Here is a 72,089-nt window from a genome sequence, read left to right on the forward strand (position 1 = left end):
CCTCTCCTTCATCTGCAGTTGTTTCAGTATTGTCTCCCCATTCTAAATTCATTTGTTGTTCTTTTTCATGGTTTGCATCCCAATTCCACACACAATCTTCATCAAAGATCACATCACGGCTTACAATAATTTTCTTTGTAGCTGGATCGTACATTCTGTACCCTTTGGATTCGCTGCTAATGCCAAGTAGAACACAGCTTATACTTTTATCTTCAAGCTTCGTTCTTTTAGAATCTGGTATGTGGACATGTCCCACATAACCAAATACTCGAAAGTGCTCCACTGAAGGCTTTTGTCCACTCCAGGCTTCCTCTGGCGTCATATTCTTCACAGCAAATGTAGGTGATCGATTTAAGACATAAATCGCCCACCTCGCAGCTTCTACCCAAAAGATTTTGGGTACTTTCTTCTCTGATAGCATGGATCTTACTAAGTTCATCACAGTGCGATTTTTCCGCTCAGCTACTCCATTTTGTTGTGGAGTGTAGGCTGTTGTCAATTGTCTCTTTACACCTTGTTGCTTGCAAAAATTGTCGAATTCTGCAGAATTGAATTCTCCTCCTCTATCTGTTCTTAAACACTTAATAAGCCATGAGATCGGGTCGAGGAAACTTTTAAAGTGATAAAAGGTTTCTGATTTTTCTAATAGAAAATAGACAAAAGCCTTTCGAGAAAAATCATCAATGAAACACAATAAGTACCTCTTGTGGCTGTTGGAGGCTGGTGTAATTGGACCACAAAGATCTGTATGAACTAATTGTAATCTCTCTGTTGCTCTCCCGTTGCTCCTTTTGGGAATGGGAATTCGGTGTTGTTTGCCTTTCATACATGCATCACAAGTGACTTTTGAATCTACAATTTCTGGCAAGCCAACCACCATTTCTTTGCTTTGCAATGTACGCAACCCGTTATAGCTTAGGTGACCATAACGATAATGCCAGAGTTTGGATTCATCTATGGTACTGATTTGCAAATATTTTTCTTCCTTAACTTTGATAGGAGAATCAGCAATCACTTTAAACATTCTGTTTGTACTCATGATGGATTCCGCCATTTTTCCATTTTGTGGATGATATATGCTACACAGCCCATCTTTGAACAGTACACTCCACCCATTTTCTTGCAGCTGTCCAACACTCAAAAGATTGTTTTTGAGTTCTGGCACACAATAAACGTCACCAACAACATAGCCAATACCGTTCAAAGCCAACTTCACATCTCCCTTTCCAATCACTTGCATTTTGGTATTGTTTCCAAGTTTGACAGTATGGGAAAAGGTTGTATCCAAACTTGAAAACATACCTTGATTTCCACACATGTGATTTGAGCACCCTGAATCTAAGAACCACACATTACAAATTTTGTCTGTGTGCAGCTCCTCATAAGCCATTAACAGCAATTCATCTTCATCTTCCTCTTCCACTTCTGCGTAATTTGCCTGCTTATTCCATCCTGGACATTCATACTGAAAATGCCCTAAGTTGTGACATTTATAACATTCAACAGTTGCCTTGTTGAATGTGGCTGGCCTGGTGAATGTTGCTCTTCCTTTTCCTCTTCCCCTGCCTCTAGGAGATGATCTTCCTCTACCCCTTGTTCCAGACCAAGAGTCAACCTTCAGAACTTGATCTTCATACTCGCTGCTCACCCTTCGGAACTTCTGTTCGTGTACCACCAATGAACTTTGTAATTCATCAATGGACATGTTATCAGTATCCTTTGATTCTTCCATGGACACCACAACATAAGTGAACTTTTCAGTTAAAGTTCTTAAGATTTTCTCAACAATCTTTGAATCTGGCATGTCTTCCCCATTGCTCCGCTGTAGACACCGAGTCGGAGGACCTGTGACGAAAACCCACGACAAACGGCTAAATCGGTTGATTCCATTAGTTAGGAAATTGAAAAATCAAAGGGAAACTCGGAGAGCCGGCATGTGATAGCCCCGCTAACAAATTCAGCATCTCCTGAGTAAGGTCGGGCATGTTCATCGTCGTATCGATGTATGAGAAGGCCCCGGAAGTCGGGCGTTAGCCGATGAATGACCAATATCGCTCCCGGCGATAATCGTCGTTCCGTAAATAACAGCGCGCGACGCGTCGAATGCCCGCCCGATGGGCCGGGTGTCGAACGTCACCGGTAGGACGATGGGCGTCGCTCGTCGAGCGTTGGGCGCAGCCCGAGGCACGTCGACGTCGCCCGACGTTCGATGGGCGGACGCCCCACGGCGTCGGGCGAATGCCCAACGCTCGTTAGGCGGACGCCCAACAACGTCGGGCGAACGCCCAACTTTCATTGGACGAACGCCCGACGAGGTTGGGCGAACGCACAATGGCTGTTGGGCGCGCGCGCCCAACGTGATTTGGGCGTCCTCCCAATTCCCATTGGACGACGCCCAAAATTTTTTTGGATCCGTGCCTATAAAAGGCACGGATCCCTAGACATTGAGGAGGGAGGGTTTTTTGGGAGCTTCTCACTGTAGACATTTTTAGAGAGAGAAAGTTAATTTTTTGGGAGAAAATTTTTTTTTTCCTAAAAAAATCCCAAATTTTCTAAAAGTTAAATATTTTACCGAAACACTAAAACACCGAAAAATCATAATTCGTGGAATCAATCGACTTCAGCTGTCAATACCGATCTTGAGGTATTATCCGAGGACTAGACTCGTGTTATTTATTTATTTTATTTTATTTATTCTATTCATTTATTTATTTTTAAGAGATAGTTTTATTTATTTATTTAGTTATTTATTTATCACGTTTATTTACTTTTCCGCGTTTATTTAATTCCCATCTCGTATTAACCAAATATTTTTGTTTTAAATAAAAAACCCTCGTTTTGACATCCCAACACGAACCGTGACCAGATTTGAGGGTAGTTCGGGATAAAAACGTTGTAATTATAAATTTTAAAAATATTTCCAAATAACGTTTTGAAATAAAACATCGTTTTAGGAGTCTCCGTTGTTGACTATGATCCAATTTTGGTAGTTCGGAGACCCAAAACGATAGAATAGATTAGATTTAAAGTGTTTGAATAAATCTGGAAAGTTAGGTGCTGTTTCTGTAATTTTTCCATTTTCTGTTGCTAAAGGCTGTTTACCGACGGATTTTCCGTCGGTAAACCTGCTGGAACTTTAAAAAACCCATTTTTGAACATTTTTCTTACCTTTTTCGGGATTGATTCTTATATATGTATATATGTAACTATGTAATATGTTTATCAAAATTATTTTTGGGGTATATGACTATTAAATACTAATTATACATCTATTTATTCGTTATTTTGATACCATTTATACTAAATTAGATTTGGTAAAGTATATGTATATATATATGTATAGTTTTTTTGGGGTTTTTGGGATAATCAATTAATAAATGATATTGGGAGGTATTAAACCTTGGTTTAGAGTTTATTAGGTAAAAACTATTTTGGATTAAAGGTTGTTTTTCTATGAACTTTGTTCATTGTTTTACATAATTTTAATTTGAATAAAAGTATATCATATCTAATAGTAATTTCATCATTATTTTCACTTATTAATATGTATTATTTTCTCTCTTTAGTTTTAGTGGGTATTATTACTCATTTTTATGTATATATATATATTTCAAATGTATTTAGGGTGGGGTTGGGATTTAATTTGTTTATCCTTGTAATTGTGTTTAAGTAAGGAGTAAATTGAGTGAAAAAGGGAAAAATAAACCACAAAAGAGATTTTAACTTGATTATTTAAACTAATGGTTTCTAGAGGTTCCTAATGTAATTAAAAGGTTTCTCCTTAATTCTTTATCGTTTTCAAACGATTTCTCAAATATCACGTTTTCAAACCTTAATTCGTTCCAACGACGGATTAAGCGAACATTGTAATTAAAATCGTTTCTGTTAATTGTAAATAATAGAGTTTTGAATCGTTTTCCCAACTAAACAGTTTTGTACAAAAATAACTGGACTTGTATGCTTAATCACGTTTTTTAAAGCTTCTTATCTCACGTTTTCAAAACGCTCGAGTCGTTCCAACGGCGATTCGAGTCGATATCATGTAAACTGACGGGGTTTTGAAACGTACCTAAATCGTTCCAACGGCAATTAAGGTACGAACCATGTAAATAAACTCGTTTTTGGGGAATGAGATTAGCTTCGAGTTAGTGTATAGTTTAAAGCATAAAATCACATTGTGAATAAATCAATTCTTTCTTCTCCCTTTCTCTCCTATATACTTTAAATTTATGCAAAATGGGTGATTCTTTACTAAAATGGCTTTCAATAACATGCTCAAAACGATTTTTCAAAGCGAGAAAGAAAAGATTTCAAATGAATTTTAAACTTAAAGAAATATGCGATTAGTCCGTTATCGCCTAACACGCTAAGTAGGAGGCCGGTGGTTCATAACCGGGCGATGTCGGGGTGCCTAGTAGCCTTTCTCCGAAAAGGAGCTAGCCTTCTCGGCTCGTACCTAAGTTTCTCGAACCCTCACCGGTCTCCCGCAAGGGATCGGTGTTCATTTCCCATTCGTGGGTGGCGACTCTTCTATACTCCAGGCTCCGGTCCTGCCGAGCAGCTTGATTCTGTGATTGGTTGCTTTCGGCGCCAATCACAACATCTGTCGTCAATGGTGTCCACCCCCCGGTCCGCCCGGGTGAGGCCGCGGCACCTACAAGTGGCGACTCTGCTGGGGAAGCGAGAAATTTGATTCTAGAAGGCGTGTATTAAGCCCTTAACGGGAACGGATCGTATTATTTCTTTTCGTATGCATTCATAAGCATTATTGCAAACCTTTTGGGTAATTTCTGCGAAACCTCTATTGAGAGTCCATTCGTCGCTCGAAAGAGGCTAGCGTAAGTTCCCCCTTGCAGTAAGGCGCCAAAAGGTCCCCATCCATTCGTTAGGGGCGAATTTGTGCGGTCCTGTAAGGTCCCGCGATCAGCCGTGTCAGCATATAGTAGCCTTAGAAGTTGCCATAGGATTACCCGTTACTATTTTTGGTGTGATGAATGAATCAGTTCGTGTTTTCAAATTGCCATGATACGTGTCTAATCCTAAACTATGTAAAGAAAATGAAACGATACGTTAATATATACTCTTGAACCGATATATAAATTACCCCAAAACATCGAAACGATTCGAACTATAGACGACTTAGTCATCTCGTACGAATGAACTTGTGCGACCCGCCTGGTCGCTTTCCGTGTCCCAAAGAAGGCACATGTTCAGGAAATGCGTTATGACGTAAGCACGTATTAGTACAAGTCGGTTTGGTATTAAGGATGGTTATATCTCGATTCAAAAGACTATATTAACGATAATTGTTATTCACATTCTTTAAATATGTTGGGATAAAACGAGATTATGACAAAACGAAAACGAAGAACGTTTCTGTTTCAAACGACCTTGTCGTAACGTAAAGAGTTTCACAAACGTGACCCGTCCCTTCCGAATAAAAAATGAGCTCTTACGTTATACCTTGCGTCGTTCTAAGGGGAAATGGACGTATCCGCAAAAGTGACTAAGAAAATAAAAGTAAAATAAAAATAAAAACGACCAAGATCATTCCGTATCTACGACATATATCAATCCCGAGAGTAGTTAAAGAAAATGAACCAATGCCATTAAATACGTGCCTCGAACGGGTATACACGCCGCTTAAAATCACAAAGCCGAATTAAGCTAAACCGCATAATCGCGCCATATGGACGAGACTGTGGGTTTGACTAATGGCTCGATCATTTCGACCGTTACCAAAACTACAAGAAATATGGCCTGATCTGCGTGTTTGTTTGACTCGTGCCTAAATGAAAAGAGAACGGTAATATCCCCGCTTTGAATAAGCATGCGATTAAACGAAACGTTGATTTTCTATAACCACGCTAGGATGGTATATCCCGTAAATTGGAAGAAATAAAAGTTGTTAATAGCCGAAAGATTGTTGTGCGCTCGAATAAGACTCACCGTCTTTTCATGTAGCTAAAACGAGCAAGCGGATTTTGACGCTAGAAACAAACACGTTACGCTATGAGTCCGTTCCCTAACATAAATCCAAAAGTGATACCATCACTAAACAAACACGTGGTTGCGTCTCTCGATAGATCCAAAAGATCCCGTCGTAATCCAAAAATCGAGACACGAACCCACGCGAATAAAAAGGGAACGAGTCATTGTCAATAACAAATGATTAAACCGAAAGAATAACTCGTACCACATCTAATCCGAGATACGTTCAAAAGGGAGTCAAAACCCGAACTAATGCATCTCGCAAAATAACGAAAGACGAGTTATTCGAAAGGACAATCCAACTTGGTCAATATCTTAGTCACTAAACGCTGATATGTTAAAACGAACTGTATTGTCTGATGGATGATTTATTTTTCGGCAATAATCGACGGCATCACGTGTCCCCTGGACCGCAATGTGAGCCCTAAACCAAAATCCTAGGAAAGAGACTTGGACCATCGAGTGTGTGGAGGAATAAGGGTGGAAGAGAGATGTTGTGATACGTGTAATTAGACTGACGTTTGTTCTTCTTATCTTATATATCCGTAAATAAATAAACGCACACACCACGAATCATGCATATAAAATCATGCATACATGCTAATGGATATCGCTGGTGCAGACGTCATCATTAATGGGTTGTGGTTTCGCGAAAGTAGTCGGCTAGTCAGGCAGTTCGACCAGCTACAGTTTGTCAATTCCGAATCGAGAGTAGTGGCTTCTGAATCATCTTCATTCAAGTCAGCTCGGTATTCCGTCAGTATGTCTACGCTAGATGAGAGGATTGCAGGGTTAGAAAGAGTCGTAAATAATATCAGCGATCAGTTGACTGCAATTTTAGACCAGCTAACTGGGCTGGCACTGAAGGATAACAAGAGTGGGAGTAAGCGCACTAAGAATGACGTGAACACTGGTCCCCACTTCGGGAACGAGGATGACTATCAGGATTACATCCAGAAACAGCTTGAGAAGGAGAAAGTTAAAGAAGAGGAATGGAAGCAGCACATCACTCAGGAGGTGTAGGATTTGCGTGGAGGAAGCTCCGGGAGTCAGGATTTTTATAATTTGAAGAACTGTTTATCGGCAACTGCTTTGCCTTTGAAATTCCGGCTCCCTGACATGAAGACGTTCGATGGAACGGGCGATCCTATCGCTCACATGAATCAGTATGTTGCTGTGATGAAACACACGATCTTAACTGAGGAGCAAGTCTTGGGACTGTTTAATACTTATCTGGAGGGAGCTGCCCTCACGTGGTTCCATGCGTTACCGCTAGTGACAAAGAGGGATTGGAAGGAACTGACAAAGGCATTCATTACCCGATATAGCTTCAACACTATGTTGGAGGTTACTCTAAAGGAGCTAGAAAGCACCAAGCAGCAGGCTGGGGAGTCCTTGTTTGACTTTGTGAGCAGGTGGAGAGTCAAGACGGCAGTTATGAAACAGAAACCGCTGGAGCAGGACCAGATCCGAATGGTAATTGGCAACACTTTGGCGTATATTAAGGAGGAGCTGCGGTATATGCCTTTCACCAATTTCAATCAAATGTACAGCTACGCCTTGACAGTTGATGAAGAGCCGAAAATATCTCATACTAAGCGGAGGAAGTTGGGGAACGGTGCCGGAGGGCCAAGTGCTCACGTAGAACTCGTCATAGTAGGAGTGCTTGAGCTCAATGCCATCAAGAAAACTAGCCATGGGGTGAGCGCAATCGGATATGGGCTAGAGGAAAATTTTGTGGTGGGATCATTCTGTGAATTTAAGGAGGAGTTGTTGGACTCCGATGAGAAGAGGAACGTGGGAAATGGTTTGTACGTGTCTGTTTTGGAGGAAGAGCCAACGGAAGAAGTGATGGACGATAGAACTAAAACTGACGAAACCGAGGGGGTATCATCTCGGAGGATCATGCCTATGTTGAAATTGTTCAGTGGGGTAGAAGACCCCGAAGCTCATTTATACGGATACGTGTGTGCTATGTTTGGGGAGCCATACAAAATAGAAGAAGTCACTCCATGGTTCTATCTTTCGCTGGTGGGTGAGCCTTTGAAATGGTTTCAAGCATTACCTGACTCGACTAAGCATGATTGGTCACTGATGTCGAGCTTGTTTTTAATGGAGTATAGGAGAGCCAAAGCACGGGTGGCGAAACATAGCGCAATGCAAATTGGGCCTATCAGGCGCCCGTTACCTGCCGTCAGTAAGTATAATGAAGGGAAGGACCCCATGGAGCACCTGCATTTTTATCTGTCGGCTATGGGTCCTCTAGGCTTCAAAGAGGAGGAGATTACGAGCTTGTTTTGAAACTCATTGGCAGGAGAGTCACTGGTGTGGTACATGTCTCTTCCAATGCATGTTAAAGCAGATTGGGCAGAAATGACAAAGAGGTTCATCAAGAAGTACACTGCATGGGGATGCCCAGAGGAAATGCCTGAGTCACCCGATGAGGAGACACCGAAGGTGGTATTAACCATGGCTAAGTACAGGGGAGATGAGAACCCCATCGACCACGTAAACCGTTTCCGGACCCACATGTTTGATGTGGGACTCTATCGAAGTGAATTGATCCAACACTTTCCAAAGACGATTACGAGGGAAGCTTTGATATGGTACCGAATGCTCTCGGGGAAGACCAAGGGGGACTGGGGATCCCTCATGGAGGCCTTTGTACAGAGATATGAGATATATATTCCATGGACAGGGTCGTTGGAAGATTTGGAAAGGATCAAACAGTTTCCCAAGGAAGCATTCGTGGAATATGCAAGAAGATGGAGGTTCAAGTATGCCTCATGTCGGGTCACCTTGAGCGATCAGGAGCAACTCATGTGCATCCGAAAGGGTGCTATTCCGCTCGTGGCTAGAAGAATGAACGGGGTGTTCCTCAGGGACTACGACGAGCTGATAGGCTGGGCTTTGTATGGATCGTCGGACCCCTCCTATGTGAACCCGAATGTCCCTCATGTGATGGACCTAATGGTCGTGGATATTTGGGGAAGTTCCTCGGACGAGGAAGGTATCAATCAGAGAACTCCAATCAATATCTGGGATGAGCCCGATGATGAGCAGGAAATCGCTATTATGATGAGGTCAGACCGAGGCACTGAGGGAAAGGTTCTGCCCGGCTTTGAGATTTTCAACGATGTCACCAGCTGGGGCAAAGGAGAGGCAAGCTGCATCGTCGAGGAGATCATGATGTTAGATCTGAATGCCGAGGAGCAAGTCAGCACAATGGAAGCTACTGTGGGAGCGGTGGACGAGCCCGGTACCTCCAAGGCCTATGAGAAACCCGAGAACCCTATTGATGACAATTGTATTACTGCTTTATTTGAATCTGATGATGTACTCGCCAATACTATCAATGAAATGAATTCTGATTTTGCTTACCTGCTTGATGTTGATTCTGATCATTCCATGCATTCTCATTCATATAACATGCCTACATTTGAAATCAATACAATAGAAATGTCAACTTTCAATCTTGGCACGGATGAAAATCCTAAATTTATACAAATTGCTCAAGAATTAACTACTGAAGAGAGGAAAGAATTTGAGAGAATAATTAAAAAATACGAAATAGTGTTTGCTTGGACGTACGAAGATATGCCAGGAATCGATCAATCAATCGTAACTCACCGTATTCCAACATACCCCGATGCTAGACCCGTGAAACAGAAACTCCGACGCATGAGGCCGGAATGGGCAGATAAGATCAGAGAAGAAGTAAAGAAACAGTTAGAGGCAGGTTTTATCAAAGTAATCGACTATCCTCCATGGGTCGCCAATGTAGTGCCAATCGCGAAGAAAGACGGTAAAGTGAGAATGTGCGTCGATTATAGAGATCTCAACAAGGCTTGCCCCAAAGATGAGTTTGCGTTGCCTCACATCGATGTATTGATTGACAGTGCAGCATCCAGCGTCTTACACACAAACGTGGATGGTTTCATGGGCTACATGCAAGTTCAGATGGCCGAGAAGCACAAAGCAAAGACCTCGTTCACAACTGAGTGGGGGACGTACTGCTATAGAGTAATGCCATTTGGTTTGAAAAATGCTAGGGCAACTTATCAACGGATGGGTACGGCACTGTTCCACGACATGATACACAAAGAGGTGGAAGTCTATGTGGACGACATGATGGTCAAATCGGAGACGAGAGAGGGGCATTTCGCCACACTTGAGAAGTTTTTGGCCCGAATTGCAGAATTCAAGCTGAGATTGAACCCGAAGAAGTGCTTCTTTGGTGTTTCATCGGGGAAAATCTTAGGCTACATAATTAGTAACAAGGGGATTCAGGTGGATCCCGATAAAGTGAAGGCCATACAGGAAATGCCAGCACCAAAGAATGAGAAAGAAGTAAGAGGATTCCTGGGGCAGGTTCAGTATATCAGTCGGTTCATAGCACGACTCACCACGATCTGCGAGCCGATCTTTAAGCTGCTACGGAAAGATTAACCCACAGTTTGGAATGATAAGTGCCAGCAAGCATTGGAGAGTGTCCGGAACTATTTGTCTAATCCACCAGTTTTGAGACCGCCTAAACTTGGAAAACCGCTTCTCTTATATGTAGCGATCGAGGAGCGATCAATTGGAGCAATGCTGGCCTAGGAAGGGGACACCGGTGTGGAGCATGCGGTGTATTATCTGAGTAAGAAGTTCCTGGAATACGAGCTCAAGTATAATATGATCGAAAAAACATGCGTGGCCGTAGTATGGTTAACGAAAAAGATGCGGCACTACTTTCAGTCTTACAAAGTGATCATCATTTCTCGAATGGATCCCGTAAAATATCTGTACCGGACTTCGTCCCCGACAGGGAAGCTAGCCCGATGGTTGTTGTTATTGTCAGAATTCGACATCCAATATGTAACGAAAAAGGTTATTAAGGGGAGAGCCATAGCGGAATTTCTGGCCAATCAGCCTCTAAATGCGGAAGAGGAGGAGATAAACTATGATTTCCCCGATGAGCACTTGAACGCAATAGAAGTTATACCGTGGAAAATGTTCTTTGATGGAGCGGTTAACTCGAATGGAGCCGGGGTAGGAGTGCTACTTATCTCACCAAAAGGGGAAAGGATCCTTATGGCAAAGAAGTTGTCGTTCCCTCTCACCAATAATATGGCCGAGTACGAAGCATACATCTATGGGTTAGAGTCACTAGCGGCACTGGGAGCGTCATATGTCGAAGTCTGGGGCGACTCAAAGTTAATTATCGAGCAAGCCCAAGGAAATTGGGAAGTAAGAGAAGAGAGATTGCGCCCGTACCTAGATCAGCTAGGGGGGTTAGCACAGAGGTTCGGTGAGTGTCGTTTTTATCATATCCCTCGAGCGCATAACCAAGCGGCGGATGCTTTGGCCACGTTGGTGTCAGTTTGGGATAATCCTCGGAATCTCGCCTCAAAATCTCTGGTGTTGAGGAGGTCTCACAAACCATACTATGAAGACGTGATGTTATTGGGAGCGGATGAAAAGCCTTGGTATTTCGATATCGTGAACTTCATGAAAAGTGGAACGTATCCGGCAGAATCAGAACTTAGGGATCAGGCTGTGATCAAAAGGTTAGCTCAGCAGTTTGTCATCCACAACGATCTGCTTTACAAAAGGCACACCGATGGGTTACAATTGAGATGTTTAGACGAGGGAGAAGCCCGTGAAGCGATGGAGTCAGTGCACTCGGGAATTTATGGAGCCCATATGGGAGGAGCAGTGTTGGCAAAGAAAATCATAAGGCAAGGCTTCTATTGGCTCACCATGGAAAGAGATTGCAATGAATATGCGAAGAAATGCCATGATTGTGAAATCCACGGAGATTATAATCACTTGCCAGCTATGGAACTGCACGTGTTGGCACCCATTTGGCCGTTTGCAGCTTGGGGCATTACTATCATCGGTGAGGTGGGGCCTAATGCGTCAAATGGACACAAATTCATTGCAGTCGCCATTGATTACTTCACCAAGTGGGTAGAGGCAGAATCGTTTGGCAAGTTGGGATCTAAGCAGATGAGGACGTTTATCGAAAAACACCTAATCACCAGGTTTGGGGTGCCTCACCATATGATCACGGACAACGGGGTTCAGTTTCAAGGAGAAGTGAAAAGTCTCTTCCAGGAATATGGTATTGAGCATCATAGATCCTCTCCATATCGCCCGCAAGCTAATGGTGCAGTGGAGGCGGCTAATAAGAACCTTAAGAGGATTCTCGTTACGACAGTGGAGTCACATCGGAATTGGCACGAACAGCTTCCGCTTGCTTTGTGGGCCTATCGCACGACCGTTAGAACATCTACTGGGACAACGCCGTTCTCCTTAGTGTATGGGGCAGAAGCAGTCCTGCCGATTGAGATTGAAAAGCGATCGTTGAGAATCGCGGTAGAAGCAGAAATTCCCAAAGCGGAATGGGTGAAGAAGCGGTATGAACAGTTGGCATTGGTCGACGAGAAAAGAATGGAGGCCCTTTACCATGTGCAGCTATATCAGAGGAGGATGGCCCGAGCCTTCAACAAAATGGTTAAGGTTAATCCTATCAGAGAGGGAGACATGGTGCTGAAACAGATCCGGATGACGCACACCGACCCTAGGGGCAAGTTTAGGCCAAACTGGGAAGGACCATTTCTTGTAAAGAAGATACTAAGCAAAGGAGCGGTGAAGCTAACTACTATGGACGGCATGGAGTTCTCCGAACCTACCAATATGGATAGGCTTAAGAAATACTTTTCGTAAATAAGAAAAAAAGAAAGAAATAAAAATTCTCGATAGGTTGAAAACCCGCAAAGGGCGACCTATGCAACAATAAGGGACATCCCAATGGGTGAAAACCCGAAAGGGCACTCATTTGAAAATTTCGGGATAATAAAAGGAGAGTTGAAAAATCACTGGGATCTGAAAACCGAAAAAAGGCGGGTCCTGGTAACAGTAGTTATATCTTGAGCAATTATAAAAATAATGTATAAGCGGCTAAGTATTTCTGTTGTTTGTAAATAAATAAAGGCATGAATATATTTGAAGAGGATGATTGGAATCATTATAATCTACTGAATGCATTGTATTATGAATCATGAGTTATACATTTCCTACCTCTTTCACATAAAAAGCCTACATCCTATCCACCCCTCTCCCTATATACAAGATATACATCGGGGTAATACTAATGAGAAAACTACGAATAATGGGCCTATCAAGGAGGAAAATCCTAGAAGTCCTCGAAGTCCCTCAGATGTGAAACCCGCTCCGCGGCTAAGGCCTCCTCGGCAACCCGACGACCCTCCTCGGCGGCAAGACGCCCCTCGGTCTCCACACGCATCATCTCCGCCCAATAAGCATCTCTCTATCGGTAGACGCGTCCGACCCTAGCATCGGCATCCCGCTGCGACTCGCTGAACCGCTGATCATTAGCATGAAGATCGCTCTGCAAATAAAAAAAAGAAAAGAAAAAAAAACACCAAAATAGACAACAACGGAAGTTATACGTACATAGGTGCATCACATGCATACATTCCACTACACTATAACAAAATAAGAATACTTACCAGGTGGCTGGCGCAACGCAGGTTGAGCCGCTCTCGAAAATAATCGGATAATCCCACGAAGTCGGTGCACGTCTCCCTCGAGGTATGGAGGGCATCAGGGGGATCGAACGGCACTATGAGGTGAAAACCGGAGGGGCTGTCTCAACGCCGGAGTAGGCCACGCCCGCCTCGCCATAATGAACCACCGAATACTCTCTCCCTAAGGTAGGGAAGGGTGCGCCCAGGTAGAGCCGCTTTGATCGGGCAGCGCCTGAGGACTCGCCTGCACAATATGAAGGCTCGCTCGCAGATGTCCGGGCCCGGGTACCATCGAAAAAATCCGACGTCCGAGCGCTCCTCAAGGAACCCTCCTGCAAGCAAAGGCAAAATGAATACCCCTAACTATCTCGTAAATAAAGAGTAAATAAGTCAAGCACTCACCGGAACCTCCTCTAGGCCAAAGACCTCAGCGACGGCCGCCGCTGAGAATACGTCCTCCGCAGGATCCACATCCATCGCGACCTCATGAGGGTCCATCGGAGTCAACAATGTCGATAAATAGTGGGCGTGACCCCCTGCATGGTCCCACACGTCCCGAGGCGCAAATCGGCGAGTCAAATCACGACGTATCTCCTCTAGGGGCATGATCCTCACCGCGAACATGGACACGGGGATCTCATCTGGAGTCTAATGTGTGGCGTCAACCCCGGTAAAACTCCTGTCACCCAAATACCACGCTCGCACGCACGCACGGGCCGGTGAGTACACACTGCTGCCTTTGGATGCGGGTGACATAGGCGTAATCGGGACCGAAGTTGAGGTCGTCCCATCTGAAAGAGATCTGAAACATAACGAAAGTCAGACAAGAACGAATAAAAATCCAGCATAGTCAGGAGACGTTCACCTGTCCCAGGCTCCGTGTGTCAATCCATGATAGGAATCGTGCCACCGTCCGCCTCCTCTCGACGCTCAAGTCAAAGTCCCTCCACCTCGCCATAAGTGGAAGCGTAGCCTCGCGCGGTCTACTCCTGCGGGCGCTCGGGAGAATCGTCCTCTCATAGGCCCAAACCTGCTCGTAAAAACCGGTGTCAGAAGCGGAAATCATGAAAAGAATAAAGGACAAGCCAGGGATAGAAAACGCACCAGGAGGGCGAAGGTATAACCACCAAAGTGCTTGCGCCTCCGGCAAGTTAGATCCAGGAATCGATAAAGGTACGCCAAGCTAGCTCCAGCCCAATTATACGAGGACACCGCATCTAAGTCACGGAAGGCCTGGATGAGACCTACATGTATGGTCCCGCTCTTGGTGCGGAAAACCGTCTCGCCTAAGGCATATATGAGAAAACTACGAGTGGCCCGGTCAGTATCGTCTCGATCACAAAAGTCTCGACCACTCAACAAGCTGTAGGTGGTGATAAACTTCGCCGGTGTAGACCCGGCGCCTGTGCAAACTCCGGGACCAATCAATACGGCCACCTCATCAGGGTCGACCCTGGGACGCACCATATCATAACAAAGGGGGACCGGGGTGCCACTGCCTCGTAATCCGGTCAATAGAGAAAAGTCACGGGGCGAGATCGTCATCTCCCCGAATGGAAGGTGAAAAGTGTGAGTCGAATCCACCCACCTCTCGCAAAGGGCGCGCAAGCCGCGCTTGTCGCACACACCGTTGGTACGGGGCAGCGCGAGAATAAAAGGCTCGAAACCCAGCCCTCGCACACGGGCTCTAACCGCCGTGGGAAGCAAGGCATACCAGGAGTGGATGCCCTCGGTAGATCCAATGACGTCAATAACCTAGAAGAAACGGTGCAAGTAAGAGTGGGACTAAGCCAAAATTGTTATTCCTCAAGGGCCACACTTCTGATAGAAATTCAGTTTACCTAGTCGTTCTTTAAGTTTCGTCTAAATTTAACCTAGCAAATTCTTGTTGTGTAGATGGTCATTCTCTAGAGTTTTGTCCATAGGGTCATTCATTTAGGGTTTAATTTGATTCAGTATTCTTTGGAGATTCCACTCTCTCGCGTGCTTGCGAGGAGCTTAAGCCTATACGAGTTTTTAAGGATAATTTAGCATTATTCGTTTTTTTACTATTCACGTGCGCTATTCACGTTTTTATTATTCACATGCATTATTCACGTTTTACCATTCATGTGTACTATTCACGTTTTTACTATTCACATGCATTGTTCACGTTTTCACTATTCATGTGCACTATTCACGTTTTTACTATTCGCATGCATTGTTCGCATTTTTACTATTCACATGTATAAAGTTCAGATTCTTTCCAAAAATCGTAAAGCATTGTTCACATGCATGAGGATTCGTGTTTTCTAACTAAAAGGCTTGTAACCAGTGTACAGGTTAGCATGCAAATAACGTTCAAATGGGATTGCTAAAACCTAGAAGTCTTGACAAATAACAATAAGGAGGTACTTACCCGGTTAATGTTGGTCCGACTCAGGTGAGAATCAGGGTTCTGGAAAGGAACCACTCTAGCCAAATCCTCGAAAACCACCACCATACCCTTGATACCATCGTATCCACTCGACCCCATCACAAGAATACTCAAATGTTAGTGAGGGAGAGAGAAAGAAGAGAGAGAAGGTGTGGGGTTGGAAATGAACCCCACCACCCTTTTATAAGGAAGGGGAATGACATTTTCGTAATAAACGAAAAAGGTACGACGTGACATAAATGTAAAAAGTAAATAATTAATTACCAGGTGCACAGACCTCCGATTTGCAGTCCGTTTCAGCCTGCGTTTCTGCCAGGCGGTGGCCAATACCCCAAGGAGATGACTCCGGACGATAGCCAAATTTTGCAGAACAGTGGCGCCAGTCAAAATACAGACAACAGTCAACAGAAAAATAGTTTTTATTCTGAAGTGTTCCGGACGAAAGGATAAGGAGATTCCTATCAACAACTCAAGTATAAGAGACAGTAGCTCCAGTCAAAAATGCAGACGACAGTGTCTTGAAATTCAGAATTGCTAGAGAGAGCCATTTTACCTGCGGTCGATTTAGAGACCAGGGTTGCTATTGAGAGCCATTTTACCCGCGGTCGATGACCAGGGTTGCTAGAGAGAGCCATTTTACCTACGGTCGATGACCGAGGTTGCTATTGAGAGCCATTTTACCTACGGTCGATGACCGAGGTTGCTATTGAGAGCCATTTTACCCGCGGTCGATGACCAGGGTTGCTATTGAGAGCCATTTTACCTACGGTCGATGACCGAGGTTGCTATTGAGAGCCATTTTACCCGCGGTCGATGACCAGGTTTGCTAGAGAGAGCCATTTTACCTACAGTCGATGACCGAGGTTGCTATTGAGAGCCATTTTACCTACGGTCGATGACCGAGGTTGCTATAGAGAGCCATTTTACCCACGATCGATGACCGAGGTTGCTAGAGAGAGCCATTTTACCCGCGGTCGATGACTAGGGTCGCTAGAAAGAGCCATTTACCTACGGTCGATTTAGACTAGGGTCCCCAGGAGAAGCATCCGCAGGCAGCCGATTCAAAGGCAAGGACGGGACAGACAAGGTGAAGATCGAAGACAAGGCAGGAGCGTGCGGCGCGGAGATCAGGTATTCCTCCTCCTACTCTATATGTGTCTTTTACTTTAATATATTTCCATTACATGTGCTGCGTTAGTGAAAAACGTTTTCAAAACACACACATCACTGCCAAGATAGAAAAGTAGGGGCAACTGTAGACACCGAGTCGGAGGACCTGTGATGAAAACCCACGACAAACGGCTAAAGCAGTTGATTCCATTAGTTAGGAAATTTAAAAATCAAAGGGAAACTCGGAGAGCCGGCATGTAATAGCCCCGGAAGTCGGGCGTTAGCCGATGAATGACCAATGTCGCTCCCGGCGATAATCATCGTTCTGTAAATAACGGCGCGCGACGCGTCGAATGCCCGCCCGACGGGCCGGGTGTCGAACGTCGCCCGTCGAACGATGGGCGTCGCTCGTCGAGCGTTGGGTGCAGCCCGAGGCACGTCGACGTCACCCGACATTCGATGGGCGGACGCCCCACGGCGTCGGGCGAACGCCTAATAACGTTTGGCAAATGCCCAACGTTTGTTGGGCGAACGCCCAACAACGTCTGGCGAACGCCCGACGAGGTTGGGCGAACGCCCAACGGCTGTTGGGCGCGCGCCCAACGTGGTTGGGCGCCCGCACCCAACAGCAGTTGGGCGTTCGCCCAACCAAAGTTGGTCGTTCGGCCAACAGAAGTTGGGCGTTCGCCCAACTGGTTTGGGCGTCCTCCCAATTCCCATCGGACGACGCCCAAATTTTTTTTGGATCCATGCCTATAAAAGGCACGGATCCCTAGACATTGAGGAGGGAGGGTTTTTTGGGAGCTTCTCACTGTAGACATTTTTAGAGAGAGAAAGTTAATTTTTTGGGAGAAAATATTTTTTTTTCCTAAAAAAATCCCAAATTTTCTAAACGTTAAATATTTTACCGAAACACTAAAACACCGAAAAATCATAATTCGTGGAATCAATCGACTTCAGCTGTCAATACCGATCTTGAGGTATTATCCGAGGACTAGACTGGTGTTATTTATTTATTTTATTTTATTTATTCTATTCATTTATTTATTTTTAAGAGATAGTTTTATTTATTTATTTAGTTATTTATTTATCACGTTTATTTACTTTTCCGTGTTTATTTAATTCTCGTCTCGTATTAAACAAATATTTTTGTTTTAAATAAAAACTCTTGTTTTGACATCCGAACACGAACCGTGACCCGATTTGAGGGTAGTTCGGGATCAAAACGTTGTAATTATAAATTTTAAAAATATTTCCAAATAACGTTTTGAAATAAAACATCGTTTTAGGAGTCTCCGTTATTGACTATGATCCAATTTTGGTAGTTCGGAGACCCAAAACGATAGAATAGATTAGATTTAAAGTGTTTGAATAAATCTGGAAAGTTAGGTGCTGTTTCTGTAATTTTTCCATATTCTGTCGCTAAAGGCTGTTTACCGACGGATTTTCCGTCGGTAAACCTGCTGGAACTTTAAAAAACCCATTTTTGAACATTTTTCTTACCTTTTTCGGGATTGATTCTTATATATGTACATATGTAACTATGTAATATGTTTATCAAAATTATTTTTGGGGTATATGACTATTAAATACTAATTATACATCTATTTATTCGTTATTTTGATACCATTTATACTAAATTAGATTTGGTAAAGTATATGTATATATATATGTATAGTTTTTTGGGGTTTTTGGGATAATCAATTAATAGATGATATTGGGAGGTATTAAACCTTGGTTTAGAGTTTATTAGGTAAAAACTATTTTGGATTAAAGGTTGTTTTTCTATGAACTTTGTTCATTGTTTTACATAATTTTAATTTGAATAAAAGTATATCATATCTAATAGTAATTTCATCATTATTTTCACTTATTAATATGTATTATTTTCTCTCTTTAGTTTTAATGGGTATTATTACTCATTTTTATGTATATATATATATTTCAAATGTATTTAGGGTGGGGTTGGGATTTAATTTGTTTATCCTTGTAATTCTGTTTAAGTAAGGAGTAAATTGAGTGGAAAAGGGAAAAATATACCACAAAAGAGATTTTAACTTGATTATTTAAACTAATGGTTTCTAGAGGTTCCTAATGTAATTAAAAGGTTTCTCCTTAATTCTTTATCGTTTTCAAACGATTTCTCAAATATCACGTTTTCAAACCTTAATTCGTTCCAACGACGGATTAAGCGAACATTGTAATTAAAATCGTTTCTGTTAATTGTAAATAATAGAGTTTTGAATCGTTTTCCCAACTAAACGGTTTTGTACAAAAATAACTGGACTTGTATGCTTAATCACGTTTTTTAAAGCTTCTTATCTCACGTTTTCAAAACGCTCGAGTCGTTCGAACGGCGATTCGAGTCGATATCATGTAAACTAACGGGGTTTTGTAACGTACCTAAATCGTTCCAACGACAATTAAGGTACGAACCATGTAAATAAACTCGTTTTTGGGGAATGAGATTAGCTTCGAGTTAGTGTATAGTTTAAAGCATAAAATCACACTGTGAATAAATCAATTCTTTCTTCTCCCTTTCTCTCCTATATACTTTAAATTTATGCAAAATGGGTGATTCTTTACTAAAATGGCTTTCAATAACATGCTCAAAACGGTTTTTCAAAGCGAGAAAGAAAAGGTTTCAAATGAATTTTAAACTTAAAGAAATATGCGATTAGTCCGTTATCGCCTAACACGCTAAGTAGGAGGCCGGTGGTTCATAACCGGGCGATGTCGGGGTGCCTAGTAGCCTTTCTCCAGAAAGGAGTTAGCCTTCTCGGCTCGTACCTAAGTTTCCCGAACCCTCACCGGTTTCCCGCAAGGGATCGGTGTTCATTTTCCATTCGTGGGTGGCGACTCTTCCATACTCTAGGCTCCAGTCCTGCCGAGCAGCTTGATTCCGCGATTGGTTGCTTTCGGCGCCAATCACAGCATCTGTCGTCAATGGTGTCCACCCCTCGGTCCGCCCGGACGAGGCCGCGACACCTACATCCGCATCTTATTTGAGATTGTCATTACTCTTGCAAAGTAATCTGTAATGCTCTCATCATTCTTCATTGAAAGGATCTCAAAATTCCTTCTCAGTAAGTTAAGAAGATACTTCTTCACCTTGTCATTTCCGCCAAACTTTCGCTTCATAGAGTCCCAAACGATTTTGGATGTTCGCCGATCCAAAATTTGTTCAAAGATGGAACGGTCAATGGCCTGAAAAAGATAACGCTTCACTTGATAATCCTTGGCTCTCGCATCTTCTAGCTGCGTTTTCTGGGTTTCAGTGAGCACTGTCCCTGATTTTGGCTCTGCAAAACCATTCTCCACTAAACTCCATAGTCCCTTTGCCCTTAGCAAGTTCTCCATAAGCTCACTCCAGTGATCATGGTGACGATCAAACTGAGGAATCCTCGTTAGAGTCTTGTCGTCACTCATTCTCTCAGTGTTTACTCACTCGGAAGCTGATGCTTCTTCTCTACAAGCCTAGTGAGGGCTCTGATACCAAATGTTGAGTATTTAGAAAGTACTGCAGAAAATACCTAATCAAATGGAGTTATCTTATTGAATGAAAAGTCGAGCTTTTATAAGCCAAATACAAAACAGAATAACAAGAAAATCTGCCCTGTAAACATTTGAAAAGCTAACAACCAGATCTACCAAACTAGATGAAAATACTCTAACAAACTAAGGACCAAGTCAACTATGAAACTACCAATAATTTTTTCTTTAGGACCGAACCAAATTGTACGATCAACTAGATTTAAATTTCAAGGAAAAATAAAATATTATAGATTCATATTTTGCTAAATTATCTCAAGTATGTATATCTATATATATTTCGCATATGTATTTGAGAAATTATTAATTTATAGAGGTAATAATACAATGTATTTATAAAGGGTTGTTTCAGAAAATTATTATCTTATTAATTTATTAAAATTGATTATTTTTTGAACTGGCCCAAATCTGGACAATAAGAAATTATTATTTTAAAGAGTTTATTAATTTATCGATATGTTTTACCCACTCATACATACTTTTTCTTTATACATATACAAAAAAATCTTTGTTTTATTAAAAATAGGAAAATGAGGTGTAGATGTATAAAGTTAATTTAATTGCAAGAAAGTTATCAATTAAATAATAGTTAATGGTTGGTGTTATATAATTCACCTATTCATTTAATAAAAAATTAATTAAGTTATACATTAAGTACCAAGAATATAAATAATAAAAATGAATATAAAATTTAATTAAATTATACATTAAGTACCAAGAATACAAATAATATAAACTAAATATAAACATCACTCATTTTAACGTAAAGTTACGCTGTTGGGATTTTAAAGAAAAAATATAAAAAATAAGAAAAAGAATGGCGCTAATGATTTTATTAAATCTATCACTGCCTTCCACAATAAAAAAGATACAAATTGTTAGCCTTTAAAAAGCTTATAATGCAAAATAAAAAAAAAGAGATTTTTAAAAAATAATAAAATCCTATATTTTAACCACTAGTTATCATATATTTTGCATTTGAAATACTGACGCTTCTACTTGTGCTAACAATTTTTTCTACTTTGACCATACTTCTAACAATGACTAGACTCAATAATTTTCAATTTGCTTTTGAAATTTTGGCATTTGAAATACTGAGGCTTCTCCTTATGCTAACAATTTTTTCATATTTTGGAAGCCATTGTTGAGTTTTCTATCAAATACTCACAAATTCCTAAAGATCGATGAAACTCTGATACCAATTGTTAGGATTTTTAAGAAAAATATAAAAGAAAAATAAGAAAAAAATGGTGCTTTGGATTTTATTGAATCTGTTAATGCTTTGCAGAATGGAAAAGATACACATTGATGACATTTTTAAAGGCTTACTTATAATGAAACAAAAAAAAAGATTTTAAAGGAAACAATAAAATCCTATATTTTAGTATGTCTTATCCCACTAACAAAATAAAGAACAAAGTAAACCTAACTTAGTAAATAAAACAACAACTTTAAATCAGAAAATTAAAATCTCAATAAACTCCACCGTGATTGTTTAGCTAAATTTGCCATAAGCGCGGTTAAGGAATATTGGTGGAGTTTCTACCAAGTTTTTTGTTATCAATCTTTTTTTAAAGGTTGTTCTCGTACGAACTGTTTCCATTTTATATTACTTTGGCGTTCTATATGTTTTTGTACCAACCTATTTTTGATAATTTAAGATTTCCCTTATCTAGTAAGTTACCCGTTTTTATTTAAAAATAATAAAAATTAAGTAATGATATCGTGTTTTATAAATTTGAATTTTTTTCTTAAAAGTATGATTTTTGATGTTCCATTCCTTTTCTATATAAAAAAACAGAATTGTACAAAAAAAAATATCATTCCAACACAAGATATTGAAATCTTCAAGTTAGTTATACATAAAATCCGCCTTTTTGGGTAGACTTCCCACAAAATCCTTTTAGGAAAATCTAATCAAATAAATATTGTGATTCATGCATTTAATCCTTTAATCCTTTAAATATTCAAAGTTGCCTTGTGATCAGAGTGGAGCCCCAGCCATCATACAACTCTCCCAAGATTTAATAATTGAAATTCTACCCCCAATTTCCTTTTTTCTTTGCCTTTAGAAGATAATATGGGAGTTAGCTTTCTTAGGCTAATGTCGGACTAACTTGTTGTGGTGTTTTGTTTTTTCATTCTTTTCCCTACCAAAAAAAATAGTTGAAATTCTACCATAGTTGCCGGTGTATGTACATGGTTTTGTTCCTGGAAGTAGTCACTTTACACATGGTAGTGTGCACTGTTATGCACATTAAACCAAATTGGATGGAAACCAGATATTGTGGCATTTGATATGAGAAAAGAGACCTTCTCCATAGTGCCTCAACCGATTTGTTTAATCAACTCAATGGATGAAGTTTCAACAAAATTGCATGTTTTAGAAGACTGCCTTTGCATTAGCTATTTCTTCGCAGCATGGCCGTCTGAGGCTGAATTTTATATGAGAAATAAGGATGAAGTTGATAAGTTTACTTGGACAAAGTTATACTCTGTTAAAGAACCCAATTTGCCCACTAATTGTAGCATCTTTTAGTTTGAAAATGTGAAGGTTTTGGGATATTCAAGAAGAGGAGATAAGATTCTGCTTCATTTTAATAGGGAGTATATTAAAAAGAAAGGCTTTGGAGCAGAGTTGAAAGTCTTGGATTACATGAATTGTTATTGGAATAGTCCAACTGTTTGTTTTGAAAGTCTTGTATTATTAGGTGGTGGAACATAGTTATTGGAATAGCCTTTCCAGATTATATTTTTTTTTTGTCTTGTCTTAGTAGAACATGGAAAGAGTGAAGTCTGCAGCTTTGTTGTGTTCATTTCATTAGAACTTTTGACAGGTGTACTAATGGATTACGACACTGGATGGATTTTGTGGTGCCTAAGATTCTATAGGATGAATTAGCGAATGTTCTGATTCTCGCATCAGCCTTTCATTCCGTGATGGGGACACTAGTTTGAAGCAGAGTTTTTTTGTTTTAGAAAAATGCACATGGCTTAATTAGTGAGATTGAACATATTTTATATAGTAATTGACTATTTAGTTCTTCATGTTATTGACTAGTTTGTTGATGTTTTCCATAAGAAGCCATCCATAGTTTAGAATCACTTGGATCTTAAACAATGGTGAATTATATATTGCCTGCTTGGTTGCTGAATTTATACTTTTCCTTATCATGGTTATGTTCTCTTCTCAATTCCCATTTTTTAGTTGAAGAATTTTTCAGCACTTAATGGAGTTGTACATGTACAATTTTTCAGGATTTGGACGTTTTGAATTGACTTTTCTTTCCTTTTTCATTTGAATGATGCACAAGGAATTAATTATGAACTTAACCTTGTGGATCGAAAACCTGGATTTCTTGATTATGCTAAAGGCGCTCTTATTGAAGATATTGAAAGTAAACATTGTTGTTCCTTGCTTCTACAGAAGATGTAACACTCTGGTCTAATACTATGTAGATATTGTCCGCTTTGGTCCAATTGGGTCTGAGGGTTTTAAAACACAAGTATTGGATTCAGTTCATTCCTGCCCCATCGTCATCCCTTAGAGCCGCTCCTTGCTCAGGCCTTCTACCCTGGGCCACCCACTCCGGACCGGGTCGCTACATATGATTATATGGAGTAATTGTTGTTCCAAAGTCCAAGTAATCATCATCAACATTGATAATTCTATGGAGTTCATAAATTCATGTGGAGTATGATGCTTCAATAATCTTGTTAGACATTTCTTTTTTCTTTTTAGACTTAAGTGTGGATAAATTGGAAGGGTTTAGTTTTCTTTAAGAATGTTTTTTTTGAAAACCATTTGGGAAATCTGAATAGATCCTGAATATATTCTTACAAGGTCATTATATATAATATATATATATATATATATATATATATATATATATATATATATATGAATAAAACATATGTGAATAAATGTGTACAAATCTAGAATATAGTCTTATCAGCTTGCAATGTTAAATAAATTAAAAGATATGTGAATAGATCTAGCTATCCCAAAAAAACCTTAGATGTGCTAATTTTCATTCATATGATGATTTTAACTGAAAAGAAGGTTCATTTTAACTTTATTAATTCATATTCTTACAAGGAAAAACAATGGTAATGAAATTGGAAGAAAATCCATGTCTAGATGTGAGTGCTTCAGTCATGTTCCAGGCACTCATGCAACTCAGAAGAAAAATAAGGATATTCAAGCAACGATTGCAGAATGTTGTCGGCGAATAAACTCCCATGTAACTTGAGGTTTAGAATGATAAATCTCTTATTATTGTTAACATGTTTGTTTTTCTTGTTAAATTTGCATTATTTAAACTCAAAAACTTGATGTTTTTATATTGGTTCATTGTGTTCTCAAGTTGCATGTTCAACTGCTATATTCAAATGCTATATAGCAATGATAAACTTCCATAGCTAATGACTTGTAGAAAAATGATTCATGCATATGTGTTGTTATGCTTAGGTATTTGATTTGTTACTATTACTAATGACTTCCATAGCTAATGACTTGTATACTATAATTTCTGTTGTTATTCTTAGGTATTTGATTTGTTACATGCATATGTGTTCCATGATCTTTAGAATTCATGGGAATTAATTCATGGGAATTAATATACAAACAATAGTTGCATACAAAATGGTGAATATATTCTTATAATACCAAATTGAGCAATAATATAATAGTTAAATACATGTGTTGAACTTTATATTCTCTTCAATGAATGTAGAAATGCACTTGTCAAAAGAATTACTCTTATTATTTGCAATTGTTCAACTAAAGATTTGAGAATAGCCTTTAGTTTAGTATGAACTATTTGAGAAGCTCTAATATATACATGTACATATACATAGACAAGTGCATGTCTAGATACATATATACATGTAATTTGCATCATCCATGTCACAACCTGAAATATTTTAGATATAGTGCTTCAAATTAAACTTTATATAGTGACAAATTAGTTAAAAATGATTATCTGCATGCAGGTCGCAACACAAACAGCAGTGGTTCCAGAGTTGCAATCATTTCCATAATCTGAAGTACATGTCCCATACAGCAGTTCAGCAATCCCAAAAATCACAAAATCTCTCTTCATAAAACCCTACAGCAGTTTCAGCAATTTAATCATCTCAATTCCAGCTACAAAGAAAGCCAAACCCAGAAGCTTTTGTCCCCAAAGTCCTCAGCGGAGAAGGAGAAAAAAGACCCAAATGAAGAAAATGGTCTAGACATGGAGAATCATTCATGGACTCAAACTCTGGAAGAGCTAACTATTTCAATTCAAGTTCCTCCTGCTACCAATGCTGAAGATGAACCTCAAAAGAGCCCCAAAAAGATCGTTCGCGCACAAAAAAAGAAGATAATGGGACAATTAGGAGAAGAAGCGGCGTTTCAGAATCTGTCTCAGAATGCAGAAACATCCTTGCTGTAGTTCAAGGCAATCTTCCTAGGACAGCAGAACATGGAGTGACTAACCCGAAAAGCGTTCAGGATTCCGAAACTGATTTTGCAAGACAGCAAGGGGACTCACTCATTGCTTGCCTTGGAAATATAGTGAGCATTCTTAACAAATTTCCTTGTACTGTAGTTGTTGGAAACTACTGGGAATATCACCTCCACATCCTTACTGTAAAGACAATGAGCAATAAAAAATTGAAATTATTAACACAATAACAATAAACAACACAACGACTTACTTATCGCCAAGAGCAAAGATCCCGTTTTTCTTTATAATTCCATCATCTAAAGACAAAGCTCCTTATGCATGGAAGAGCATGAAGCATATCAGTTTTGGTTTTATAGACTTGGAGGTGTGAAAAAAGGGTATAGAATAATGTCTCTCTAAGACCATGTCCATTTGCAGTTACACATGACAAATTTCCAGCCTCCATATTGATCATGTGTACTGCCAAAATTTTGGCTTTGGAAGAGCTATCTTCTTTTGTGGATCACTATGTATGAAACCTCCTGTATATGGCCTAATACAAAATATTATAGTCAAACATCTAGATATAAAAATGTAGTCTTGCCTGGAGTCTTCTGGAGAGGTAACTAGAAAACGGCCACTAATAGAAGATCCAAGGTCATGAAGGCCACCAACTCTATTTATCTTGCGTTCTTCGTAAATCTCTAAAGCCTTCACACTTTCAGAAGTGATTTTCAAAAGATTTATTGATAAAGGTTCCTTTAATTTTCAAACTACCAACTAAAAGTGATTTTCTCTTCAATAAGGACAACTTTAAGGACAACTTAAATGATAGACATAGATAAACATAAACACACATATAATCCTCTAATGCACAAATATTCATCTATAAATTCACACAAGTTGTCAAAACTCAGAAAAAAAGCGCTTCTTGAAATTAGAACTCAGATGTTCAAAATCTTAGAAAATACTCTCTCTTGATGAAAGAAAAACAGGTTGGAAAATCAGAGGATGATACAGAAAATACATTAATTAGGAGTAAAAGAGAACTGCCATATTGAAATAGTAATTTAGATCTTGAGAATTCCTGTTAAAACATAAAATCAAGAGAGAAAAAGTAGAAAGATTTACCAGAGAATTAGGGATTAATGTAGAAGATCATTTGTATGGGTTCATAACTATCAGGTGCAACAGGAGATGGATTGCATCCCATCAACAACAAAACAAGTTTCCATGGATCTTATCTCATCAGATTCAGATCCAGAGGACTTACATCGGGCTGGCCAGAAGGAGGAGTGAGTCATGGCACGGCAGAGAACACTCATCCCTCAAAAATCATAAAGTTTGAGAATTGCTTATGTGGGGTTACAAACACTTATTAATATTGAAAATCACTCTTGTCTCATTTAATTAACCTAATATTTTAAGAATTCTTGAATTGGTAATTTGGTAAGAGTATATCAAATTAGAAGAGTAACAAGTCATTTTGATATGTCAAACTTATAATATTTTAATTTTTTTTATAATTTTAATATATTTAGAACCAAATTCATTCTACATAGTTGTATAAGGGGCTTTCATACTATGTCTGTTTTAATTAAAAAAATATTTTAAGAATTTGAAAGCTTGAATTGGCAATTTGGTAAGAAGAGTGACACAACATTTTGAACTGTCAAACTTATAAAATTTAAATTTTTTATTTCACTAATTTTTGAATTCTATTTATTAATTACTAATTATTACTTTAATCTATTTAGAACCAAATTCACCACATGTAGTCCGTAAGTGGTAGTATTTATATTATGTCCTTGTGAATAAATTTTTATTAAACAATATTTTAAGAATTAAAAAAAAAACTAAATTTGAAGACTTTAACTTCTTTCAATACTTATTTATCCGAACGTTGGAAGTTTCATAAATTAACAAAATTTGATAAAGATTTGTTCACGATAGAATGAAACTTAAGTAAAAACGTTACTGAATTTTCTTAAACTTTATCATATAAATATATAGATTACAGGTAAGAATGACACCAACCATCAATATTCTATTTTCTTGTAAAAATATGATAAATCTAAATCATTATTTTTATATTAACAAAAATTGTGATTATTTCATTTCTAAATTCACTTAAATAGATGTTATTTTGGTGGTGAAGGCTTCACTGGAAAAATATAGTGGATTCCTCTAGCATGTAAGGGACGGGTGATCACGTTTATTATCCTCTTAGGGGCCAATTGTCTTGCTTCTTTTTCCTTTTCTTGCTTGCCTCCATCATCGTTTTCTGAAGAAGTCCAACTTATACCACTTTCCGCCATTTTCTCGAGCTCCACAGCTAGTTCACTACGAGAAAAACAAGTAATAATGACAAAAACTTAATGAGTGTATAATAAACCATCATTAAAAGCATTAGTATTTATAATTTTAATGATAGGAATATCTTTAGTGATCAAATATTGCATTTTTCAGTAACTTAAACAAATTCCGCTCATTATATCATTTCCAAAATTTATGGAGGCAAAGTTCCCACCAAAATAAAACAAAAATAAGTGATAATAAATAAAAAACAAATAAAACCCTAAAAGCACATCGTTTCTCTCTCCCTATCTCATAAAGAGAAAGCCCCTTTACACAGACTACTTTCGACTCTGCTTCCGCCTCCGCCTCCGCCTCCGCCTCCGCCTCTGCCTTTGCCTCTGCCTTTGCCTCCGCTTCAGCCTCGAATTCATCTTATACTAGCGGTATATTATTGGTATAAGGATCTCTGGTCCACCTTCTAGGGCGGTTCTCAGACTCGTTGCGGCTGAGAGATGAAGAAACTTGGTATGCTTTTCTAACACCCTTCTTTTCTTCTTCTGTTCCTCCTTAAGCATATTTTTACCTTTCCATTATCTTAGATTTCACCCTAATCATTATTTAGCAAGACATCACATTTTCTACTGATTGTAGATTCTATTGAAATTTGGGGATTTTATGGATGATATGTGATGATCCCTGAACAGAACATGAAATCCACCATCTATATCCGGGATGGATTTCCTTTTGAAATTGAGGATGCTGGTTGGGGCGTACCTCTTCCAGGGATGTCCTGAAGTGAGAGAATTCGTGTTTATGTTGATTCATTGCATGGAAATTGATAAGTTTCATCCACCAGCTCTATTTTTGTTTAGGCTTTTCTTCAGTAAAGCCGGCAATCCCCATTGTCTATATCATTCCATGAGGCTTGAAGTGGCTCTGTAAGTTCCTTCATCACAAAAAATTGTTGTCATTGAATTGTTTAATATGGAAGTCATATATGATTTGTGTGTCCTTGAGCCTTTTGTTTTTTATGACCCCTGAACAGAAATTGTAACCCACCGTCTTTGTCCTGGATAGATTTTCTTTTGAAATTGAGGATGCTGGTTGGGGCGTATCTCATTGAAGGATGTCCGGAAGTGAGAGAATTCATGTTTATGTTGATTCATTGCAAGGAAATTCATAAGTTTCATCCTTGAGCCTTTTCTTTTTTTATGATCCCTGAACACAAATTGAAACTCACTGTCTTTGTCCTGGATGGATTTCCTTTTGAAATTGAGGATGCTGGTTGGGGCGTATCTCTTCGAGGGATGTCCGGAAGTGAGAGAATTCGTGTTTATGTTGATTCATTGCAAGGAAATTCATAAGTGTCATCCACAAGCTTTATATTTGTTTAGGCTTTTCTTCAGTAAAGCTGGCCATCCCCATTGTCTATATCATTCCATGAGGCTTGAAGTGGCTTTATAAGTTCCTTCATCACAAACTTTTTTTGTCATTGAATTGTTTAATATGGAAGTCATAGATGATTTGTGTGTCCTTGAGCCTTTTGTTTTTTATGATCCCTGAACAGAACTTGTAACCCACCATCTTCGTCCTGGATAGATTTTCTTTTGAAATTGAGGATGCTGGTTGGGGGCATATCTCATTGAAGGATGTCCGGAAGTGAGAGAATTCGTGTTTATGTTGATTCATTGCAGGGAAATTCATAAGTTTTATCCACAAGCTTTATATTTGTTTAGGCTTTTCTTTAGTAAAGCCGGCCATGAGCATCTTATGTACTGCTTGAAGTGGCTTTATAAGTTTCTTCATCATAAAAAAATTGTTGTCGTTGCATTGTTTAATATGGAAGTCATATTTTATATGTGTGTCCTTGATCCTTTTGTTTTCAATGATCCCTGAACAGAAATTGAGACGCCTCCCTCTTATCCCGCCTGGATTTCCTTTTGAACTTTGGGATGGTGGTTGGAAGGTATATCTTCATAGGTTGTACCGAGATGAGAGGGTCTGTGTGCATCTTGTTCCAGGCTTGGGAAATTTCAATAATCCTCCACATATTGATATGACTGCCTCTGTTTTGAGAAGGGATAGTCTGCATCTGTAGTTCACAATGAGAGCTGAAGAAGGCAAGGGGATATCTATTTCCAGTGTTGGGGTCATGTATTAAAGCCATACTTAAATTTATAGTTTCAATCAGTGGCGGAGTCAGGAATTTAGATTTGGGGGGCTAATCTTAGCCGTGGGTTATGAGACCGTTTGGAGATGTTAATAAGTAATATTCATGAACATGTCGAAGGTTTACTCTAGTTTTCCAAATTTGGCATGTGAAACCATGTTCTAAGACATCATCCATAAATAATTGCTATTCTATAGCTTGCTGTCAATAAAAGAATGATTCGGACTGATGTTGAATAAGTTTAAAGGGGATGAAAGATCAAGACTGTTAGGTATGATGGAAGTTCTTTTACTTGGAGCTTGAATCCGCGTTTTCTTTTTTATCTTGATACTGCAGGTGGCAGATGGAACATTCTTGGAGGAACCAGGGTCTGGTGCAGTAGCCTTAATTGAGAACAAGAGAGTGTCTGTTGGAACACTAGATTGGGTCCAGAGGTATTTTACATATTCTCTTCTTGCACACATATGCATGTTCCATGTAACTGTATCTTAGAGGAATTCAAATTTGTTGGCAAACACCTGATTGCTCTTGCAACACCTAAGATTTCCTGTGCTGCTTTTGAAATGCCTAGCAACATAATATCATATTGTTCTACTTTATGCTTTATATAAGTCTTTGATTATCGTATTATTTCCCCTCTGACTTGTTGGACATGTCAGCTTTAGCTTTTGGGTCATATGGGTCATATGGTTGTTGGACATGTTAAATACCTATCAGCTTTAGCTTTTGGGTCATATGGTTGTTGGACATGTTAAATACCCCACATGCTTAATTGATGAGCTATATGGCTCCTATATATGTCAGACAATCTGTTGAGAATACTCAACTTAAGAAAAGATTAACAGAAAGAAAAGAGAAAAATAACAGATAGTTCTAATTACTCAAAGAAAGTCTCAACAGCCAATACACCAAAGAAAGGATTTCCAGGAAACCCTCCTCCCTCACTAAGCTAACGCTAGGAGCCAAAATAGAGAAATCTCATGATGAAATCTCAGTACACACACCCCTGTAAATAACTACCTGGAACATTCTCCAAGGCAGTAACTAACTATTGCCAGCTCACTACATTTTACCCTTTACTGCCCATAATACCCTTGGGTCTCCTAGAGTACACTTTCCACATTTTAGGCCCATCACTAGAATGAACCAAGGTAGAAGAATTAACTTGATGATTTGTATCATTACCCCCGCCATCTATAAGAGTCTTGTCCTCAAGACGAAGACCCGGAAATTGACTTTGAATTGACAATGCATCTTCCCACGTAGCCTCTTCAAGGGGCTTATTTTTCCATTGAATTAACCATTGCACCATTGAGTCACCCTCCTGCAAAACAGATCGTGTAGCCAGAATACCTTCCGGTGCACAGTGGTCTGAAATTTCTAGCTCTAACTCCTTTGGTAAAACACTTTCTACCTCATTGGAAAGCACTGCCTTCTTAAGAAGGGAGACATGAAAAACCGGATGAATTTTCGAAGAAGGAGGCAACTCCAATTTGTAGGCCACAGGGCCAATCTGCTCCACTATCTTGAAAGGGCCGAAATATTTCGCTGCCAGCTTCTGATTGATACGTTGAGCGACTGATATTTCACGGTATGGCTTAAGCTTCAAATAAACCCACTCTCCGACACCAAAACTCACATCTCTAAGCTTCTTGTCAGCTTGTTCTTTCATACGACTTTGAGCGCGATGTAAATGAGACTTTAATTGCTTTAGTGCCTCATCCCTATCTTTCAAGTCTTGACTCACTGCTTCCACCCGAATTTCCCCCGGAATATACTGCACGACGGAAGGAGGAGCTCGCCCATACACAATCTCAAAAGGAGACAGACCCGTAAACTCAGCCCACGGAATCCACAAAGACCAATTACGGGGCTGATCAATGGCGAAGCAACGAAGATATACTTCCAAACACCGATTGATAACTTCAGTTTGCCCATCGGATTCCGGGTGATACGAAGAACTCATATGCAATTGTGTCCCTTGAGATCGAAAAATTTCTTGCCAAAAGTGACTGAGGAATATAGGATCTCGATCACTTAAAATAGACTTGGGCAGCCCATGGAGACGAACCACCTCCCGAACAAAAGTATTGGCAATCATACGAGCCGAATAAGGATGCTTTAAAAGAATAAAGTGGCTGTACTTAGACAGCATGTCCACTACCACCAAAACAGCGTCAAATCCTCTCGACTTTGGCAAACCCAAGATAAAATCCATCGACACATGATCCCATATAACATCCGGAATCTCCAAGGGTTGTAAAAGACCACCTGGTGCCAAAGAACTAGCTTTACAACGTTGGCAAATATCACAAGATTGAACATAACGTTGGACCACTGCACTCATGCCTGGCCAATAAATGTTGGCTGCCAAACGACGATAGGTGCGATAATAACCCGAATGACCACCCAAAGCGGTCTTATGGAATTCATCCAATAACAGGGGAATGAATTTAGAAGTTTTGGGAATTACTAACCGCATTTTGTAATATAGGACTCCTTGACGTAATGAATATCCTGGATGACTGTTAGAATTTTGCTGTAAATCACGGACAAGAAGTTGTAACTGAGGATCTGCCTGTGCTTCCGCCACTAATTGAGCTCCTTGAACCCAAACTGGACTAGAGAGTAAAGCAGAAAACTCTCCATCTTCATCTCGACGTGATAAAGCATCTGCTGCCCGATTCTCCTTACCTGGTTTATAACATATGTCAAAATTATACCCCAGCAGCTTTGCAACCCAATTCTGCTGATCGGGAGTTGTGATGCGTTGATGGAGTAGATGACGCAAACTTTTCTGATCCGTATAGACCACAAAATGTGTACCTAATAAATATGAGCGCCAATGTTGCACTGCCAACACTAGAGCCATAATCTCCCTTTCGTAAGCGGATTTCATTAGATTACCAGGAGACAAGGCTTTACTAAAGAAGGCAATAGGATACTGATGTTGCATTAAGACAGCCCCAATTCCACGACCTGATGCATCACACTCCACAACAAACGGAATAGAAAAATCGGGGAAGGACAATACAGGAGCTGTCACCATAGCTTTCTTTAAATTTTCAAAAGCTTCTTGAGCTACAGAAGTCCAACTGAAAGAATTCTTCCGAGTGAGATCAGTCAATGGTTTAGCTATGCTACCGTAATTGCGGATGAATTTTCGATAATACCCCGTAAGACCAAGAAATCCCCTGACGCCCTTGACTTGTTTAGGGATAGGCCAATCCTAAACTGCTTGAATCTTTGTAGGATCCATGGACACTCCCCGTCCATCAATGATATGACCCAAATATTCCATCGAAGATTTGCCAATAACACAGTTCTTCTCGTTCACCCTAAAGTGATTGTCAGCCAGAATTTGTAATGCCACAGATAAATCTTGTAAGTGTTGGGACCAAGTTGGGCTGTAAATGAGAATGTCGTCAAAGAAAACCACAATGAACCGACGAAGGAAAGGCCGAAAAATATCATTCATCACTGCCTGAAAGGTCGCCGGAGCGTTTGTGAGCCCAAAAGGCATTACGAGATCATGTGTTCGAAAAGCTATCCGCTCGACACTCTCCGACTGCATACGAATCTGATTATACCCCGCCATCAAATCCAATTTAGAAAACCATTTAGCTCCTTTTAACTCATCAATTAGCTCATCCACCACCGGAATCGGATATTTGTCAGCAATTGTGGCCTTATTCAAGGCGCGATAATCAACACACATACGCCAAGATAGATCCTTCTTTTTAACCAAAATCACAGGACTGGAAAATGCACTTCTACTTGGTCGAATGAACTCCCCTAGATAACATATCAGTTACCTGCCTTTCAATCTCCTCCTTTTGTGCGTGAGGATAGCGATAAGGGCGGACACACAGGACCTTGCCCCGGAAGCAAATTAATGGCGTGATCATAAGTGCGAGATGGAGGCAGCCCTTTAGGTTCCTGGAAAATATCTTTGAAACTGGACAATAATTGTTGTAATTGTTCACCTTGCAAGGAATTGAGAGCGCAGTGGTGTGACTCGTGGTTCGCCTCATGCATAAGGACCTGAAACGTTGAAACATTGTGTTTTTGGCTGAGCCATCCTTTCAAGGACTCGTGACCCCCAACCCGAGATGAAACTCCATTCAATTGTACCATAGTGCCTTGGTAATTGAATTTCATATACTGAAGATCCCAATGGTGGGTGACTTCCCCTAACGTCTTCAGCCACTCAATTCCGAGAACCATATCCAAATTTCCCATGTCAAACAACAAAGCATCAACAGTGAACTCCAAGGTTCCCAAAGTCATCTGCAGGGAAACACATTTTTTATTTATCAACACCCGATGCCCATCACCAAGTTTGATGTTGATACCCGAAAATTGAGTAGAAGGAATTGCCAAAGCGTGAACTAATTTACGACTAACAAAATTATGTGTAGCCCCGCTATCAACCAACATAGTAATCGGAATATCTTTAATGGCACCCTCTAATTTCAGTGTTTTGATTCCCTGGGTAGGTTCCTCACTAGCACCCTGAAATTCTAACACCTGACATTCTCCTTCTTCTGTCAAACTTGAATCTGGTGGCAATTTTTCTTCTTCTTCCAAACACAAAATTTCTCCATCATCTGACACCAACTCATCCTCTCCCAACAAAATCACTCACAACTTCCCTTTTGGACATTTATGTGCAGGACCGTACTGTTGGCCACATCGGTAGCACAGCCCTTTACGGCGTCGTTCTTCCCACTCAGATTTGGTGAGGGATCACAATCCTCTGCTAGGGTTTGAATTTGCAGTTCGAAATCCCTTGAAATCTTCTACTCGTTTTTGCGTTTCTGGTTGATGGGAGACTGTGCGCATCGAAGAGGAATTATTTAGGGTTCGGATAGGAGATTGGGTCCCTCCTTTAAAATCAGCCCGTGGATACTGACCCGTTTTCCACTCGGGTCGGTGCGACCCAGAATATGAAGACTTAGCGTGCAACAATTCTTCCCTACGAAATCGCCCAGCCACCCCTTGTCGCTCCGATGGATTCAACATTTCCTCCACATCCTTAGCAAGATACATAGCCTCCAGACGCGTTGACGGACGATGAGGACGGACCCAGCGTTTCACCTCACTACTCAATCCTCCCAAAAAATAACCCAGAGATTGGGCTTCTGAGAGACGTGGTACCAACGACAATAGGTATTCAAATTCTTCAATGTAGTCATGAATGTCACTTGTTTGCTGCATCGTAGATAATTTCTCATAAGGATTTTGAATCTCTAAGCCACTGAAACGCTGTAGAAGTTCCCCGGTGAATTGAGCCCATGTCAAAGATTCGTAAACTTCCTTCACCACCGTGAACCAATGGTGAGCCACCCCGTCATACTAAGTTGAGCCAATCTGACTTGCATCTCTGCCGGTGTTCCGTGTATTTCGAAATATAATTCCGCCTTGGAAATCCATCCGCGTGGGTCATACCCATAAAATTCAGGAAGTTTAATTTTCTTGGCTGCTACATGAAACTCGTTGCCTCCTTGAGATTGAATGTGGGAGAAAGAAGAACCGAACGATGGACCGGTAGGCTTATGACCCATAGGAATTTCAAAACCCCCACCAGAGGAATTGTTAAGGATTCCTGATGAAGCTCTTTCTTCTCCTGTAGCTTGTTTGCCCTGTTGCTTTACCCAGGTTGTAATGAAGGTACGACATTCCTCTTGCTTTAGTTTATCTGCTTCCAACGATTGAATGGACTCTTTGATTGCCTTCACATCTATCTGTAACACTCCAATCTGCTCCTCATGAGAATCCAAACGTGACTGAGTTCTGGTTTCCATAGATGGAAGATCTATTCTTCCCATGAACAATCCGGCAGGTCGGACCAATGTTGAGAATACTCAACTTAAGAAAAGATTAACAGAAAGAGAAGAGAAAAATAACAGATAGTTCTAATTACTCAAAGAAAGTCTCAACAGCCAATACACCAAAGAAAGGATTTCCAGGAAACCCTCCTCCCTCACTAAGCTAACGCTACGAGCCAAAATAGAGAAATCTCATGATGAAATCTCAGTACACACACCCCCTGTAAATAACTACCTGGAACATTCTCCAAGGCAGTAACTAATTATTGCCAGCTCACTACATTTTACCCTTTACTGCCCATAATACCCTTGGGTCTCCTAGAGTACACTTTCCACATTTTAGGCCCATCACTAGAATGAACCAAGGTAGAAGAATTAACTTGATGATTTGTATCACAATCCTCCTCTTTTGAGGTTCTTTTGGGGTGAGTTAGGTCCTTGTTTGTATGGTATCAAAGCCTCTTAGACCAACTCAGTATGGGATAAGTGTCTATTTGGGAAAGCTATAGTAAAAGCTGCTCAGGCTGTCAATTTGCAAAGTCCAGAGGTACATTCAAAGCTTAAAGAATTTGACTGTCAATTTCATATTCATTTCTACTCAAATGTTAGACGTTCATGGCCCCTCAATCAGCATGTAGTTTGCATTATATTGTTGACTATGGAAAACTGGAACTGCTTTAGTTAGTTGTTTTGGTTTTTACTTAAAGGAATGAATTTTCAGCCTGCAACTTCCATTGTATTTATAAGAATCAGAAGATTGAATGGAAGCATGTGTATTGGGATCTGCAATGCTTCTAAATTTTAAATGGAAATAAAAAGATCATTATGTTTTTTAACACGATATTGAAAATTGTATTGGTAATGGTAGTGCACTGGTCTGTCTCTCATTTCTCCTGCTTACTATGTCAACTACGTTGTTAATAAGGTATCTTATTTGTTGCTATAAAAATTTGCCTGGGTTTGATTTCCTAGTGAATTAGTATAATATGATACTATAATTAAAAGAATGATAAAGAGCTACATGTATGAAATGAACCAGCCATATTTCTTAAAAAAATATTTTATGTTACTTTCTAGAAACGGCATGGTTGTTTTAAATGCGTTATTAGGTTAGGCTTGCAAGTTATGTAATCAGCTAATTCTGAATTGTTGGATGGATGCTGTATGAACAGGGTTGGAAGGCCTTCTTTGAGGAGCCAATTATGTTAATAGCTTTTGTGTTGCTAGGGAGGAATCTTGAACAAAGAGCTAAAATTAAAGCAACCGGTGACATGACAGGACTCCTAAGTATTTTACCGTCAAAAGCTCGTCTTTTGGTTCATAGTGATGCAACACATGCAGGCACCAGTGTTGAAGTTCCTAGTAGTAGTCTCTCTGTTAGAGACCAAATTGTCGTACTGCCTGGAGTAAGTAAAGGACTTTGGTTTCTTCCTATATAGCCTTTGTGCATCTTGCATTTATTCAGTTATCTGATTAACAAGCTTATTTTTTCCATAGATTCTCTCTTTTAATTCTAGCATCAATGCTAAATGTTTTATTTGTTACTACATTATTTTCCTCTTCCCAGTTTATCATGCATTGCTTCCTATGGTGAATTTTTTCAAGTTGAAGCTTGGCATGTGTATTGATTGTTCTCTTGATTTAGGACGGTGTCCCAGCAGATGGGATTGTTACAGGTGGTCGAAGCACCATTGATGAATCAAGTTTCACAGGGGAGCCGTTGCCAGTGACAAAACTACCCGGGGTATCTTCTCCAGTCACATACAACTAATTTTCACTCCACTCCATACCTTTCTGCAAATTTTCTAATCATGCTTGAATTATTCTTATGCTAGAGTCAAGTAGCAGCTGGAAGCATAAACCTTAATGGAACTCTAACAGTTGAAGTGCAGAGACCGGGTGGCGAGACTGACATCGGAGACATTGTTCGTTTGGTAGAAGAACCGCAAAGCAGAGAAGCTCCTGTGCAACGGCTAGCAGACAAGGTCTCTTTTCTCCATAGTTCTGATATTATTTTTCTGTTGTGACTATCAAAGTTTCTAGGGTGGTAGATTTTTTGTATCATTTTTTTGATTTTGCTAAGTTATTTCCACATTTCTATCTTCTAGTTGCTGTGATGCACAGGTACAATAATTGACATTATTTTACCTTAGGATCATTGATGCATAGTTGCATCATTTCTTTGCCTTTTCCTGAGATTAGGATGCTTTTCTCTTAGGCAGTGATAGGTTCCCAACCTGAACTGATATATCTAATTACATAGATTGTCACTGTCAATAAAAACAATTATTTTTTACTGGAGAGTATCTGAAACAGTTTGTTTTTTGAAGTATTTAATGGCTGTATAGATATTAATGTCTTTGATATTTTAGGTTTTTATGTATAGATTATTTGTGTTCATCTTGGCAGTGTCATTCAATTATGGGCTTGTTTTCTTAATATTTCCCTCTTTCATCTTTTTTTTACTGATTATTTTTCCATTTAAAGTCTCTGATTTGGTACCCAAAGTGCAAATGAACGAGAAGAGTGTTCACATGAAAACATGTTATTAGTAGTGATGTATTCATGGAATTTACCCTGCTCGGTTCTCCTAATCCATTTCACCATGGGAATCCCATTTCACTGGCTCTGCAGCTCTCTTGCAGCGTTTTGGTATGGCACTCAGTAATATCTAATTCTCTAGTCATCTGGTGATGTTGCTTCTGCAGAAAGCTGCTCAATGTTGAGATCTTGAAATTGAAATATTGTTGGTCACCTCATTATCCGATCTGTTTGACACTGATGAATACTGATGAATATCATTGCAGGTTATTGCTTGTCCATGTGCACTCGGACTAGCTACACCTACTGCAGTGCTGGTATATACTCTCCATGCTACCCCTTTCAGGATGGATAATTACAAAAATATTTAGAGATTTTGGTCGTTCATAGCCTTCATTTTCTTCCCATTTTCCTTCCCTCTTGTGTTTTTTAATTGTTTCTCTAAAACTTTTTTTGTGGAATGCATGATTTGTGTACATTGGCATTGATTTCTATAATAGGTAATTCTATGTCTCTGCTATAAGGGGTTTTTTACAGGGTCTCAAATCTTAAAACAAGAGATCACTCATGGCTATCAAGAGGTTTTTACAGGGTTTCAGATCTTGAAATAAGTGATTATCTCATGGCTATTTGTTTGCATACTGATTCAATTTTATCAATGTTTATATAATATAGTCATATATTTACTTCTTTTTTAACCGTATTTTGGAATTATTTAAGTTATTTTAATTTATTTGAGAGTTGAATTACCTAATTTAGAGTAGCTCCCTTCAATCCAAATCAGATTTTTAATCATTATAAATAATTTTAGTAATAGGCTTTTTAATTATTATAAATATTTCTAATGAGTGGATTTTAAATCATTGTAAATATTTCTAATGAGTGTATTTTTAATCATTATAAATACTTTTAATGAGTGTATTTTTTAATCATTATACATACTTTTGGTAAGGGTAAATGTCCACTCATTGTAAGTTAATAATGAGCGGAATTATTCCGCTCATTAATACTTTTAGTAAGAAGGGCTTCCTCAAGGGGAATATTCCGCTCATTAAAAACATTTAATGAGTGGAATTAGACTTTTAGTGATGGTATTACCTGTCATTAAATCCCTTTTTTCTTGTAGTGTAGTTGTTAGCAATCTTTTGTTTCATGGCCTTTACTCTTGTGAAAGTGGAAGTATTTTTCGTTGCTTCGGCTGTTTTTGACTTTAGGTGGGTATTGGATTCGAATTTTATTATCCTCTATCCAAAAGAGCATTTCTTTGTAAGGGGTGTTAAAGGGATTTCATGCCCTATGCCTCTGCTCCCGAAGCCTGTTAGAGGTCGCCCACCCCTCTCTTCCTTTCCAGGACGCCTATGAGTGTTGGGGACCTTCTCTCTTCAAAGCAATGGGTTTGGCTTGTGCTCGTCCCAACGAGTGTAGTCTGTGGCTCTATTCATAAGCTCTTGGAAATCTTTTAGTCGAGCGGTGGTGATGCTTTGCTGAAGCTCCCGACTTCGGCAATTTCTCTCGAAGGCATCAATAGCTCTGCCCACATTAAATTCTTTTACCTGATCAATTGCCATGTCCTCGAACTTCTTAATCAACTGACCAAAGATTCGTTTTGAACTGGTCGATTAAGATCGAGCATGGTCTTCCCCTTCGTTACTGAGGTGATGAAATGGTCCACGAAGCATTCTGCCATCTAATTGAAGTTACGAATGGACTACATCGAGAGTTGCTCGTACCAAAAGGTCATTGGATTATTTCAAAGTAGTAGGGAAAATACGGTGTAAGACAACGCTAGTAGTCGTAGTTGCTTCCATTATTCGTCGAAAATTTTTGACGTGGGTATCAGGGTCGCTGATTCCTCCATATTGTACAAAGGTTGCGACACAGAATCATCAAGGCATGGGTTGCTTTTGAATCTCCTTCGATAGAGGGGTTTTGGTCTTTGCTAAGTTCGTGTATCCGTCATGAAAAATGGATTTTTATGAAGATTTTTTTGTCTAGGAGGTCCAATATATCTTCTTTGCTGAGGGGTGCACCCTCTTTAACCATTGTCTACTTCGATTCAGACCTTTGGTGGTGATTGCTTTGGGTTTTGTTGGAAAACGGTGTTTGCTTCGCTCATGGAGTTTTTTTCATCCTTCGGCTCCATTCGCTTTGTATAGCGCCTGTGAGGGCTCCTCTATTTGGAATACCTTCACCTAGGTGATTGGCTTGAGGAAAAGACCATAGGGGTAGTAGAGGATTCCCTACGTGATTCTACGTCTCGATAGGGTTTTTCTCGCTCACCCTCTTTTGCTTTCTGCAATTATCACCACACATCGGCCATCTCTAACTCATACGTCGCTTTTAGGTCGTCCATCTCTTTTTGCATGTATGCTAAATTCTGGGCGATCCTACTTCCTCTGCCAGGAGCTAGTATTGAGGGTCTAATGGGGGCTGGGGCCCTGCATGCTGATCAACTTCTTGATCGTTGTTCCAGTGGATCTCCATGTGAGCTCGACTAGATTGAGCCATTGTTGAATATTCTGATAGATGGTGGATAATCGAAGTATATATTCACCACACTAATGATAATTTGTTACATGAACTCTGTCACGTGCCAAGACGATGTTGATGATCCAACATCGTGTTGGTTCCTACAAGATAATATGCATGCTAGACGGGGCAAATTAGAGACTAACTATTTGGGATAAAGGCCAAATTTGAGCCTAACTATTGGGTGAACTGCAAATTTAACTCTAACATACGAAATGATCCAAATTTAAGCCTAGTGTTTCTAAGCAAGATAAATATTAGCATTATGTTACCGATAAAATTTGAAAATAATGGTTTGAGTGTTTTTTAATTATCTTGTCGGACCTTCCAAATATCAATTAAGTCAAGTCTCCCACAAACATGTTAACACAATTTTTTTATAAGGTGTCTAAATTTTGGGTAAATTACAAAACTAGGTCAAATGGGAGGCCCATTTACATATTTAACTCATTTACTCAACCTACTATATATCTAAACTAATTTTGTGTGACTTTCCCATATAATATATTGCATCAATTTTTCATTGTAAATATATTAATTAAATTTAAAAAACTAAAAATATAAGTTTTCATTTATATAATTAAGGATAATTTTATATTTTAATATGTAAAAGTACATGGAGGGACTAAAAAGTTGATCAAGAAAAACTCAAGGACCTTAAAATAGGGTAAACTACACCAATGGTACCTAAACTTTACCTAGTTTACACTTTGGTACCTAAATTACATTTTGTCCCAAAAATATACCTGAAGTAATGATGACCAGACAATTTAGTATATTTTACCGGTTAATGGCCGGTCAATGCGAGTTTCATGAGTTAATTATATCAATGGTACCTGAACTTTATCATAATTCACACTTCGGTACCTAGATTTTATTTTATCCTAAAGAGATAATACAAGTAAAGGTGACTGAAAAATTTAGTTCATTTGATCGGTTACCGGGTAACGTGAACTAAACATTGGAACTCACCATACACTCAATTAACAATGACAATATTGTAATTTTATGTTAATTGAGTGTATGATGAGTCTCAATTTTTAATTTAAAATGGTCAAACTCACGTCGGTCAAATGTACAAAAATGTTGAGTCATTTTTACTTTAGGAGTAAAGTTCAGGTACCATCAATGTAATTTTTTCATCAAAATCGCATTGACCGGCCATTGACGGTTAAAATATACTTAAATTGTCAGGTCATCGTTATTTCAGGTATATTTTTGAGATAAAATGTAATCTAGGTGCCAAAATGTGAATTAGGGTACAGTTCAGGTACCATTGATGTAATTTACACCCTTAACATATATATATATGGACTAACTAATATAATAGATTAAAACACATCAATATTAATTATTTATTAAAAAAAAAAGTAATTTTTATGCCACATGTAAACTTTTTCTGTGGCATAAATAGATTTAGCCACGAAAAAGTATGTATCGTGGCACAATTCGTGGCATAAGTGTATTTTTGCCACGAAAAACCATTACCCGTGGCATAAATATATCAAGTAATCTAAAGTTTCTACATGAGTCTCTTTTTCCCGTGGCTAAAAGGAAATATGTCACGAATTTTGAATTCTTGTGGCATGATTCGTGGCGCAAGTAATGATTTGTTGTAGTGCTCATTCATTGCAAGCCTCCATTCTATATCTTGAGCTGCTTCTTCAAAACATTTTGGTTCAAGTGAAACATATATAATTACAAGATTCTACAACCTCAGTGTTGTTGTAGAGATCAGTTAAGAGTCTTGTCCTTCTTGGTGGAGATTCTGAATTGTTTGGATAATCATCATCATAATCTGAGTCTGAACTTGAGTCCTGCTGGTGCTCCTCCTACGGTTGACCCTGTTCTGGCTGAGTATTTTGCTAAAATGATGGAATGTTCAATAGTCTCTTTTCTTCTTTGTTCTGCTTCCAATTCCAAAAACCTTCTTCATCAAAGTTGACGTCTCTACTAATGACAATTTTTGATGTCTCCAAGTTGTATATTCTGTAGCCTTTGGATTGAGAACTGTAACCAACAAAGATTCCTTTTTCAACTTTTGCTTCTAGCTTGTGTCTTTTCTTAATTGGAACGTGCATGTAACAGATACAACCAAACACCTTCAAATGTCCGACAGAAGGTTTGTGACCCGTCCATGCTTCAAGTGGAGTCATGTTTTGAACCGCTTTTGTGGTGTTGCGATTCTGAAGATAAACTGATGTATAGACTGCTTCTGGCCAAAACTTGTTAGACATATTTTTACTTTCAATATTGATCTGGCCATGTCCATCATTATTATATTCTTCCATTCTGAAACGCCATTTTATTAAGGAGTATATCGAGTGGTGAGTTGATGATGAACACCTTCTTTATCACAAAACTTGTTGAACTGTGTGGATGTGTACTCCATGCCACAATCACTTCTAATTGTCTTCAGTTTGTAGCCAATTTGATTTTCTGCCAGATTTTTTAATTTATGGAAGATCTTCAGAACCTCAGATCTGTCTTTCATGAAATAAACCCAAGTCACTTTGAATAATCATCTATGGATAAAATGAAATATTTACTGTTGTCAAGTGAGAGAGTCCTCATTGGCCCGCAGATGTCTGTGTGTACCAATTGAAGCTTCTCCTTTGCTTTCCAAGCCTCGCTTGTAGGAAAAGAATGTCGACTCATTTTTTCTAATTGACAGCCGTGACAAACTCCAGTGAAGTCAGAGATAATGGGTAGATCTTTCACCATGTTCTGTTGAGAGTAACTTCAAACTTTGAAAATTGCTCTGTCTGAACCTCTTATGCCAAAGCAACTGTCAGCTTCAGTTTGATCTTTCATTGCTGCCATAGTTATACTTTTCCATTTAATAGGAAATGCTTTGTTCTCCATCTTCATACATACAACCTCTCTTTGTTGAGAATCCTAAATTACACAAGTGTTACCTTCAAAGTGCAAAAAATAACCATTAAGCATCATCTGTGGCACACTCAAAATTTTTTTGGCTCAACCTAGGAACATACAAGAAATCATTTATTAGTCTTGTTCCTTTCTTCGTGTTGATGACGATTGTTCCTTTGCCTTCCGATTTTACGAGAGCTCCACTTCCCATCGTAATTGGAACTTGAACAGATTCATCCAGTTTGGTGAAGACGTAGGGGTCTTTAGACATATGATTAGTGCATCCACTGTCTATTAACCACATATCTTTATTTTCTATAGCAGCTTGACAAGCGACGAATAAATGATCTTCTTCATCTTGAATCTCCTAACTGATCTGAAAGAAGATGATTTACTTTTGTGTCTGGTTTGCAAAGCTCCATCGAAATGAATTTCTGCTCATCTGCAAATTCTTTCTTCATGACCTTGTAGAGTGCCTATTAGTTCGGTGATTGATGTCTGGGAAAGATCATTAGATTCGATAATGCTGACTACTGAATCAAATTTTTTAGTCAGTGTAATCAAGAGTTTTTGAATAATTCTTTTATCACTAATATCTTCTCCATAAGCTCGTAGCTTGTGCTTGATGTTGTGAACTTTTGCAGTCCCTTGAAATTCATCTTTCAATATTTTCCAAACTTGTTTAGCCGTGGTGGCATTCATGATTCTTGGAACAATTGAGTCTGTAACAGCATTGTGAATTTTTGCTAGTGCATTTGCATCCTTTTGGGTCAATTCCTTTTGTTGATCTAGAACCACCTTGGTGGTGTTGGCTGATTTTGGAGTTAGTCACCAAAAATCATAATTTTCACCATTGAAAATTAGGACAACGAGTGTTGAGTTGGTGACTGCCATGGAGAGAAATAATATTTTTACTGGAGAAAAGAGAAATTTTTTGATTTAGCCGTTTGACCGGCTAGCTCTGATACCACTTGTTGGAGGTATTGCGACAATTTAGTGGAAGCAATTTAATTAATCATAGAACATAAATAATATTCTTAGAATTAAAAGGATTTTGAGAGAAATGAATTAAACTTCAATGGATTCAAATCACTTCCAATTACATAAAAAAAAAAAGTATAGACTATTTATAGAGTGTAATCCGAGTAAATACATTAATGTGAATGAAAAGAAAAATATTATTGAAAATTCAGCCTATCTATTTTACCCTGTCAACAATTCACATTGTTTTGTATGTTAACCAATTATGCATTTACATCAAGTCATTTTATGTCTCTTGGTTGGCCAACATATCAATTGATCACAACACAAATATATACGGGACCTCTTACATAAATCATACATGCATGAATCAAAAGGCATCTCCACGCCAGCTTGTCCTTCCATGAAACTCACTTTGGAAGATGGTGATCCATTTGCAAATCCTACCTTGATGTTGCCTTTTCGGTTAACAAGGTGATCCAATTTATCCACCAACCGCATCATACACATTGGAAGGAAGTTAAATGGATCCTTAGATATCTTCAGTCAACACCACAATTTGGTCTTCAATTTTGCAAAATCACCTCATCTGCCATTACAGGATACACTAATGCTGACTTGGGTGGGGATCTCGCAAGTCAATGTCTAGTTTTGCAGTATATGTCGGCAATAACCCTCGTCTTTTTGAAATCCCGAAAGCAACAATAGTTTCACGTTCTTCTACTGAAGTGGAGTACCGTGCTCTTGCTAAACTTGTATCCGAGGTTACTTGGCTCATTATGCTAATGAATGATGAGATTGATTTCCCACCACCTGGCTGCCCCTAGTCTTTTTTGTGACAATTTAGGAGGAACTTACTTGACAGCAAACCCAATTTTCCACAAACGTTCTAAACATTAGGAACTGGACTTCCATTTTGTACCGGACAAAGTCGCAAAAAAGCAGTTAAGTGTATGTTATATCTCCACCTTGGACCAAACTGCAGAAATTCTTACAAAACCACTCTCCAAGGCTCGATTTTTCAACTCCTACGAGACAAGTTAAAGATCTTACCACCATTAACTTGATGGGGAATGATAAGATATTATATATCTTAGATATTAAATGTTGAATTAGTCTTTGATATGATATTACCAATAGATATTAAATTGGTTGAATTAGTCTTAGATCTACACACATCAAATCATATCTTTTCATTCATTTGTGATAATATAGGGGCAAATATATCGGGAATGGTTACAAAAGACCTCGTAAAAAGCAATAAGAAAAAAATGGGGGAAATGGAAACTTATAATAAATTCTTTGCCATCTATGTGAGTTTCAATCCGTGAAGAGTAGTTACAAACTTCAATCCTTGAGAAATGCAGCAAACAATAATTTGAACTTATTTGAGGGTATGTACTGCACTTTGTCAAAATAGTACTCTGACATTTGGACCAAAATTAATCTCACAAAGTCCCCTGAACATCCTTCTTCTTCTTCTTTGCTCCTTTTATCCTCTATGGTCATCTTCAATCCCAAAGCATAACACATTGTTAACATCAATGTCCGTCAAAGATTCAGATTTTATGACAAATATAGCCGCCATGTTGATCCAAATCTAATTTGGATCAATTTATCAAATTTTGTAAAACTTGGTGTGATTTCACAACAATGCTCACCGTATCTGCCTTGGGACGACTATATTCTTGAAAAGGCAAAGCACTAACAAACTCACCAAAAAGTTTTCAAATTGATCAGATGAGGGAAGATCCTTCAACTTCAGATCATAATTGGCATTCCATACGAAATTCTATGGCTTACTTTGATCCTCAAGATTTTTGAGACCACTGGCTCAACTTCAGAGAGGATTTCCTGTTCGTTGTGGATGTAAAAAGGTCCAACCAAGGAAGACTAGAACATATGCAGCGGCATTGCAAACACACGATTAAGACCAAGAAGATCTCAAGGAGGATGATGAAGAAGAAAAACAAATCAGTAGGAATCTGACTGGATCATTGGGAAAGAAAAACATCATTGGGAAAGAAACTAGCTGTCCAATCTGACTAGAAACTGTTCAGAAAACAAATAGCATTTGAATAATCCATTTGATCATGCAATTTGAGAACACAATGAACCAATATAAAAACATCATATTTTTCACTTTAAGCAACACAGGTTAACAATAATAAGAGATTTGTTATTTTAGAACTCAACTTACATAGTTTATAATTCGCCGGCAACGTTCTACAATCATTGCTAGAATATCCATTTTTTTTCCTTGGGAGTTGTATGAGTGAGAACATGGACTGATGAAGCAGTCACATCTAGACATGGATTTTCTTCCAATTTCTTTACCATTTTTTTTCCTGCAAAAATTAAAATTATCATATGAATCATAATTAGAACATCTAGGGTTTTGAAGGATGGCTAGATGTATTCATGTTCCTGGCTAATTATTTTTCTTGCAGCCAATTTGTTTCAAACCATCACAATCAACTGAAATTGTTCAGATTTCTTTTAATTTCTTACACACTGCAACCTAGATCTATTCAAATTGGTTTTATTCATATACATATATAGATCTTATTAGAATTTAATCTAGATTTGTACACGTTTATTTTATCTTAAATATACCAGGCTATTCCCAGTTGGTTTTAATAAAATAATAATAATAAAAAAGACTAAGCTTACAATAGCTTACCTTCCTTGCTCGCCTAAGCAGCCATGGTTACATCTCTCTCTCACTCTCTCTATTTAGTGAAGGCAGTGAGAGCTCTGTATGCTTCTTTATTGATTTTATTTTTCTGATAATTGGACCAGTTTTTTCTAGGCTTCCCAGCTTGAACTAAGACCTAATCAAATACAATACTCAAAATTAGATCGATCCAAATCTAAAATCATCATCTTTGACAATAACTTTATTTATTCTTTTCATAAGATGTCTGAAAAATAGAAGTAATTATGAATAAGAGACAAAGATGAAGAAAAGATATTGACCTGGTCCTCTTTCGCAGACAATAAAGATGAAGATAACTGTGAAGGTGAAAGGAAGAGACTACAAATTTAAAGACCTGTAATTAGGGTTTTACGGAAGCAGTTAACAGGTAAAAGGGAAAAGCCAAATCCTCATATCTAGAATATTGGGCTTTATATTAGAAGAACCCAAATTATTTGTTTTGGTTCTTTTTCAAAAATAAATAATAATTTATAAGAAATTAAGGGAGCTGATATTTTTTTTCCCAAAGTGAGTTGAAATTAATATTTTGGAATCGCAATTAATTTTTGACATTTGAAGTTGTTATTTTGCAAATTGTTAGGCTTAACATTTTATAGATAGAGAAATTCCTACCAAACTAACTACACGGAAATTATGTAGCGTTTTCTATCCAACCATGCATCCCATCAAATTTATCCATTAATTGACTTCCATGTGTTGATGAAATGGCACTCAATGGAATTGAGAAGATGGAAAAAGAGAAAATGATGAGCAATCACTACAAAAAAATAGCCCTTTACTGACAGATTTTTTCTACTTTAGCATAAATTAGATTTTTTCTACAGATTTTTTCTACAGATTTTTTCTATAGATTTTTTCTACAGATTTTTTCTACTTTAGCATCCCATCGTTTAGTGAACACTTTTTGAAGGTCTCGTAGTTCCGGAATCTCAGAAATTCTTGTTGCAGCATAAATTAGAGATTGCACAGCTTCTTTACATTACTTTTGTTTAGTCATGGCATTAACATTGACTCTAAGGAACAGGGAAAAGTAGTAAAAAAATGCAGAAATAGAGGATTGAAGAACTATGCTTCATTGACTCGTTCTTCTCTTATTTAATACAGCTAATTAATCATGCAAGAAAAGAAGCAAAATACTCAGAATTAGAAAACCAAACCTTTGTTAATTATTTGATAAGCATCAAAGCACCTTGTCTTCCTTGTTTCGCCCTTTGTAATTTGTGTTGTGGCAGACGTGCACTGCATAGATACCACAAATTACAACTTAGCTTATAGACCAATTAGAGTGATACCAGATGACAGAAAGATCGGTAACCAAGCAAGATTGAAAGAAATGACCAATAGTAATACATAAACCGATGAAGAGAATAGAACAGCAGGGATAAAATAAAGCAGAAACAAGGTAAATGAATGAATACCCTTTGAATTTACAAGAGAAGCTGTCATCCCAAATATCCTAGGAAGATCTGAACCTCCAGTTTGAAGTAGAGGTGATAGAACTCCTGGAAATATAGTGAAATTTGCGAAATGAAGTGGATAGTTCCTCAGAAAATCAGTATAATAAGAGGAAGAGAAAGACGAACTCACTTGCAAAATGAATGCATAAGGGGCTCTACCTTTGGCATGATGACATTCGTGGAATATCAGAACCAATAAGTTGCAACTCCTGGCATGATGGCATTCGTCAAAAAGGGATCTTTTGTCCATGTTCAATAATTGCATTTATTTCTACAATAGCAAAATCACAATCAGTCTCTTTCATGACAGTGTTATTTCTAAGTCAACTAAAATCAGAAGCTAGAGAATATTTCCATTTGGTGCATCAAAGAAGCTGAAACTTAAAAAACAACAATTAGATAACAACAAACAATAAGACTCTTTCTTTCAGCTCAATTGAGACATAATCTCCATTATAAATGCATACATTAGAAGTATAAGAAAATAACTAATAAGTAAATTGCATAATAGGAGCATACAACAAACTAATACGCCAATACTTATTATGTTATATTAGCTAGAAGCACATGACGTTCATGCTAATCGGACATCAAATGGTTCAACTTAGTAGATAATAAAATCAAACAAATAAGCACAGAAACTTAACCTTTTGGCATGTTGTTACTTGGTCATTGAGAGGCGATGAGTAATAATAATAATGCAGACGGGGAAGATGTCATATTGTCATCGACACACATGATTTGCAAGAAGCATTAAATGTCTATCAGATGGGAGAAAGAAAAACAAGCTGAAATCACTCAGACATTCAAAATCACAGTCTAAAAGAGTTTAATAAGGTAAACAAAACTTATAGTGATGATATTAGGATGCCTTAACCCGAAAAGCAGAGCGACATGTAAAGTGATTGATTTTCAAGCATAGAAGCCAAGTCCTCATCTTCTTGGGGCTGGCTGAAGATATTAACTACATCTCTTTGCTTATATACTCCCCTAAAGCAAATTTGTTACTAATAAACAATTGAGACATATTTGCACTCCATTCTCTATCTCCCTCTTTTTTTTATTGCTGCCCCAAATGATAACAAATACTTTGACCAGGACAATGCTCTCCTATATTGTCCAAGAGAGTCTTCTCCCTGGTTTGCCATTGATGGCGTACTGCTTAAACCAGGGAAGGTTCTTCATGGGTTTCAACCAACTTTAACAAAATCATCAAAAAAATTTGATCTCTCTCACCTCTAAAACCCAATAAAGGATAAAATTCCTGGAAAAATATTAAGATAAAAGCTACACTTGAAAGTTATACAAGGAGGGGAAAAATGAAAAAATTGTAGGGATTGAAACTTTTTTACATCTAGTATAGAGCAAATCTGGAGATTGATTCCAGAAAGATGCTTCAAGTGCTACTTGAGAAGTAGTTCCGAATCATACTCTCTGCTCTTCTTTAGGGCCACTTGAATTCAATTCAAGATATGTAACAACCAATATCGTAGAAAGGACTAAAAAAGGACCAAAAATTAAAGGAGAAGAGAGAAAGCAAATATCAGAAACGAAAAAGGCCCAAATAATAAGAATATACTACTTAATCTGAAAATGTAAACCCTAAATGTTAACCAAACACTAAATGTTAACCAGATCTGAAACTCAAAATAAGAAGAGAGAATAATACCATGCTCGAAGTGGTCAAGGTGTATTGGCGTAGATGATTCGCGAATCGCGAATCGCGATCTATCGAGGAAGTCAGTCATTTCTTCTTGCTGGCCACCGACCCCTTAAGCCTCACCGGTTCTTTGATAACCAAGATGCAACCTGAAACCCTAACTGATCTTTTGTCCTTCTCTCCGTCGTTTCAGCAGCCACATTCTCCGGCTGCTGCAGCTGCAAGCTTATTCTCTCTATAGAAATAGGGTTAGATAGAGGAAGAGTCAAAAGGAGTAAGAAGAAAAGAGGGGATCGGGGTTTTAACTTTTTAATGATTAAAATTAATAGTAAATAGTCTGTAGTTTTCTTTTTAATTTTAATTGAATAAATTTAGGAACTCAATTTGTTGTCTTTAGTGATTGATTTTAGTAGGTAGAGTGGGTATTAAAGTTGGGCCCGTGTGTTTATAGGATTACTGACCCATAATATGGTTACGGACCAACTTTAGTCTTTAGTTAAAGACTAATTATCATTTAGTCCTTAAAATCAGTCATTAACTACTGATTCTCTTGTAGTGACTGTTGTTAGTATGATTTTTTGTTCGCTAGTTGATCAAACTTTTTGTTCAGGAAGGGGGAAATCCTTTTCTTTTGTTCAGTCAAGAATTTTTCCTTTTGTTTTAGGAGGAAGACAAAACAAAATTGGTGCAGGAAACAGGCTTGCAGTTAAAGTAGATAAATAATTGGTTCATAAACCAAAGAAAAAGGAATTGGCATAGTAACCCTTCAGGATGTACCACGAAAAAGCAAACGCAAGAAATAGTGGATTTTGTACCTTCAATATGATGAGTGCCTAATTATATATTTTCACTATCATCTATTTAATGTATACCTAAAATTAACTATATAAAGTTTTTTGGTGGATTATAAAAATACAAAACTATAAAAATAGCATTTGAAAAAATTTATTAGGCTTTGACTAGAATAAAATAAAACATTTTATTAGCATACCTGTTACTTAATATATCTTCTTTAGAATCCATTGCTTAATTAACCTTAAGACCAGCCATTGTTCAAGTGATGCAACATGAACTCCATATCTAATCAATAGACAAGTAGAATCAGTATTTAGCAAATTTCGTTTAGTTATTCAACTAAAATTGCTCACAAAAAGAAAGCAAGAAAAAAAACTAGCTTTGTAATTGAACTAACAATTAAGCGGCAAAATGACTAAAGTTGGTAAAGAATCAGCACTCCATGATTTAACTTATATTGAAGTGTTTTCCAGTAATTACTTTTTTTAGTAAACTCATCCCATAAAAATAAACTAACCCATAAAAACCATAAATTATAGTATTTGAAGGAGATTCTTACTAAATCTTGACTTGGTGATACTTGTAGGTTATTTCTCCCAAGGAGAAGCCTTGTTCAGAGATTTGAGCACATTTTTCTTATTTAGCTTTCCATCACCATTCCTGCCAAGGAATAAGAATGCTTCAATAATAGTATCTAAATTTATCCTGGTTTGAAGAATAAATTTGCATCAAAATGAACTCACTGTCAATTCATAAAAACTCAACCAAACAAAACATAAACTCAAGCAGCAAAATAAAAACCAGAATCAAGAACAACAACAATGAACGAAACTCAATGAAAGGAAAATAAAGCACAGAGATGAGGTCACTGAAAATAAAACAAAACAAGAGCATGAAGTAAGAAGAAGAAGATTGGAATTTAAACAAATTGATAACCACAGTTTAAGCAAGTAGGTCAGTCGATTCATTTTAGACAAAGAAAATTAGGTTACTGAATATGAAATTGAGCGATTCACCAATGAAATTGATCTGATGCATGCTAGACCTGAATTCACCATCACTAAGTTTTGTTTTCACGAATCGGTATGTAATTGGGATTTGATTTCACAATCGATGTACTCCATACGGTCAGCCTGTTGTGGACGATCGAACAGGGAGACGGGAAAGAAAGGGGAAGTAGGGCTCGCAAGACGCATCTGATTTCTATTTGATTTTTTTGTTTGGGCTTTTTTTAATTAAGCCCATGAGACACTTTTTAAAAGTGTTGGAAAAAAAGTGTTGTTAAAGCCCATATTTTTTGTAGTGAATTGCTCTTATAGTTGATATCAATGTCCAACATGTGTCTTACTTTATTTTTTTAGCTTTAGATGCGTACCACATCATCCTTATGTAAATGTTAATTGATGCTCAAGTTTAATGGAATGAGGGATTGCGATACATAACTCACAAAGAGTTGTAAAAAAATTATTTTAGTTTATTGTGCAATTAGTTCGTTTTTATTTCCTCGCAAGATTAGCATCTTTACACTAATTTATATTTTGATGAACCAAATTATAATTTAAATTTTAGTGTAGTTATTAGTTGAAAATATATATTTATATTCTATTTGTAAATTATATTGGATGTACATAATTAGATTCAAGAATTAGTTTTAATTTTCTAGAATTTTGTATACATAATACACTGGCAAACATTTTGTAAGATGATTAGCAAAATAACGTGCAATCAAAAATTCTATGTGCCGCCTTCCAAATTCTAAATTTAGACAATGACATTCCACAAGTGTATATATTTATTACTATAACATTACGGTATATATTAGTGATTTTTTATTTTAGAAAATATGATATATATAAATTGAATAAAAGTTTTAACAAATATTATTTGAAAGTACAACAAATCGATATATTGAAATATACCAAGTAATATACTTGAATATATGCACGATTTGTTTCAAATTATTTAAATTTCTTTTTATTATCAAATAGTAGCCATTACAAGAAAAATGGTCTATTACGATACTTTTTTAGCGACGCTTTTCAGCATGTGTCTTGATATTTTCAAATTTAGCCACGCTATCGTCCACCTCCTCTTGCCGCACAATGCACCGATAGTGTAAAATTTGAAGATGCATCTTCCCTGGCAAGTTGACGCTCCTCATAAAGAAGCAAGCCAGTGAGATCCTCAAACTTGATTGACTCTAATGGAGCCTCAATTGCACGGACAAATGGACGATAGGTGGGTCCCAATCCATCTAATGCCGCTTCAACAAGGTCATCATCTGAAATTGGATGTTGGAGTGCGGTTAATTGATCACTGATCAATTTTGCAGTTTGCAAATAATCTTAAATGAATCATTATCACAGCAGAGACTATGCAATGAGTGCTTAAGATCACGTACTTGTGACCGCGATCCAGTAGAATAGGCTTTGAGCAACTTATTCTAGGCTTCTATTGTTATGGTTACGCCAATCACTTGAGGAAAAACCCCTGAAGACAAGGAGGCAATGTTCCAGCAGAGAACTTGTTGATCCTTACTTTCCCAGATCTTGAAAACGGGATTTACAACACCTGTAGGCAATTCCTTGGATGGGGCGACTATGGCTGCATCAATAAGATGTTCGAGCCCTTGACTTTTGTTGGACAAACGATTACGTCTGTCTTAAAAATATTAGATGTGATTAACCAAAAAACAAAACCAACACAGAAAAATATACAAACAGTAAAACTGGAAATTAAAAGGAAAGAGTTAGACAAATCTGAGGCCTGTATTAGCAGTTTCCTTAAGACAGATGTCGTCGCTGTTGATGATCATCTCCCAAGATACAACAGATTATGCAAGCGAACTCAAACCGTGTGTAGCATAGTTATCACCGGAGTAGGAAAACAATATATTATGAACAAACAGAGAGCAGGAAAAACTCCAGAGAATATTTTCTCTGACCGTATGTGAATTTCACATCCATTCTACATAAATAGAACTCGAAAGGATATGTCTTTTCATGAACGAATACGACTGTACACGGATAGACACGACTATTAACGTAGGAACATGACTGTTCACGACGGACTCGACTGTTCATGAAATGAGATGTTTGTTGGTATTTAAATTAATAAATAATTTTATTCAAAATTTTCCAACAATCTCCCACATGAATAAAATTAGAAACGAGACGATTAGGAATATTTGCATAGGATAGGTAGCTAATGTGCCTTGAACCTTTTTTTGTGAAAATATATTTACTTTACTGGCTGACTAGTAGACGCGATGTCTTTGAACTATTCTGCCGTTTGTGTAAACGATGATATACCTTACATAGATACCAACATAACACGGTATGGTTCTCATGATTATGTTCGTTAATGTCATGAACATCGCCTGGTTCTGCGAGAGTTTAAGATAACTAGGCCCCACACTAGTCTCCATCGAAGCGACCCCATGTCACTGTTTACATTTAGAAACGGACGAGGGTTTAACCCCCACAGTCAACGCGCAAGGTTTATGCAATTACGTTGTCGCTTTGAACCTAGATCTTGAGATCTCCAGTCAACTAGGTAGGATTTTCCTTCACATAACGCCTCTTCTCTATGGGCTTTAGTCGCATTCTTTTCGATGATTTTTCAATTTGATCTCGGTCTAACCTTTAGGTTAGCGGATCCGCTGTCTTATCCATTGATTCTACAAAATCAACAAGGATGACACTCGTTGAGATCAATTGAATAACGGTGTTATCACACAGAAGCTTTTCTACCAGTAACTCATCATACAAAAGCTTTTTATACCGCATATTCACCGACTGATATGATATTTTTCTTCGATTCCATCATTGTGACGTACTTATTTTAAGGCGATTTGATTTTTACACTTTTAGTGACGTTCATAAATTAAATCTAGCCCACTAATGTTCGTTCATCTACCAGCGTCTAACTCGGCTAGATAACATCACTGCTCAGATTTGTCAATTTATGACATTTCATATTTCTAATGTAAATCCACCCTTACGCGCGAGAATATCAAATTTTCGCATATCATCATCATCATGATTATTTTAGAAACTATATTATAATAGAATATTAAAATTAAATAAAATTTAATAAATATTAAATTAAATAAATTATTATATTATTAATTAGAAAATTAGAATTTGAAATTCGGATTATCGTATTATATTAAATTATTCTAATCGATAATGGCGTATAATGGATAATGGCGATTAGAATGAATCTTTCTTTAATATAAGAATAAAAAAATTCTATGGAATCCGAAAGGCACAAAGATTCTTCAAATCTAGTCATACCATCTTAAAAGAAAACATAGTTTCTTTTATGGCCAAGTCTTAAAATTCAAACCAATGAATTTTTCTAAACTTCCGTTGTGGCTTACACGTTACCACTGGTACAAGTAGGCCTACAGCCTTTGAAGTGACCGTGTTCTTAAAATTGGATTTATCTTTAATTAACGTTATGTACCAACACATGCCAAACGGCAATTAAGAAAATAAATCAACAATTTATTTCATATAAAATTGTCCTCCAATCTGTCACAATATAAGATTTCAATTATATTTGTCCGTCATGATAATCCATCAAGGTTTTCTTGTGATATAACCCTTTGTCGAAAAAGAGCAGATTCCAAAATTGACATGATCAGAAGCATGACTATGAACGTGAACATGATTTTTTCCATGCTTTCGATTCTCTCCATCTCCATTTGCAATAGCATAATTCTTGCTAACATGAAAACTCTTGCAATAACTAATAGCAAACCATTCAAACGTCAAACGTATTATGAACAATTATATCATCTGTCAATTGTTCATTAGCATCATAAAAACAATCGGCTTTGATAGAATAACCAATAACCAACTTATAAGCCAAAATATTTAAATAATGAAAAAATGGTTTCCATCCCATTATCAAACAAATGAAATGTAGCAGATTATATATATATTTAAGGCTGTGAGAAAACTAACCTTACCAATTCTATTATTTCCAAAAGCAAGCCAAAAAAAGGCATAATCAAGCATAACATAAATATAAATATAATCACATTTCAACTTATATCAATAACATGATTAATATCAACCAAGTCCGAATATTATAATTTGTTTTGTCAAAACCACTGATCTATAACACCATAAACTTCACGGATTAGACAAAACCAAATATAGCACCATTTGCAAACATAAAGAAAATCATAATCATGAACCAATTAGTAATAATTTCAATTAATCATAGGATTAATATCAACAAACATGGTTAATTCTAAGAACGGAAATGATACTTAACTTTTGATCATACGAACTCTGCATTTCTATCAACACTTCAAAATTCGTTCCAAACAATACTTCTGTAAGTGTTCTTTGGAAAATCATCAAATAATAATTAATCTGTCTTAAGAATGTTGGACAAACGATTACGTCTGTCTTAAAAATGTTAGATGTGATTAACCAAAAAACAAAACCAACACAGAAAAATATACAAACAGTAAAACTGGAAATTAAAAAGGAAAGAGTTAGACAAATCTGAGGCTTGTATTAGCAGTTTCCTTAAGACAGATGTGGTCGCTATTGACGATCGTCTCCCAGGATACAACAGATTACGCAAGCGAACTCAAACCGTGTGTAGCCTAGTTATCACCGGAGTAGGAAAACAAGATACTATGAACAGACAGAGAGCAGGAAAAACTCCAGAGAATATTTTCTCTGACCGTATGTGAATTTCACATCCATTCTATATAAATAGAACTAGAAAGGATATGTCTTTTCATGAACTAATACCTGTTCACGATGGACACGACGATTCATGAAAGGAGATGTTTGTTGGTATTTAAATTAATAAATAATTTTATTCAAAATTTTTCAACAACTTTTAATTAACGACATGATTTGTGTTTTCCAGAGAAGGTAGTTTATGGAGGTGAGTTTGTGCCACTGGCTGCCATTGAGATGGTAAAAGAAAGAAAAATAAGAGTTTTAGGATTGTGAGACCTCTTGAAGCTCTAATACCATGAAATAAATTGATGTCAAGTTATTTGATTTCATAGATAAGAAACATATAAATAGAAGATTATAGGAGAGAGGTTACAACATATAATATTTCAAATAAAACCTATCATGACCAGTTCAAATATTTACAACTGTATCTACAAGTTTAATATAGTTTTAATTCAATGTTCAATCGTGGATGGCTTTGGGAGTTCTTTAACTCCTTATATACCTGCATTCTTGATTTGTTGTCAAAATTTGTTGAGAACTTCAACTCAAGCTTTCAGGTATGAAGAGGAACTTGATGATCTCGAAGCTATTGAAGATGGTAATATTTACTTAGAAAATATTCCATATTTGTTATCTTATTTGAATATTTATGAATATGAATTTGTTTTATAACATGTTAACTAAATGATTGTTATTTGATTTTGTAGAAATTAGTTCAGATCCTCAAGTTGCACCATATCTGTATCCATATTTCAATTAGATTGTTGAGTTTTTTTTTAATGTAAAGCAATATTTGGAGGAAGCAAATAGTTTTAGAACTCAAATAACTGGATTGGATCAAAATCGATTTCTCGAATCTCCGAATTGGATCAGACCGAAATTTTCAATCTAATGGTAGAGATTCATTTGTAGGAATCCCCGAAGTTCAATCCAATCCCGAAGATTCTTGAATCCATGAACTAGACCGAACTGTACCCAGTCCTATCCATAACAAGTCAACAACTCACCACTTCCTAATAATTTGAAATTATGGTTCGATATTCATATGTTAATTTTAGGAATTAATTAATCTACTTTTGAAGTTGGAAATTTTATAATTTGACTGTAAAAACTTTTCATCCTTTAAATTTAGGGGTGTTAAAATAACTGATCAAATTGCCCCTTTAAATTTAGTATTTGTCAATCTTATCTTTATAATTACTATGAGATGTAAACGGCAGAGTCTGGTGCAATCTGGAACTCCGATCGTCAACCAAGGTTCTGTATAATCGAAAAGTGTGTGATTTACGATGCTCTGAAAAACTCATTTAATCGGGTCCAGTCGGGACGGGCGGGCGTCATGTGTGCGCGCGCGTTTGATATATTTTGTAAAACGCACTTAACACAATTTAATATCACATAAAGCCCAACCCAATATAAACCTTTCAACTTCCTCACAAGTTTCCATGTGGGATAGATAAAGTTACAAGAGTAATGACAAATGACTAAAAGGCCATTTCCCTTAAATCTCCAACACATTTTATATAATTACTTAAGTCATCTTTTATGTAATTTTTGTGTGTGTGTGTTTTGTGGCTGTTTGTCCATTGTTTTTAGTGTATTTTACCTTATTCTTATCTTTTATAGTTTTGAGTAATTTTAGGTGTTTTAGGATTTAAAACAAAGCAATCTGAGAAATCTTTCCAAAGAGATTCAAAAATTAGAAGAAAAACTAAAACCTGCCTAAAAACTCCAAAACCTTCATTAATAAATTCTAAATTAATTATGGCAAGAAAAGGAAGAATCCTTTGGGGTTAAGGAGATTCAAATCTGCCTAAAAATACTCTAAAACCTTCCTTACTCAATTCCAAATCAATTATGGCAAGACGGCATCAACATTAAAGACTATAGAGACATCATAGGTGGTTTTTATAGAAATATGAGTCCCAAAACTCCTATAAGTAGGGACCTTTGCTAGTAGCTCCAAACACCATTTTTACATTGTTTACATCTCATTTCCATTATATGTTTCAGTTTCATTGGTGCTTAGAAATTATTTTATTTATCTTAGTTCTAGTTCTTTTTTAGTGTAGCAAAGGTTAAACTAATCCATAGTTTAGATCTTGCAAAGCTAGACTTGAGTTTGTATTCACCTTGTATTCTGACATACTATTATATTAACCTTCTTATTTTCTTTCACCTCTATCTTCTTAAATTTCTATAATTTCAATTTTAAGATATTTGAGCATGAGTTCCCCTAATTCCATTCCTATGATATTTATATATTTTAGGTCATTCATGAGCTAAATCCACATGGGATAGGATGGAGGTAAACTTAGCGTAACCAAATATGAATATTTAATGAGTTTTAATATTATGTTGTAAGAAGTTAGCTCATATTCGCTAACCGAATAGTGTAGCTTTGTGGTTTAGGCTACCGCTTGACCTTTGTTTTCAAACCTAGCATCAACCTAATAGTTAAAGTAGATTTAGTGATTTTCGGCCAAAGTTACTACTTTGTTGAGGAAAATCATTGCCTTATGTTAATTTTCATTACACAAAATTTTGGCTCAATGGTAAGGGTTTGCTTCTCTTGAATGGAAGTAAATTTGGAATTGCTCTATTGAATCCATCAACCAACCAATGTCTTCGTAATTTTCCTAAACGTAGGCTTGTTCTCTAGAATCCATCCATCCGTTAGTCTAGTGACGACTTCATGGAATACAACATGGGTAGTATCCCATGTTTTCCTAAAATTGGTTACTTTAGCACACCTGGTAGAAAGTTTTTAGCAACAACAAATGGGAGTCCGAGATTTTGGCATTTGATGTTAGAAAAGAAAGTTTCTGGGTAGTGCCTCAATCTATTTCCTTAGTGAAATCAGTGGAATTGCAAGTTTTAAAGGAGTGTCTTTGCATCAGTTATTTCTCGATTTGAGAGAATATCTATTTGGTGGATTGTTTTTATGATCATGATATATAAAAGGTACTCCAGACATGAAGTATTTATGTTAGTCTGAATACTAGTGAAAAATCTAGTTGCAATGGACAACCTTCTCAATGAAGGTACATAAATATTTATATTCTGCACACACTTAGTTAACTCTTCAAGGTATGCCCAACTAGTTAAGATTATTTATGTGGAAGCATCATCAACAAATACATAAAATTCAATATGAAGGACTCTTAAGCGGTGGAAAATATACATACCTAGGCAAGTCTATGGGGAATGTTCTAGAAATTCTTAAAACCACTAAAGTTTTAATGGAATAAAGAACCCAACCAAGTTGATAATATGTGGGGCCATATAATTCTAGACAATAAAAGGATAATTCATGGACTTTGCATGTCATCACACCAAAAATCCAGGAATACACATTGGATTGGATGAAACTTATTTAGTAAGAAATGACATATGACACTTTCTTATGTTGAATCTTAGATGGCAAAAAATAACTCCATCTATATATTTTTCAAGGCTAGCATCTTAGTCATGCATTCACTTTCATCTTTAATGGTCTCAACCCAATAGTCACAAAAATCAACTTTTGATGTTAATTTTAAAGGATTTGTCCATCTTTTGGACAAAATAGATATGACAACCACTTGTTATGTAGGAGATATTACTTTATATTTCCAATAACATCATCTGGCATCATGCTCATCCAATCAACTTGGTCAACTTTAGGAATCATATCCATGATTCTTGCAAATGAACAGAACAAGCAACAATGTTAGTATGAAAATTTAAATGGAGGATAAAACAGATTTCAATGCCATTAGTATTATGAAAACACATTGTAAGTAATAAATGTAGAAAATTATTCTATATAATTAAAGCTGAAGTGAAGGCCAAAAGTAGGAGTAAAGATAAAATGTTGGTTTTCTTATTTTCCTTCTTGTTCTTTCTATTTTAGTAATGAGTTTTAAATTTTTATGTTTTAGATCTAAATATTTTTTAATTCGGTAGACGTATGGAGTTCATCTTTCGTGATATCATCCAAATCTAAGCAGACCATTTCTTTGGACGCTAACATCAAACTTGATTTTTGTGACTATTAGATTGGGGCCATTAAAGGTGAAAGTGAACGCATGACTAAGATGATATAACATTTAAAAAATATGTACATAGAGTTATTTTTTTCCATGGCATATTGAACATAAGAAAGTTACATATGTGCTTTCTCAGCAAATATGTTTCCTCCAGTGTGTATTCCTGGATTTTTTATATGATAACATGTAAAGTCCATGAATTATCTTTAACTATCTCTATTAGATGACCCCACATATTATCAACTGCTTTGGATGCTTTATTACATAAAAACTTAAGTGGTTTTGAGAATTTAGGTAACATTTTTCATTGACTTGTCTAGGTATGTATGTTTCCCACCACTTAAAGTCTTTCACATTGAATTTTCTATATTTGTGAATAATGCTTCCACATAAACATTTTTTTCTAGTTGCTCAGTCCATGAAGAGTAAATTGTTAGTGGAGTGAAAAGGTGTGTGGAAAAAATAAATATTCACTTAGCTTTGTTAAAAAGGTTGCACATTTCAACTAGAAAAAAATCACAGTATCCAACTAATTTGAAATCAACAGTTTTTGAATTAAGTAATCCCAAATTAGTTGTACCTTTCACGTAACGGAGAATTCTTTTTGTTGCATTCCAATGTAACACCGTTGGGGCTTCCATGTATCGACTTACTAAGCCAACTGCATAAAGAATATATGGTCTCGTACACGTCAAATATCTGAGACTTCCGACCAAGCTTCGGAATAATGTCGGATTGACTCTGTCTCCACCTTCATCTTTTGTCAACTTGATTCCACATTCGACTGGTGTGCTGACGGAATTACAATTTTCCATCTTAAACTTCTTTAAGATCTCCTTTGCAAAACCACTTTGAGAAATAAAAATTCCACCGGCATTTTGCTTCACTTCAACTCCAAGATAATATGACATTAGACCAATGTCAGTCATCTCGAACTCACGAGCCATTGTCTTCTTGAACTCCTCAAACATCTTAGGATTGTTCCCTGTAAAAATAAGATCATCCACATACAAACAAACAAGTAACATATCTCCATTTTTCACTTTTGCATACAGGGCATATTCATGTGGGCATTTGACAAAACTATTTTCTTGAAAATATTTGTCAATGCGACTGTTCCAGGCTCGTGGTGCTTGCTTAAGACCATAAAGTGTCTTTTTCAATTTTAGCACTTTATTTTCTTGACCTTTCAAAACATACCCAGGTGGTTGCTGGATATAAATTTCCTCTTCCAGATATCCGTTGAGAAATGCGGATTTCACGTCCATTTGATGGATTCTCCACCCGTGTTGAACAGCTATAGAAATTACCAGTCTGATACTCTCCATTCTGGCAACAGGAGCAAAAACTTCATTGTAGTCAATTCCGGGTCGTTGACTGAACCCTTTCGCCACCAACCTTGCTTTATGTCGGATAATTTCACCGTTTCCATCTTTCTTTGCTTTGAACACCCATTTAACTCCAATGGGTTTTTGACCGGCCGGAAGTGATGTCAGCTCCCATGTTTTATTTTTCTCGATCGAATGAATCTCCTCTTCCATGGCTTTTCTTGATCGGATAATTTCACCGTTTCCATCTTTCTTTGCTTTGTTACATCATAGAGATCTTTAATAGGTATGAATTTTTTTGGCTTTCCGGGCGGATGTTCATCTGAACTGTCTTCATAACTCGAGGATGAACTCGAACTGGATGAGCTTGCTGATGTCGAACTGGTTGCTGGTGTTGTGGCTGTGACTGTGGCTGGTTCTTCCTGATCATTGTCTTCATCCATGAAAAGATAAAAACTGTAGCTGTTTTCTTTTTCACCGGTCCAGTCACAAAATGCTTCTTCATCAATGGTGACATCTCTACTGATGACGATTTTCTGAGTTTGAGGATCGAACATTTTGTACCCTTTGGAATGTTCTGAATAGCCCACAAACAAATATTTCTTGCTTTTATCATCTAGCTTCTTGTGTTCTTCATCCGGTACATGGACATGAGCAACACTGCCAAAAACACGCAAATGAGAAATACTGGGTTTTATTCCAATCCATGCTTCTTGTGGAGTTTGATCCCAAACACTGACAGTTGGCGATCTGTTCAACAGGTAGACAGCACAGTCTACTGCTTCGGCCCATAACTCCTTCGGTAAATTTTAGCTTTTTAACATGCTCCTCACCATGTTGAGCACAATTCTGTTCTTTCTTTCTACTACGCCATTTTGCTGAGGTGATCTCAGGACTGAAAGGAAATGACGGATTCCATGATCTTCACAAAATTGCTTGAAAGAGATGGACATGTATTCACCGCCTCTGTCTGATCTGAGTGCCTTAATAAAATGACCACTTTCTTTCTCCACTTGGACTTTGAATTTTTTAAATGTCTCAAAAACTTCTGTTTTTTCCTTCCCAAGAGACTGTGGAGTGATCGGTCCACACACGTCTGTGTGAACTAGCTCAAGTGGCGCCTTTGCTCTTGACATGGACTCCTTTGGAAAACTGGTTCTGAATTGTTTTCCAACAAAACATCCTTGACACAGTTGATGAGGCTGGTCAATGTGAGGCAATCCGTTTACCATCTGCTTCAGTCCTCCAAAATTGAGATGTCCATACCGTAAATGCCAAAGCCAGGGGGACTTTGCACACAAGCTTTCAAACATTTGGCCACGTCCGTCTGAATGTTAATTGTGAACATTCTGTTTCTCGCCATGGGTACTCGTGCAATCAACTCCTTTTTCTCATTCAACAGGAGTAGTTTTCGGTCCATCATGTGAACTTCATAATTTTTCTCCAGTAACTGTCCCAAACTCAAAATATTGCTTTTCATGTTGGGAATATAATAAACATTATCAATAAATTGCTGAGCGCCATTTTTGAGCCGAATAAGAATGGTTCCTTTGCCTCTAATAGGAACCTTAGAGGAATCTCCAAATACAACATTATCGCGAACGGATTCATAGAGCTCCACGAACATACCCTTGGCCGTCAGAATACCCCGAAATACCCTTGGCCGTCAGAATAGAAATTCGGGCAGATGACAAGATATTTAGGATCCAATCCCTAAAATGAAGCGAGAAGCCAAAGGCTTCCAGAACTGCAAGCAGAAAATTCTATTCCAAGGTATCAAAGGCTTTTGTGACATCAATCTTCATGCACATGTTTCCTTCAAAAAAAATTTCTATAACATGTTTACCCCTTCTGAAGCAATTGCAATGCACTAGTGAATCGACCGACCCTTGATGAAGCCAAACTGGTTCTGTGAGTTAATTTCTCCTGCAATTACTGTTAATCTGTTTGCTAGAAGCTTGGAGATTATCTTGAAACCGAAATTGCTCATGAAGATCGGCCTGTATTGTTCAATTTGTAGCGCCCCCTCTACTTTTGGTATCAGAGCTAAGAGATTTGAGTTAAGACATGTGGTTACCATTCCCGTGCTAAAAAACCATTTTACCATGTTGCAGACATCCGACCTGATAATGCTCCAGAAAGAATGAAAGAACGAGCCCGTGAAGCCATCAGGACCAGAAATCTGAAACGCGAAGGCTGCTTATTGCTCAGGAAGAAATTAAACAACAGGGGGCTGTGGTCGGAGTGGTGCCGTGCCAAGACTGTGCAATTGAAGGACCAGAAATCAGCAAATTCTCCTGAGATCAAGACTCTGTCCAGACCTATTCACACCGGCTTGTGCGCGTCGGCCATTGGTCTAGGTGAAGAAAGATCCCCTGGTTTGCACATCACGCCATTCACAAGAATATATGAATTCTCTAAATCACGACAAGGTCCTGTCGCAGGCGGTCTCCCAGATTTCTCATGTGCACCAATGATAGCGTTGAAATCCCCAATCAACATCCAATTTCCCGGCAAACTGGACTGAAGGGCGTGTATACACTACCGTAAACAAAACATAGGTGGTGTTGTTGTTCTCGAAGCATGTATTAATTAGAATGAACTGATCGTGACAAGAGGTGACCATAATTGGGTAATCAATTCTGATCGATTTGAATAACCATAGCGTCTTTCTTTCACAATTGTTTGCAGTGATAAAAACCATACCCAAACTATTCCAGTAACGTTGATCAATAGAACCAAAATCTACCAATGGTTCCGCAATGCATAAAAAACTCGGTTTATGAGAAAAACATAAACTATATAAGTACCTCTCGGTATCCAAGTTGAGGATCCCTCTACAGTTAAAACATTATATAGTTTGAAATTAGTGTTGTATATTGATTGTAATAATTTATTGGTTAAAACATTTGAAAGAAATAATAAAAGAATATCCACACTTAAATATATTTAAATAATATTATCTATAAGGTAAAAGCATATTTTTGTAACATGTAGAATATTTCTAATATCCTAGAAAATAATAAAATTAAGGGTAAACATTAAAATGAGAATTTTTAGTTTGACACTATAAAATGATTGTTGATAACCTTAAAAAAAGAGAAAAACCTCAATTATACTGTCGTCATGTCTTTTAAGAGAGAGAATTAGAATTTTACAGGGAAAAACATTAAGGGTAGTATCATATTTTTATGTTAGTCCGGTGCATTGTGGGTTCTAATTTTTTACTAAAATTGGTCAAATTCACATTGACCTATCGTTGATTGGTAAAATGTACTAAATTGTCTAGTGACCATTTTTACATGTATATTTTTAAGACAAATTGAAATTTAGGTAACAAAGTGTGAAATATAATAAAGTTCATCTACCATAATTGTAATTTATAAGAAAATATGCTACCACATGCAAAACGTTTAGAGAGGGAGCAACGGAGAAAGATAGGGAGAAGCCAAAAGGTAGAGATAGGATGTGATTGAAAGGGGACAGAAAGAGTTAGGTTGTAAATATTGTTGGTTTTTGGGATGAAAAATATTAAAGAGCATTGTCGGTCTTTTTAGGTTGGATGTCTGTGTGGTGGGGCTATTTTTTGTGTCAAAATGGTCAAACAAGTATTGACATGTCACTTCCGGATCACAGACATTTAAATGTACAATCACCTTAACTTCAGGTATATTTTTATCACAAAATATAATCAATGTATCCTAATGTTCTCTTATGAGTCACCTGCATTTATTTAAAGTGATATATATTTCAATTTGCTTAAATACTTTCTTCTTCTTCTAAAGGTATAGATTGTCACAAAATATAATCCATGTAAGTTTATGCAAGATAACATTTGCCCATTCTTCTACAAAAGTTGAGTACATGGCCCTTACCAATAGAACTTCTAAGATTGGATGACTTCAAATGATACTTGAAGAAATTGGTCTTCCTTATGCATGTCCACCTGAGTTGAGATTTATAGGTATATCTATCAAATTCTTAAAAATACGTGCTTATTTTGGTTTTCTCAAATTCTTCAAATGCCAAAAATGATCTTACAAATATGGGTCAATGCTTGAGACTGTGCTGTGCTAATTTACTTTCCTTCACATTTTTGGGGTCAAAGGATTTTAGGTATCAATGTCTTGACATCTTGTAAGTTTTTTTTATTCCAATTACAAGTTTGAATTACTAATTAATATATATAACACAGTTTTTGTTGTAATTCTTTAATTAACAAAATTAAATCCAATTGCATTGATTATAGAGAAAAATATAAAAATAAACCATGTGGTTTGTTCCACTTCATATTAATACCTGACACTCTATACCTCGAACCAAAATGTGAACTAGCTCCTCAATCATTCAATAAATAATTAAATAATTGTAACTTGTAATTAACCACCAGTCGAGGAACCACATCAGAGGTTGAACCATCCCATGAAATCCTATTACTTAAAAATTAAGCATAATCCATATCTACCCAGAACTATGTAAAATATAAACTCAAAACATCATAAAACCATTCAAATCAGACAAAAGGGTGATAAAGTACTGCTGAGGATGGCTAAATGATAATCTTAGTTAGGATGACTAAAACTGGCTAAAAACTAAAAAAATTGTTGCAAAACTCAATAAAGAATAATCACAACAGCTGAAAAAAAGACAGACACCGTATATTTAAATCAGTTATAATTCCAATATGCAGAAAAAGCAAATCAAACAAGCTAATATATTAATCCATAGGATAGTCAAATAGAAGAAGGATAAGAATAGAAGTCTTTGTTTATTTTAACCCTTATCTCTTATCAGTCAGTTAGTTGTATCTTTTAAATTTGAATTACAGAGTTGTATAACAGAACAACAACTCTTCTTTGTGTATAAAGATTACGTTCTTAGTTAATAAAAATCATCAAAAGTTATTGCCTTGAAATATTCTCATGGTATCAGAGCTTTAAACTCGTTAAAGCCAAAATTATTTCTGCATAAACTCTTGCCTGTGCTGTTCATTTTCTTTTCTTCGTTACAATGGCAAAAGAATCTGCACTCACAATTCAACAGTTCCATCAATGTTCTAGCTTGGCATCAATCAAGCTAAGTCTCACTAACTATCTCTTATGTCGTTCACAGGTTATTCCTTTGATCCGGAGCCTTGGTATTTATCACCACGTCTCATCAAATATTCTGCAGAAAAAATTAGAGATGCCCAGGGAAATGAAAGTGCCAATTCTGATTATAATGTTTGGGTGGTTAACTATGGTCTTCTTACATCTTGGCTTATTGGAACAATAAGAAAGATGTCATTAGTTTAATCTATGAAGAAGATTATACTGCTCATCAAATTTGGTCATCTCTTGATGAACAACTCCTTCCTCACACAGTGGAAAAAGAACAAAGTCTCAAAAATCTCTTAATGGGGATTAAGAAAGGGTCTCGCTCTACGAGAATTCAAATCTATTTGTGAATTTGGCTGCTATTAAAAAGCCTGTGTCAGATTTAGACAAAGTCTTTCAATTAGCAAATGGTCTTGGTGGAACATACATAAATTTTCGGACTGCTATGCTAAGCAAACCTCCATATCCCTCTTTTAATCAGTTTGTAATGGCACTCCAAGGTCATGAACAAACTGTATCAGCACATCGCAATGATGAAAGGAGCTCTCTGGATCAAAATCAAGCATTTTATTCTCAAAGAGGTCGTGGTAGAGGTCGTTATGGAGGAGGAAATCGTGGCAATTTCAATTCCAGAGGACGAGGATTTGCTCCAGCTGGTCAGTTTAGAATCCAAAATAGCAGCCCTTCTTTCAAAAACGTCAGCCCTTCTTCCAACAGTGACGGAGGATCCTCGGCTATCAATAATCAATCCAAATCAGATGTTGTTCGTGAATCTTCTGGTAACAAATCTATTTGTCAAATTTGTGGCAAAGCTAATCATCTTGCTATTGATTGATGGTATAGGTTTGATTATTCATATCAATCTGAAGATTTTCCTCAAGCTCTTGCTGCTCTTAATCTTGCTGATAATGATCCTTCTCTTTATGCTGACACTGGTGCAACAACTCATATGATTAATGATGAGGGTAAGTTATTTTCAAAAAGACCTTATAATGGTCATGATAAAAACTCTATGTTGGCGATGAAACAGGACTCTATATTTCTCATGTTGGAAATGCTTGTATTTCTACAAATACTGGCGATTTAAAGCTTAATGATGTTCTTGTTGTTCCTGAGCTTACCAAGAACTTACTATCTGTTCGAAATTTTGCATCTGATAATCAATGTGTCTTTGAATTTACTAGATCTTCTTTTGTGATAAAGGACAAAAAAAATAGAGTCATCGCCAACCGTCATAAAAAAAGGCAAGCTCTATGCCTCAGATGGATTTTTTCATGAAGCTTTGAGTGCAGTTAGGAAAAGCAGTACAACTTCTTCCATATGGCATGAACGACTTGGTCATCCTCACACCAAGATGCTTTCCCTATTGAAGGATAGAAAATGTATTGATGTTAATCTTTGGATTTCTGAACCGAATATTTGTGTCAGTTGTCAGATGGGTAAAAGTTGCAAATTACCTTTCCATAAAACAAATAAAGTTTCGAGCTTTCCTTTGGATAAAATACAATGTGATTTATGGGAGCCAGCACCCGTTGCATCCAATCAATCCTTTCGCTATTATGCTATTTTTGTGGATGATTTCTCTCGTTTCACTTGGTTATATCGTTTAAGAAGAAAATCAGACTTTTTTGATTGCTTTATCAAATTCCAAAAGCTTGTTGAGAACCAATTTGAAAGAAAAATCAAGATTTTTCAATGTGATGGTGGTGGTGAATTTAACTCCATTATTTTTCATAATCATTTATCTAATTTTGGTGTGTCTCTTCAAGTATCTTGTCCATATACTCCTGAGCAGAATGGAGTTGCTGAAAGAAAACATCGCCATGTGGTTGAAACAGGTTTAACGATGTTATTTCATGCGAATTTGCCTTTAACATTGTGGGTTGAAGCATTTTCTACAGCTGTTTATCTGATTAATAGACTTCCTTCTTCCGCTTTACACAATGATACATCTTATTACAAGATTCACAATAGACTTCCAGATTATAGTGGCTTGCGAGTGTTCGGGTGTCAGTGTTTTCCTTCTCTTCGACATCAAGGCAATTCTAAATTTTCGAAGAAAACATATCCATGTATTTTTCTTGGCTATAGCCCTCTACACATGGGTTATCGTTGCTTGGAGCCTTATAGTAAGACGGTTTATATATCTCGGCATGTTGTATTTAATGAAGCAGTTTTTCCTTGCAAACCTGTTGCAACAAAAGTGCCTAATATAAACTTTGATCTTGTTGAATATCCGTCCACAGATGAATGGTTTTCTTGTGCCTCTTCAAACGTCACATCTGCTACAGTTAATTCTGATGTTCGTCGGTCTCATCCGGGGTGTTGTGACTCTTATGATGTTATTCCAATATCTAATAATACATCAGATATTTCTGGATCTATTATTTGCTTGGGCAATGATGTGCCTGCATCAGTACCATCATCTGATTATGTTTCCTCTTTGGATTCTAGTGCTTCAACCTCTAATATTTCAGGTAATAGTGTTGACACTTCTTCGGCTGATTTGCTAACTGATAATGCTGCTACATGCTATAGATGGTGTTGATCCCATTATTTATTCATCAAATACTGATGCTCAGAGTCCCATCACTGCTACTCATATAGACACTGATATGTCTTCGTCTACTGCTAGTTTGCCGCAAAATGTTTCAGCTACTACTACATAAATTAATGATCTTTCCTCTTCTGCAATTAATATCTTGGCAAATATTGATGCTGCCAATCTTGAGGCATCTTCATCCGAGGAACCATCTCAAGCCTCGTTGCCCATTGCTTTGTCTAAATCGACACGAGAACGCCATCCTCCATCCTATCTAAAGGATTATGCAACTCTTGCTTGTGATTATGCCTTTACTTTTGTAGAACCAAAAACACTACAGACAGCTCTCAAAGGCTCTCGTTGGGTCGATGCAATGAAAGAGGAACTTCAGGCACTTGATGATAATCAGACTTGGGATTTGGTGCCTCGACCAACAAATACAAACATAATTGGCTCACGATGGGTTTATCGCATTAAAACTAAGGAAGATGGTTCTCTAGACAGATTCAAAGCTCATCTTGTCACTCGTGGTTTCACCCAAGTATCTGGAATTGATTTTGATGAGACATTCAGCCCTGTTGTTCGACCTACTACAATTCGTTTAGCAATTTCTTTGGCTATTTCTCACGGATGGACTTTACGTCAATTGGATGACAAAAATTCCTTTTTACATGGGTTCTTAAAAGAAAAGGTCTATATGGAGCAGCCTCCTGGTTTCGTTGATTCTAAGCTAACTGGTCATGTTTGTTTGTTGAAGAAATCCCTTTATGGCCTTAAACAAGCACCTCGTGCTTGGTTTGATCGTTTATCTCAATTTTTACTTCATATTGGTTTTCGTTGCAGCAAGGCAGATCCCTCTTTATTTATTCTTCAGTCTCTTAATGTGACTGTTCTTTTTCTTATTTATGTGGATGATGTCTTAATTGCTGGTAATGATGCAGCCTTTCTTCAACAAATAATCAATCAGCTTGGCATTGAATTTGCAATAAAAGATTTGGGTACCTTCAGTATTTTCATGGCATTGAAATTAAGTATACTACTGATGGTGTTTTCCTATGTCAAAGCAAATATACTAACGATCTCTTAAAAAGAACAGCCATTTCAGACAGCTCCTCCTTTGCCAGTTAACCAGGTTTGCCAACATTTATCTTGTCCCACCTTGGGCAATTTTAAGGCTGTGAAACGAATTCTTCGTTACTTAAAGGGTACTTCAGATTTTGGTCTACATTATCTTTCTGCTAGTCCATCTTCTCTTTATGCTTTCAGTGATGCTGATTGGGCTGGTTGTCCCTTGTCTCATCATAGTACGAGTGGATTTTGTATTTTTATTGTTGCAAATTGTATTAGTTGGAGCTTGAAGAAGCAGCCTACGGTTTCTCGTTCTAGTTCTGTAGCAGAATATCGCTCGATGGCTTCTACTACAGCTGAGTTAACTTGGCTTACCTATCTCCTTCGTGATTTTGGAATTCAGCTTTCCC

At 37.5% G+C, this 72,089-nt stretch overlaps 1 protein-coding gene and 1 long non-coding RNA gene across 15 annotated transcripts; one reads left to right on the top strand and one right to left on the bottom strand.

Moving 5' to 3' along the window:
- The first annotated feature begins 28,633 nt into the window (after positions 1–28,633).
- On the top strand, positions 28,634–39,405 carry LOC136232223 (copper-transporting ATPase PAA1, chloroplastic-like). Of its 6 annotated transcripts, none has more exons than XM_066021261.1 (7): positions 28,634–28,865; positions 29,045–29,278; positions 30,847–30,944; positions 37,514–37,747; positions 37,987–38,085; positions 38,177–38,326; positions 39,149–39,405. In XM_066021261.1, the coding sequence occupies exons 4-7, from the start codon at positions 37,544–37,546 to the stop codon at positions 39,251–39,253; spliced, it is 558 nt and encodes a 185-aa protein (XP_065877333.1). In that variant the 5' UTR covers positions 28,634–28,865; positions 29,045–29,278; positions 30,847–30,944; positions 37,514–37,543; the 3' UTR covers positions 39,254–39,405. The 6 variants fall into 6 exon arrangements, with proteins under 6 accessions (XP_065877333.1, XP_065877338.1, XP_065877335.1 ...); XM_066021266.1 differs by having other exon boundaries at positions 37,569–37,747; XM_066021263.1 differs by having other exon boundaries at positions 29,197–29,278.
- Positions 39,406–46,308: 6,903 nt separating this feature from the next.
- LOC136232180 (uncharacterized) lies at positions 46,309–53,052 on the bottom strand. 9 transcript variants are annotated; one of them, XR_010690387.1, is made up of 11 exons: positions 52,914–53,052; positions 52,457–52,557; positions 52,094–52,182; positions 51,112–51,337; positions 49,573–49,713; positions 49,404–49,487; positions 48,246–49,224; positions 47,950–48,100; positions 47,467–47,614; positions 46,984–47,318; positions 46,309–46,775 (listed from the first exon to the last, which is right to left on the bottom strand). It is a non-coding gene; the product is annotated as an uncharacterized lncRNA (long non-coding RNA). The 9 variants fall into 9 exon arrangements; XR_010690384.1 differs by having other exon boundaries at positions 46,426–47,318; positions 48,246–48,319; positions 49,143–49,224; XR_010690380.1 differs by having other exon boundaries at positions 46,427–47,318; positions 48,246–48,303; positions 49,143–49,224.
- Between the last annotated feature and the right edge of the window lie 19,037 nt (positions 53,053–72,089).

This window comes from Euphorbia lathyris, chromosome 6 (assembly GCF_963576675.1).
Source record: "Euphorbia lathyris chromosome 6, ddEupLath1.1, whole genome shotgun sequence".
NCBI lineage: Eukaryota > Viridiplantae > Streptophyta > Magnoliopsida > Malpighiales > Euphorbiaceae > Euphorbia > Euphorbia lathyris.

Coding starts and splice junctions, on each gene's coding strand:
- LOC136232223 (XM_066021261.1), top strand. CDS start 37,544: ATGTTAATAGCTTTTGTGTTGCTAGGGAGGAATCTTGAACAAAGAGCT. Junction 37,748..37,986: donor AAATTGTCGTACTGCCTGGA/GTAAGTAAAGGA, acceptor CTCTTGATTTAG/GACGGTGTCCCAGCAGATGG. Junction 38,327..39,148: donor TGCAACGGCTAGCAGACAAG/GTCTCTTTTCTC, acceptor ATATCATTGCAG/GTTATTGCTTGTCCATGTGC.